Source organism: Carassius carassius, chromosome 46 (assembly GCF_963082965.1).
Source record: "Carassius carassius chromosome 46, fCarCar2.1, whole genome shotgun sequence".
In the NCBI taxonomy this organism is placed as follows: Eukaryota; Metazoa; Chordata; class Actinopteri; order Cypriniformes; family Cyprinidae; genus Carassius; species Carassius carassius.
Window position 1 is genome coordinate 19,143,117 of NC_081800.1, and position 60,966 is coordinate 19,204,082.

The window sequence follows — 60,966 nt, forward strand, 5'->3', positions numbered from 1 at the left end:
AGTAAGCAAAGCAAATCTAGGACAGTAATGCTGATTCATACGCAGCTATTGTAATGTCATTTTCCACAGGATGAATATGAATTCCTCTAATCCAGAAACAAATAGCCCCCAGAAGACCCAAGCACTTTGGAAACTGAATGGGCTTTCAACAGTCCATCATGGTCTGACATGGCTCTGGTGTTGATTATTCTTCCTGGGCGATGAGAGATCTGGCCATGACCCAGCTGTTTTTTATCAGAGCATCATTACATGTGGTCTGATTACGTTTTAAGCACCACCTGGTGCTCAGTCACGTCACACACGTAACAGGGGAGGGAATTCCCTTGAGAAACACAACAATTGCAGTACATGCCACATAAGACGCAATACACAATGCATTTCTTAGAACTCAATATCCCGTGTTTGTTCGCGTGGAAACCAGTTTAACTGACTTTACTGCATTTGCTGAAATCTTTTATAAAAGTAAGATGAATACAAAAGAGAAGAACATAAAATACCTCTGAAAATTAATGTATCATTATTTTCCAGCACATTAGGAGTTAAGTAATTTGATAATGTTCTTCAAAATAGCGCTTTCAAAGGCACTTCCAAAGACAACAACATGTAAATAATAAAGAACATTCACATGCTGAAATGTTATTCTAGATAAAAAAAAGGAGTTGGTGTGAGTTGATCCAGTGTCTTTATTCCAAATCACTTGGACCTGAATGATTTCAGGAATCAGGAATTATATATTAAAAAATTAGGCCAACTCTCTTAAATAGCTGTATGTCCCAGCATACAAAAAACAGTTTGACTCACATAAAGTAGGCCCAAGCATGAAATGGACCAAAGGGAGTGCATGTTAGCCACAAATTGCTCTTACGTTTTAGTATAGATTAATATTAGTATTTCCTTTGTCGCATCAGGCCCTTAAATTCGAAAAAGCACCATGATGCTGCTGCGCATAACCTCTTCTAGCACACCACGCCTTTCAATTACTATCAGCCATCCCTCCGCCTTTAAAAAACTGTCACTTTCCTCGAGGAGAAACAATGATCCAGCAGAACATGTTTACAAGACCCGTGACTGTATTATTAAAGCAATAACGTTATACAGAGGTCCTAAAACAAGCATAAGCGATGAATAAAGAGCAACTTAAATGTAAAACCGATAGAGAGGCGTTAATCTAATAAATGAACAGTGCATTATGTAGGCCTAGCCTGAAGTAAACATATGGTTCGTGCGCATTGTTTTGCTTCTCGTAAATAACGCACGCAGACAAGAAACATATGCTGCTTTTGCTTTGCTTAAGGGTTTCTAATAACTATTTGTCCATTCCCATAAAATACATTGTAGCTTATTTGCAAATATATCTCTGACTTAGTGTGAATAAACAAACTTCGATTTATATTCCGCTTGGCTTTAAACTTCCACGTTTCGGTTTCGACTATAAATAGCTATAGTTTTAAAACAACGACAACACTGAAAATGTAATATGAGAAGAGAGCCTGGATATTGTGTTATAGATGCGAGAGGCCCTTTAGTTATTGGGTTTCTTGGAAATAAACCCGCGATGTAACTCAAATACAGATATTTAAAACTCATTGTTGAATTGTTTTAGTACGCAAGCAAAAATAAGGCAAAATGTGCAGGAAATGTAACTTAAACACGATGAAATGGCACTTCTTTTTTAAGAGATTACAAGTCCGGCGTCCACTTGGCTTCAATAGTAACGGAAATCCAAACCAGCAAACCTTTCCAAACACTGAATTTCTCATCCACATCACCATCCGAATTAGTAAACAAAAAATACCATAAGCAAACGACGTTTTTTCAAGGAGATGCAAGCGGCCTCTTGCTCTTTGTAGGCTGTGTGTTTTAACTTCAGTGTTGTACACCTCCCCTTCAGAAGGAGTCTCGTGCCGCTACCGTTAAAAACCTCTTAATAATTCGCTCGGGACCGGTTCGAAACCTATTCATGTCGTAAGCAAGACGCATATATCCATTCATCGACAGATAATGTGAGGACAAATGCTGCCAAAATCATTTCTCCACACGCTTTGTCGAAGATACCGACTTACCTTTCGCTCACAGGCCCATTGTCCACCCCTCCTCTACCCTGAGCCGTGACATCATCATCATAGTAAATCATGTACAACACAAGATGGAGAGTGGGCCGCTATTGACCCCCACCCACCCGATATAAAACACTCACACGCAAGAAGAAAGTCCTTTGACATTTTACTTACAATCTAATATAAATTCTTCGGTAATTTTGGAATAAAAAAATAAAATCTCTACGTTTAGATGCAGGAGCTCGCCTGAAAGTTCAGTACCCAGAACAGCGCTGTTTCAGTACCATGGACAAGAGCGCTATCCGTGGCAGGTGTTTAGCAAAAATAAAAATATATATTTTTAATGACTATACCGCAGTTTATTGATGAATACACTAAATTAAAAAAGAAAACTAATAAATAAACAAATTACGCAAAATATATCAAGTAATCTGAACATCAAATACATGCATTTGTTTTATGTTTAAAAGTACTGTTGTCCAATTGCCGTTCACGTTCATTATCAACAAGAAAGATAATAATTTCTAACACCGAAAAAACACAATTCTTTAATATGGAACTATTTTTTTCCTGTGCAATGACACATTTGCTTTGCTTCAAAAGCGTTGAACTACTTTTATTTTATGTTCTTCTAGAAGCCTAACAACGTGACCTAGTTTTGTGAATTAACATGATAGTGAATTAGACATGATGAAGTAAACGGTTAAATTATTATTATTTATTCAGAGTTTTCCAGACTGTTTAATGTCGAATAAAAGTGAAGTTTTAAGTTTAACTGCTGACTTAATTGTTTTATGATGTCAAATTGATTTTAATTGTTAATAAATCACTTTTCTACCTGAGTAATGAACTTCAATTTCACTTTTGGGGAATTTCTTAATTCTCTTAAAAATAAAATGAATATATAAATATATATTGTTAACATTACTACTGAAATCATTTTACAGTGCTGTAAACCAACCAAGCACAGTGCAGTTGCAAAGTTTGACTAATGGTAAAATTTTAAAATCAACCTATAAATACTAACTTATTATAATAGGTTATTATAAGGTTACATGCAGTAGAAAGAGAGGTAACGGAAAATGCATTTGCTTTATAATGAAGGGGGAGGGGAACTCTTTACTAAACTTCAAAAAAAGTTTATTTTCATGTATGAAGCAAGCAAAAGCCTTTGAGAGTTTTGCATATTTAATGACACCCAGGTTCTTCGGTTACCAGCTGGAACTTTGCTCACCCCTGATCCTAAAGTTTCGTATACAGATGGATATCCCAGCATACGATTAAAGCCAGTCTGTTCCCACTGGTCAGACACTGTGTATAAATATTACATGGGAGGCAAGCTGAGCGAATGAGAAGCACAACACCCGGAATCCCCCCATAGCCAGATGGACTGATCGCTCCCAAATACAAAAGTTTTAATACGGCAGAAGTCCAACAGTCTCTGAGTTTAAAGCACAGCTCCCTCTGGCAGACAAAAGTGGCCTTTGTTTAAAAACTGTCTGCACAGGGGTTTCGTTTCGCAATAAAAAATAAATAAATAAATAAATCTGTGACATGGGTCAATACCATGCGTTCGTTGATAGTTTGAAAGAGTTTAATCGTAATCCAAGTCTATTTAGTCAACGTTTTATAATAATACTCAAAATGAAAGTAAACAAAGAAGGAAACAACAACAATTGTCCCTATCGGTATAAATACAATCCGTTTTCAGTATAATCAGTCGGTATAATTATATTAATCGTGTTTTAATTACAATAATAAAAAAGTATTGTGACAGTTAAAGTGAAAGTTACAGTTAAAGTGAACCAAATCCAATTAAATGCAAAACCACGGCGAACCAGACCTAAGTTTGACGAGAGCAAAATGCTTTATAAAAATAAGGAACCCAGCACTCACCCAGAAAAGTTTTACACAGCTTCATCCTTGCGGTGATTTCTTCGCCTTTGACACCGCAAAACTACTTAACTTCATTACAGAGAAAGTTTCTTTAAAGAAAACTTCCAGACAGAGGTGGGCGGACTTATTTCGTAGAAGTTTGCTTCCACCAATCAGCGGCGGTGGGTAATTTCCGTTCATCTCGACAAGCCAATGAGGGCGCGCCTCACTGCCTGTGTCCCTCACATTCTCACAATGACCTCTGAAAATGAAAACAAAAGCTTGTCTTGTACGCCTCGAGTGTCAGGCGCTTTAAAACTTTTACTGAATGATTTTTTTGTACTTCTTCAAAAAATACATATTTTAAACACATTTAAACAAGGCAAGAGAGTGCAACCTGAAATTAGAGATAACTTTTCTAAAGAGACAAAGAATTAAAACTCATTGTTTGCCACTACTTTTGTGCTGTGTGTCTCAGACTGGTCAGTCATGATATTTATAGTATTTTAAACATGTAGATGCAAAGTTTATTTTTATTTTTATATTTATACAATATTTATTTATTTAGTGCAGGGCCTTTGAGGACTTCAAGGTTACTTTACAAAGTAAACCAATTAAAAAAAAAATTTGTAAACGTATTCTTTAAAAACACTTTTAGTGTCTATAAACTCTATAAATCAGATTATTAATCAATCAATCAATCAATCAGTGAAACCTCATGCTCTCAGATCAGGCCTTCTCATTCTTTCTCAAACTCAATCTGTGCACTCTGGTGTGCCTCTATTCTCCCCCACTCTTAACTCTGTCAGGCCAGTGAGAAGGCATATGTGCTGGGTTGCTGCTGGAGCCCACGTATCCCTCTTTACGTGATACCCCCATGACAGATGGGCCTACTGATAATGATGCTGAGAATCCCCCCCCCCCCCCCCACGACCACTAACTTGCTGTTGCCATGGTGAGTAAGGAGGGGGACCATGGGATGTATGGAGGGGGCCAGGGGGTGCTCATTAAGGCATTTACACTTATTGTACACCAGGCCTGTAGAAAGTGTGAAAAGCTTTTAAAGGTTTATTTGAAAGGACTCCTATGAACATATGAGTACGTGGAGCCAGTGTTGTCGCAGTGGCTGTTATGTGTTTAACTGTAGATTGTTTGACATTAGTGAATATTGACGATGAAGGATTTTACGGTGTCTCTTTTTTCTTTTGCTTTGAGAGAGTATTGATTATTTACACTGTTCCTTCTCATACATAATGGTTGATGATGACTGTTTATTAGTATATGACATGTTGAAGAGCTGAATGAAATACTTCTGTATTTGTATGTGAAATATGTCTACGGGGAGGGAAAACGTCTAAACCCACTCATTCTCCTTCTTTATAGACATGCACATGGCCCCATTACAATAACAATGGCTAACCACACTTTAGGGCGGAGCTTAGAGTGTGATTTCCAGGCCACTGAGCCAGGCTTCCTAAATGAGCTGTGTGTGTGAGTGTGTGTGTGTGTGTGTGTGTGTGTGTGTGTGTTTGTGTGGTGAAGGGCTTTTTGGCACAGCTGTCACCCTGGAGGGTGATATCAGGCAAGCCCAGCTAGTCTCCTTTTTTTAAGAATCTTGTGAGAAAAAAATGGGGGAAGGGACTATGAGGAGAAACAGCTAAAGTTTAGATAAAAGAATGCAACCAAATTATGACTGAAAAATTAGTGATATTAGACACTGCACAACATAAATCAACAGAACAAATGGCAAATTAAGCATTTATCTATCTATCTATCTATCTATCTATCTATCTATCTATCTATCTATCTATCTATCTATCTATCTATCTATCTATCTATCTATCTATTTGTGGGTGTATATTTAAAAAAACTTTCCTTGAAGTGTAAATGAAATACACTATCCATCTATTTATTTATATACAAATAATTATTTACAGTATTTTTATTTTTTAATGAAAGTTTAGAACTAAAAGTATATTATTTTATTGTATATAATATAATATAATATAATATAATATAATATAATATAATATAATATAATATAATATAATATAATATAATATAATATAATATAATATAATATAATATAATATAATATAAAAACAGCAAAAAATAATTTTAAAACAGATTTGCCTTGCCAGAAAATATTAAACTTATACATTACTTATCTGAACTTGCTAAATGTAAGCCTATATTGTAAGTCTGTTTTTTCTGGCTGTGCAATATTGTTATATTGTTTAAAGACAAAGGCCTTTGATTGCTTGTGAACTAAAACCTCAAAAGAAGAACTTTCAGGCTCCAGTAAACTTTGCTCACTACTTACACGTCAAAAACAACGGGCTGCGTTTTGTGTTCAGTTCTTTGACACCACAGATATGCAGCTAATCTCTGGGAAAATCAGCTTAGCAGCTGTCCTAAAGTATAGGTTTTCTTGTCTCAGTGAGAGAATAAGACAAAAGTAGCTGAAAGAACAAGAGACAAGCTCTTTTCACACCATCCCTCCTGCTCTCTCTCTTTCTTTCTCACTACTGAACCCTCATCCCGAGTCTCCACCTGTTCCTAAGCCCCACAATTCCCTTCACTAATTATTCATATTCTGGACACAAAAGTCTAGATTGGTGACCTTGACCCATTTATGATGGCCACCCTTATATCTGAGTACAGCAATCCTTTAAAAGTTGCTCTATTTAAATGTTGGCTATTATGTAATTCTGTGTCATCAGGCCCTTAAATTTAATGATCCAAGTGGTGCTAATGGTATTTTGAGAGGGTCTGCTCAATTTAATGATCCCATGCAAATGGCCCTCACCCTTTCTCACAAAAAATATCCATGGTAATTAAGATTGCCACCTGTGCCCAGTGATCGGAGCACAGTACCCATGGTCCTATGAAGTATGCTTGGAAATTATGGGCCAGTCAGCAACTCTTGCCTTGTTGCCAGGGGTGCATCCCTCCCTCCCTTTCAGACCCAAAGTGGGGCTGACTAGACATCTGTATGCAAATAAACTAAATAGTATAGAAAGTACATACATCAGAAGGGTGGGGGGAGGGGTGGTGAGACTGCTTTCCCCCGCACTACAAAGACTAAATTGGTGGATATTGTGAGCATGCACAGCTGACTGGCTGGTTTGGAAATTCCTATTCAAATATCCATACTCATTCGCCATCTGCAACTTTTCAGATAATTGTACTTTTAAAGTAATCACTGGGTGGCTAATTACAAAAGGTTGAGGCAATTATACATTTACATTGATCAGTCTGTAAAATATTGGGGGTATTTACATGTATTCTGTTATTACTTTTTCTTCCCTTTTTAAGTTTATTTAGATTATTTTTACTTTATATTTTAAATTGATTTTACATTCAATTTATATTAATATTTTTGAATGAATAAGATTTTTTAATATTTATACATTTTGATTTGTTTGATTTAATTTTTATAGTTCCCAATTTATTTTAATCTAACTAGAAGTATGCTAAATATGAGTGCAACTTTTTATATATCTTCAAGGCTTAAAAGACTTAATTGTGTTCAATAAATAAATAAATAAATATTATTAGTATTTTAATATATTTTAAAATGTTATTTATTCCTGTGGTGGAAAAGCTAAATTTTCAGCAGCCATTATTCCAGTCTTCTGTGTCTAATCCTTCAGAAATAATTTTAATATGCTGATTTGGTGCTCAAGACACAGTGGTGCAGTTGTGCTGCTTAATATTTTTTAGTAAAAACTGTGATACATTTTTTTTTCAAGATGTTTTAATGAATATAATTTTTACAGGACAGAAATATTATTATTTTAATTAGAAATCTTTTTTAACATTATAAATGTCTTTACTGTCACATTTAATGTAAGACTTCAAAAAAGTGACCACAACTTTTTTAACGGTAGTGTACATATTATTATTATTATTATTTTTTTTTTTTAATTCAAGCTTAAGCAGATACAGGCATTAACAGTTCATGTTCCGAGAGCCTATCGTGATCTGCAGCTGCACAGGACTAGATATATTGGACAAGTGACATTATGCATCAGGAGATTACAGTTTTTTAGCTAAGTAGGTGTTTGTTTAGTCTCTTCTTGAAGGCCTGAACATTCTTTGAGGTGATTTCACCTACTACAATACAGGGAAGGCAGTTCCAAGTTGTTACAGCCGAATGAAGGAAACTCCTCCCCAAGCATTTGGTGTTGGACTTGGGGAGTTGTAGGGCGTGACTTGGTCGTGCTCTCCGAGTGGTTCGGCAAAGGAGATCAGGTGGGGGTAGCAGAGCTTTGACATCCTCTGAACAGTTTTCAGTGTGCATTTTAAAAAGCACAGTTGTTGCTGCAACAGTTCTACGTTGGCTGAGCTGGCTGATTGCATATTTCCTTAGGGCAGTGTCCTCATCCTCCCCAATGATTTTCAGTGCCTTTTTCTGGATGTTGTCAAGCTGCCCAAGGGTGGTATGTGATGCGTTCATCCAGGCATGGCATGAGTACTCCATGGTACTCCTGACTTGTGCCTTGTAGACATTGGCCCTACCTTTAACATCAAGCTTGTTGGCCAACCTACGCAGAGCTCCAAGACGCTGTCCAGCACGCTTGCAGATGTTTGACAGGTGATTAGTCCATAGCAACTTCTTATCGATACATAGTCCAAGAATATTCAACTGATCACTAAAGTCAATTCTGGTTGCCCCCCAAAAAAGGTCCGGGCAGGATGGAAGCCTCTTTCTCGACAGAACCATAGCCTTGCATTTTCTAGGCTCGAACGTGACCTTCCAGGTATCAGCCCACCTGCGAATATTCTCCAGGTCTTTATTTAGGGATGCTGCCACATTGGGACCATTAAGTGACATTACTGGGGCGTAAATGGTGGAATCATCCGCATATAGAAAAATGCTATTATCGCACTGTTCTACAACATCGTCTATGAAGATGGAGAATAATAGCAGGCCGAGAATGGATCCCTGAGGCACCAAGGCGTTTATTGGTTGAGGTGATGAGGACTGACCAGAGAGCACGACCTAGATGGACCTTCCTTCCAGGTAGTTCTGTAGCCAAGAATGTAATGGCCCAGCTATGCCTTTAGCAGAAAGCTTATCCAGAAGGCCGTTGTGCCAAACCTGGTCGAACGCTCCTTTAATGTCTAGTGCAACAATGTACACCTCACCTCCTTTGTCTAAGATGTTGTTCCACGTCTGCGACAAATCTGTAAGGAGGTCTGCCTTGCTGTGGTTCGGTTTAAATCCATACTGTTTATTAGAAATTAGTTTATGGCGGAAGAGGTAGCCCTGGAGCTGTTTATGAACTGAGGATTCCATCACTTTGCTAAGGACTGAGAGGAGGGATATGGGACGATAATTTGTTGGGTCTGATTTTGAGTCTCTTTTATGTATTGGTATCACTCTGGCGTTTTTCCATTGTTTGGGGAACACACCATGTGAGAAGAGAAGTTGAAAGAGACGACTAAGGGGGTTGGCCAATTCTGCTGCACATTCTCTAAGGATTTTTGTTGGTATTTCATCAGGTCCCATTGCCTTTGCTGGGTCAAGGTTGCGAAGAATGTTTCTAATGTCTTTGGGTTTGAAGTGCACATGGGCAAAAGAGGATGTTGGTTGCTGGCACTGAGGAAACGATCGCGCAGATGCATCAAGCAAAGTACACTTCTCTGCAAAGGTTTGGCAGAAGATGTTAGCCTTTGCTCTGGCACTGATGTGGGTGGTACCCCGGTGTTCAATGACAGGGATGTCTGTGAAACCACTTCTGCCTGAAAGTGAATTTACTATGCCCCACCATTTTTTTGAGCTTAGTGAGTTATCTGCAAGATCATTCCTCAATTTGGTGTTATACTCCCTTTTTGCCCTGTTTTCAGCTTGATTGAAAGCTGTTCTTGCCTTGAGGAATTTCCGTTTCATAGCCGGGTCATCGGAGGTCCGTATGTTGTGATAAAGCTTTATTTTCTCATGGCTAATCTTCTGCACTCTGCGTTGAACCAGGCTTTATCCCCGGGCTTTTTGGTGATGGTCTTGTTGGGAATATATAATGCCATGGCATCTCGCAGTATGGAGGTAAAGTTTGTGCAGATGATTTCAGGATCTTCGTCCTTGAGAATGCTGGGCCAATTAATGTTAGTAAGGTAACCTCTCATTTCCCAGAAATGAGCCTTGTCATATCTCCATACTTTTCTCTTGTATGGCTTATCTCTGAAGACTGGGATTTGTAGCTATATTAGAACTGGGTTGTGGTCAGAGGATCCCATTTGTGCTAAGGTGGTAGTGGTTGCTGGTGTGTCTGAGAGAACTAGATCTAGAATATTATCTCCTCTAGTTGGTTCCCTGACAATCTGATCTAGTCCCAGACAGTTGGCGAGTTGTAAGGCTCGCCGTCCAGCAGTGTTTGTTATGTAACTGCCCAGCCACTCATGGTGGCGTACATTGTAGTCGCCTATGAGCATTACAGACTGTGCTCTATATTCGTCCATCACTGAGAATGTGTTCTTGTCAAGGTAGTCCAAGATATCACAGGAGGCACTTGGGGGGGGGCGGTATATAGCACCTATCAGGAGTGTCCTGGTTTTCAGAGCAACAGTGAACCACATGAGCTCAAAGTCATCAGGGTCCATAGCTGGATTGTGATAGATGGATATTCCGTCTAGACAGTATACTGCTATACCAACACCGTTTTTTCCAGTGCGGTCTCTGCGACAGTTGAGCGAGTAGCCAGGGATCTGGATAGAATCAGCCCCGTCTGGAATGGTGGAGTCAAGGAAGGTTTCAACTATGATGACTATGGAGGGTTTCTTCACTGAGCAACAGTTGGCAAGATCCCCAATATTGGACCGTAGTCCTCTGATGTTCACTTCAAGGATAGTCAGTTCGGATTCGCTAATTCGTAGTCGTGGTCCGTGCAGTGGTCAGCATTGGGTAATCCGATTGTTTCCAGGCTTTCTTTCTAGTTTTTTAGCAGAGGTTTGACGGCACAGGGGGAGCTAACCCCTGTGCCTATTGGTACACACCTGAGCAGTGCGGCAGGAATCAGTGCATACATGGCCTGATCCGAAAGCATCATGCCTAAGCAGAGGACTCATAACGGATCGGGCCCCAGGAGGAGCCACTTGGCCAGGGATGGGGTGATCACACTATTAGTGATCCCTACTACCCCAACAGTGCTAATATGCTAACATATGCTAATTTTCATCCACAAATTAATTTATATGATGACGTGACAAGTCTTTTTACAGAATTTTATCAGAAACACTTACAGAAACACACAGTAATAGTCCCAAATAATCACCAGAACCTCTGACAAGTCAGAGTGTCCCGTCAGCACACCAAGGAAGTAAATGCTTCCAGGTTGCGTTATGAATTGGGCACAGTGAATCGGAGTCACTTTGGGACAGCCACACTGGTCAATATTTGACCTCTGACCCATAGAGGTGTTTTATACACAAGGGTCATGACTTGTGACCTTTGTTGATCTCTTTATTTCATAGAGCAGGTGCTGTAGGAGATATGACCCTAGAGAATGCCAGGACAGTGTCACTGAGGGTCACTTCATATTTACTAGTTGTGACATGGCACACGTGCCACGTTCCCAAGAGAGCGAGAAATCAAGTCAGCGCTGTTGACAGCTCACCTCACACTCACAATTTTGTGTGCTCTGTGCTGCACTGTCAAAACAATGGGGTTGAGCTTGTATAAAGCTCATATTCCTGAGATAAAGCGCTTCCCTGTCTCCCTGTGCAGGACACACACAGAGATACACACATTTAAACACCCTGAACTGAAGAGATAAGACGCCCTGATGGCTGAAATCTGGCTCTGCTCACTCTGGGCAGAGAATGAGAGGTGCAGATTTGCAGAGGAGACCACCCGAGGTAAACTCATTAAGAGTCCAATAAAAACCTTCTGTCGGGACGGCAGGACTCCCACAGATACTCCAGTGACAATACCATTAACAACAAGAGCAGAGAAAAGAGAAACCCACTGACAAAAGAGCCCTCTAATTAGCAGAGCCCTTCCAAGTGACATATGCTCCTGGAATCGGGAGTGAGGGATAAGGGAAAAGTAGGAAAAGCAGTGAGTGAAGAGGAACTGCCTCAGGCATGTAGACAGCAGGGCCTGTGAATGACTTCTGTGCCATAAAGGCAGCACAAAAGGACCTGAAAGCCTATCAACTGTACCGTTGAACTGAGATAAGCAACGCATCGGTCTATGGTGATTCTTTCTTTTGTCTGCACAATGGATGCCGGGATGACAGTCATAACGGACTCCATAGGGGTAGAGGTGATAATGTCCACTTTGTTTTACGTTGACATTCCTCACAGACATAGTCGGAAATCGCGGGGGGGTTGGGGGGGTCCGGACACCCCTATCTGAGGGTTGTCCCCTCCTAAAATATAATTGAAATATGTGTATTGTAAATAATATAATGATATATAGTTAAACTAATTGTGCAAGTAGTAAAACAATACAAATGCAAACGGAGCGACAACAAAAAAAAAGTTTTAAACATCTCGAGTTCCCCCTGCTTTGCCTCACAGTGCTTTGGTCCACTGCCTGCTCCCCTTTTACCTCACCACGACAGACACACACACACACACACACACACACACACATTCCGGTGCGAGAAAACAAATTTTGAGATGAAAATGAGGAAGATTTAATGTAAACAAATTTACTATTCGTTTCAGTTCATGTCACAGAATGTGTATATTTTTGTTTGAAATTTCACAGTTGTAATCATGGTTGTAATACCTTTCCATGAAAGCTCCGCTTTTCAATCGCGAATGTGCCGAAAATGCTGATGTAATTACAACCGCTAAGTGAAAGAGAAGGGGAGGCCAGGGGAACCAATCAGCATCGAGTGTTCACTTTCAGCGCTGAGGAGTGCTGAGAAAAGTAACATAATCTATTTTAAAATTCATGAGCCATTTATTTCATTTAATATAGTTAATCTAATATAACATCATACTAAGAGTGCAGTTGTTCTCCAGATATAAGCATAACAAATGTGATTTTGATTTTTATAAAAATTTTATAAACAAGAAGTTAATATTAAGTGCATTTTAGACACCATATTGCCTGTTTTAGCTCTATTTCACCAACGAAAAAAGTTGAAAACTAAGCTGCAGCAGTAACAGTTATTGCGTCTTTGAGAAACACACTGAGGAGGTGTTTCCTAACTGAATGAATCCACTTTTTGAACAAAGGAAGGCAAAGTAAGTAAGTAGTAGGCCTCTCTGTACACATATCCTTAAGTAATGTTACAATTTTCCCTGTTTTATTGGTGTCCCCTTCAAAACTTGCTCGTGAGAAATACTATGTTTATTGTCCCCCCAACGTTTAGATGAAATTTTCGCCCCTGCTCACAGATTTAATGAAAGAAGATTAAATATTGAAAAATGAATAATGCTTGATGTATTTGAGGGAAATGCTCTGTCCTTTAGTGCTTTGTGACATCGGATAACCTCTCCTGACACAATCCCAGCAGAATCTTTGATGCGTGGATGACATTTCATTACAACACGCAATGACAGAGCCGCAGAGCAGACATAATTCACTTGTGCTTCACACATCTACACACATATGATAATCAAATAAATTCATGTAAATATTTTTAAATTCACTATAACCAAGGTAGGGCCAAATATAATAAGATAAGTTTTTATATTGTGTTAAATATGCAATTGTATTACACTGGATATGTGTGTGTTTGATAAAAAAAATATTTGCAGAGACAATTGTGTTACATCTCTCCCACTGGTACTAATCATACCTGACCAGAATGTTGCCCAGCAACATGAAAAATACATGACTGATCTGTGTAATGCAAATATCATAAATGTAAGCTAAATATATATGCATATGCACATGCATATATATATATATGTGTGTGTGTATGTGTGTGTATCTAAAACACACATACACACACTGTTATTAGTATTATTGTGTTGCTATTATGTTTATTCATATTTTGATTTTAGTTTGTTTTTTGATTTTCTAATATGTTTATATAGTTTTTTATTAAATTTGTTTCATGATTTTAGTTGGTTTAGTTAACTGTGTGTATCTGTGTGTGTGTGTGTGAGTGTGTGTGTGTGTGTGTGTGTGTGTGTGTGTGTGTGTGTGTGTGTGTGTGTGTGTGTGTGTGTTTGTGTGTGTGTGTGTGTGTGTGTGTGTGTGTGTGTGTGTGTGTGTGTGTTTGTGTGTGTGTGTGTGTGTGTGTGTGTGTGTGTGTGTGTGTGTGTGTGTGTGTGTGTGTGTGTGTGTATAAAATAAAGGAGAAAACATACTATTTTCTGTTTGTAGTTAGTGGTCCAAAAATACTTGCTTGAATACTGATCTGGGGTGCGTTCTCCGATAACGTTGTCTCTTAGCGCGCTACGAATACTCAAAAGGTACACCTTAACTACAGGTATACCTTTGCTACGTGTGTTCTCCGAACTATACCTTAGGATGTTGCTTAAGGTAAACCTTCTTAAGTTCGACCTTAGCAGTTGCTGTCCATGGTGGAGGTGCTGAATAGGTTGATATCGACGCCTCGATGATCGATTGTGCGCTCTTTCCTTCACAGTGGTATAGGTAAAGTATTGAGAAAACAATGTTCTTTATAAAGAAGCGTTTTAGAAATAGTACAAACTGCATTTTTCGGGGCTTATTGAAATAAGTACATGCAGAAATAAATATGAGTATGTGTTTATAATTTAGCAAGTGTACAATCACAAACCCTCACGGCCATAAGTGTGTTAATGTTCTCCACAACGTATGCTGATTATCCACCAGCCGTATCACATTATTGGCGTAAATCGCTCATTTGTGTAATTGGATGATTTCCTCAATAAAAGCGCAAACATGAGAGACATACCGACATTCACTATGTCGGGGAAAAAAGTCCGCAAAAAGAGATCGCCCAGCCACACTGAGGTCTTACTCAGCCCATATCCATCCCCAACAACCTCCAGAAAACTCCCCAAGGCATAAAAACGAAGAGCCGCCAGCAGCTGAATTTCGGGGCTGAGGGGGTAGCTCCGTCGAGTTTGTCTTGACAAATCTGGGCCAACAAGATGCAAGAGCTGCAGTATTTGCTCCCGTGGCAGGCAATTTTTTTTTACAATGGTCTCTTCTGGCATGGTAGTCAGTGGACTAAAATGTTCTCTTATAAAGTAGTTGACATACACTAACTGGCTCCGCGGACGCCGCCGTCTTTGATTTAAAACAAGTACTCGCTGTCTCGCTGCCATAGCTATTAAGTTTGCGTAAACTCATCTTTCTTTATATAGACTCCTAAGCCTTTTCTGTCAAATGGTTCGCCAGCTGATGTGCCTTAGGATAGTAAATAAAAAAGCTATAAAACCATTAGTGTATGGAAACTTTATTAATGAAAACACTTCCATACACTGGGTGTAGGCTATAACAACTTAAGTATTTTATGTGTATAATTTTAAAGTAAAGTAAAAATGTAATTTTAATACTAAATCAGATTTTATATTAAATGTTCATATAAAATTTCTATGTGTAATTAAACTGCGATGTAAAAAATCTTTTTGCGTAGTGGTGGCCACTAGCGGTATGAACCGTCAGCAGCGATAAGGTATAGCTAAGAGCGCTCCAGACCAACCTTACGAACGCATGACTTACAGAAGGTATACTTAACTAAGAAGGTTTCGGAAACCACGTATTAACGATAAGGTACTTCTTAAGGTACAACTTAAGAACGACGTAGCGTTAAGGTAGTTTCGGAGAACGCACCCCAGAACACACTGAACTCACATTTATGTGGCATGCGACCTCTCGATGTAAGATTCTTCTTTGACCTGACATTACTTTAACCTTACAGACACAGTTTGCTGAGGTCATGTGTATCTCTTACTTCTCAATAAAAGCTGTGAGCTCTGTCCCTTTCCCATGAGGTTAATGAGTGTTTGGTCCAGCTGAGCAATGCTTAAGTGACATCACTGAATGACATTATCTAGGGTGCAAGTAAATTGGTTTTGCTGTACAGTTTGTACTTTCTAATTTGCAGTATCTTTTTTTTTATTAAATGTCATTTAATTTAATAAAATGGCTTATAATGATACAAGTAATGTATTGCATCTCAGTAAGTTTATGAACATTTCCATCAACTTTGCTAGACTATCAGCTGTTCTAGTGCATTTGCATGATTATGTCAAGATGACATACCTAGAAACAGAAAGATGCTCCTTTCACTTTTCAACTACAAAAAAGTGTGTTAAAAAGCTTACTGGAAGATTATTTCAGGGTTAGTTTAGGCTACTACAACTAATTCTATTAAAATAATAATAGACATTAAAAAATAATAAATATGGTAAAACAGCAAAATTACTAAATTTGACCAAAATAAAAATTAAAACTGAAAATCTAAAAGTCAAAATATTAATAAAAAATATAATAGCATCTAAATGATACTAAAATAACTGCATTACTTGCGTTATATATTTAATTATAGGCAATTAAAGAATGCAAACCGATTCTAAAGTGAGTGTTTGCAATCTTAGTTTAAACGGAGTGAAGCTGAACATGGCTCTCTAGAGCCACCTCTTGATAAGCGAGACTCTGTTTTATTAATAATCTGCCCCCTGCTGGAGAAGTGAAAACGTCCCTGAAAGTCTGTCAAAGGGCTTGCAAATCAGGTTACAACTTGAGCATGTATTTATGTGTTTGTTTGAATTTCCTTCATGTTTTGGCATGCACTTCGGTAAAGCCAGTATCTTTTTTTGTATTGACCTGAGCAACATCAGTTTCACATGAGCACCTCTGCTTTTAAAACCTTTCAATATTGAGAGAGGGGAAAACACTGTGTCCTCATTAGACTGAACTTTTATTCTCTTCCTCATATTTATTTCCTCTTCCACGAGATGGCTTTAAACTTAACCACAGTCTGAAATTTTCCTGTGACAGATTGTGTGTCTGTGTTATTTGTCCAATGATTTGTCTAGTGTCATCGTCGGTCATTGTTCACATTCTGTTTAGAGCTATCTCTGCTTCCTTTGTCCCCTGAATGCTGGCAGTCTATTGCCTCTTGAAATATACAACAACAGAATCCAAACAACAAGGCAGAACAACAGTTTTGATCCTTGTGGACAGAAAACTTCTGTGTTTGCTGAGAAAATGCTAACCACACATGCAATTGCATTAGGGATTAGGAAGGAAGAATCTTCTCTATTAGTTCCCAGTCTTTATTATTGGTCATCAATAAGAATGTTGTGAGCTGAGCTTGTTCCCCAGGCAACATACTGAATGGCAGTATTTCTCTTCATTAGTTCAGAGGCCAAGAACTTTTCAAGATCACATTCATAATGCAAAGAACATGCTAAACACTGTCTGTCATCTTGGAAAATTAATGGCTACAGTAGTGTTCATTAGAATGTGAATTCCAGGGCAGAGCAGGACCCTTGTGACTGCAATCACTCTGAAAGTGCTTTTGGAGGTTTCACGCTACAGAGATGATTAACATCTTTATTCATGCATACAAACATCATAATCAACTTTAGATTCCACACAGAGATCTTATTGTCATATCACTCTCAATTTTAAACATGATGTTCATCATTCTGTTTGTGTGAAAGCATTTGCATTCAGCCATTTTCATCTGTTATGTTGTCATTTACATTGAGCTCAACACGCTCAAAACAGTGGAGATGCTTTTGTGGACTTCGGGCGAAACCCCCAGCACACCCCGACTCACCATGAACAGCACTGTGGCTGCAGTAGAGTCATTCAAGTTCCTGGGCACCACCATCTCACAGGACCTGAAGTGGGAGATTCACGTTGTTTTATCTTGTAAAATAGCTCAGCAGAGGCTGTATTTCCTTCGCCAGCTGAGGAAGTTCGACCTGCCACATGAGCTGGTCACACAGTTCTACTTGGCTATCAATGAGTCTGTCCTGTATTCATATATAACAGTTTTATTTGACTCAGCTACCAAATCAGACATCCGGAGACTAGAACGAACAGTCAGGACTGTTGAGAGGATTATTGGTGCCCCCTGCCTAACCTCAAATATATTTATACCTCCAGAGTAAAGAAAAGGTAAAATCGCTATGGACCTCTCACACCCAGCACACTTCCTCTACGGCGATACAGAGCACTGAGCACCAAATCAGAGAGACACAAGAACAGCTTTTTCCCCCAGGCCATATTCCACCTGGCCAATATGTATGTGCACATTCACAATTCTGTCTATTGATATTTTCTCTGTATTTTATTACCATATTGTATTTTTTATTTATTGTCTATTCTTGTTATTATTAGCTTGTATCATTTAGGACTTTATAGCTTATTGACAAATCTTGTGATACATTCAAAGAGAATCTTTTCTATGAAAAGGCAAATGTTACATGTACAATTACACGTTACATCATAAGAGAAAATTCTTCAAAATGCTCAGTTAAGGTTAAAATATTGCAGTATACAGAAAACAGAAAGCAAAGCACATAAATGAGATGAAACACAAAGATAAAATAAATTAGAAATAAAGTGTTTGATTATAAGAATTAATGATGTTAAATAAAACTTTTGATTAACATTGCCAATATATATATTTTTTATTACTTCATTATTTATCTATTTTATTCAGTTACGTTCATTTCTTTCACTCCCTTTCTACTTACATGTATCAGAACTTTCTGAAGAATAATGTATTGCATTTATATTTTTCAATGAACATTTTTTAGTCATGCAGAGACAGATAATAATTGTTTTAATTTAAATATAGTTATAATATCAGCAGTTATGATTTGATTTTTTTTATTTTTGAACAGTGGTTCATTCTAAAATATTATGAATGCAGTTGTGTCTATATATTTATGGCACCTATAATCAGAAAATCTTAGGTTTATTTTTATTTTTATATCAACCAAAACATTTTTCACTGAAGGGAGTTCATTAAAGGAAAATAAGGTGTTTGCAAACATTATTAAACACATAAGTTTGTTTAATCAGTAAAGGCTGTTAATCAGAAATAATTACTGAACAAGAGGCCTTATGATTTAAGATTGCTTATAGCAATATATTTTCTGGACAATGGCAATGGGCAAAAGTGAGTGCACCCCTAAACCAAATTCTGCCATGAAAGTTATGGTCCATTGCACTCTGTAATAACACTCAAAATGTGAAAATTAATCCTCAATAGCCTAAACTGCAAACATACACAGGCGCCCAAGTGTAAAACTAACGTGTAGACACTTTCAGTACATTAGTGAACCCTACAGTCTGCTGAAAAACATCTGCACCTAATAAATGTGCTATTGAGGCACCACTGTTGTAAATCCATGAGGCCTGTTTATAGAGCGGGAGTACAGACTGCTGCTGTTAAAGAAATAAGGAGAAAATAAGAGAGAGAATATTTTAATACAATCACTTCCTGCCATTACTGAAAATTGGCTCAGCACTACTCATTTGTGCATTAGCAAAGAGGTAATGATTTAAAACCCCACGGGATGGAAAGATGAGTTTACAAATTATTTTTTAAATAAAAGAAAAGAAAAAGCCTCAAATAGCTTTATTTGATAAATCATTCCTGAAATGAGAGAAGAAATCTTGAAAAAAAAAGATTTGCAAAAAGTTTTTTAGTGACCAAATTGGTTTGAATCTACTGAATAAGTTACATCTCCTTGCTTTTATAGTCTGAATCTATTAATTGTACATGTGACATCTGTACAGTTTAAAGGATTATTTAATTTCCGGAATAAAAATTTCCTGATAATTTACTCACCCACCGTGTCATCCAAGATGTTTATGTCTTTCTGTCTTCAGTCGCAAAGAAATTAAGGTTTTTGAGGAAAACATTCCAGGATTTCTGTGGACTTCAGTGTGGACCAATTGGGGAAGTCGTGGCCTAATGGTTAGAGAGTCGGACTTCCAATCGAAGGGTTGTGAGTTTGAGTCTCGGGCCGGCAGGAATTGTAGGTGGGGGGAGTGCATGTACAGTTCTCTCTCCACCTTCAATACCACGACTTAGGTGCCCTTGAGAAAGGCATCGAACCCCCAACTGCTCCCTGGGCGCCGCAGCATAAATGGCTGCCCACCGCTCCGGGTGTGTGTTCACAGTGTGTGTGTGTGTGTGTGTGTGTGTTCACTGCTCTGTGTGTGTGTGTTTGTGTGTGTGTGCACTTCGGATGGGTTAAATGCAGAGCACGAATTCTGAGTATGGGTCACCATACTTCGCTGAATGTAATGTCACTTTCAATGGGCTGAATTGTAGTTTCAGTGAAGCTTCAAAGGGCTTTACATGATCCCAGCCGAGGAATAAGGGTCTTATCTAGTGAAACAATCATTGAGTCCCGTGTTATAGTCTTGCATGCATTGATCAGCCTTTTGTTGAAGTTGTACAGACCCTAAAAAGCACAACATTTTACTTACATTCTGTGTTACCAAAATCGTTTGACTGTTTGAAAATTGGCATCAAGGACACTAAAAAGCTCTTTGCTTTGAAATAAAGACATATGCACTTTAACTACATGTTTTTTGTTTTTATAAAAACAAAGCATCAGGAGCACTGTGTAATAGAACATAACACAACACGTCACCCACCTCACCGTCTCTTATTTTCTCTCCATCTCTCCTCAGTGAACAAAAATGCTTGTAATGACTGTGCTCTATATAGAAGTGATATTCTCTGTGGTGTAAGTGAGAAGAGTTTTGATTTGTGTTTAATATTCTCTCACTCTGCTTCACTCTTCCTAGACACTTCTATATGTTTTCTGATTTGAATCCTTCTTCTGTCCTATTGAATTACAGACAGTGTGGTTTGTGACCAGCTGATGCTGTTCAGGAACCTTTGTGTTGAGATGAGTTGGAAGCTGTTTCTGTTTGTTCTGTCTGCAATGCAGCTTTCAATTAAGGACCACAAGTTAAAGCAATAATTCACCTAAAAAATGAAAATATTGTTATCATTTACTGACCCTCATGTCGTTCTAAACCTGTATGACTAGAATTTGCCTTTTTGTGTGTACTGTTCTTTTAATGATCAGTGCTAAGCTTGGTATTAAAAAACTATCCAGAATATCTAAATTACAGGTTAAAAAAACCTATATATATATATATATATATAGAGAGAGAGAGAGAGAGAGAGACATTATTATATAGTAAACAGTATAGTTTTGTTGACAGATAACAAGAAATAACAGAAACAGATAACAGAAACAAACTGTCTTGCATACGCATTTAACATTTTCTTAGTTTTAAACAGCTGCTAACATTGCATGACACTGTAAATGCCCTGCAGTGTTGAATAAATGTTTGTTATGTCTTGATTACTGTATCCAGATTCTTGGTTTTGATTATTAAATTCAGATTCTGGAGACAAATAAATAAATCAGTGGTTTTTTTTCATTGCTTTTCTTTTCTTAATTGCACATTGGAACACATTTGTGTCACAGTTTATTTGTTTTAATGTGAAAAGATTTCCCATTACACAGAAGAATCTACACTAACCACCCAAACTCTTTTGAAAAAATAGCTATAGTTTCCATAGTTTGAATAAAAGAACTTAATAACTCAAGCTTTAAAATGGTGATCTATACCCTTTCCCTTCCACCGAGCACCCACGCCCATTTCTAAGTCAAATCAATCTTCAAGTCATGAGTCATGACAATCTGTTTTCCACATTGACAACCTTTCCTATTCCATCGATCATCAGACTCTATTTCTTTTTTTGGCCTTATCATAAAAGTTCAAAATGCTCATTGTGTCTGGCATCCATTTTACTCCTGTTTATTCCTATTTAATTTAATGTTTTTTTGAAAAGTGATGCCACTTTTCTTTTTTTTAAGTGTTACCTTGATTGATAATTTTTCATGGAAAAATCAGAACATATAATATATGCATATTATGCATCCGCTCAGGGAGAACATTATGGCCTCTGATTTACTGCGTGAAAGCTGAAGTAAAGTGCTTTTACTTAATTTTATAGAATGAACTTGAAAATGACTCTTCTTACCGAATGTGGTCTACTGTACATTAGGCATAAGAGATTTCTGAAAGCCTTGTACATGAATACAGGAAGAAGGTATTATTTTAAAATATTTGTAGCAGCCACAGAAACCTTACCTTGACAATTGCGAATATATTTTTCAAACACTGATGTCAGCAGTGATGGTTGACATACTAGTTACTTTCTTTGTTTTAAACAGTCTAAAATGAACTCTACACAGACACTCCTTGTTTCTCATTTTGCTTTAAATAGACTGTTGTATGCCTTACATATATAATGCTGCAGGCATCCTAGTGTTAGAACTATCCAGTTACATCACTATACTTATCTTTAACTAATGCACACAAATTGATCAAAAGTAGTGGGTCAGTACTTATTGTCTTATTTTCTGAACTAAACAGCTCAAATCCACTTTGACCACTTGGATGTGTTTTGATTTATTTAGCCTATCATTTTATATTATTATATTTCACTTCTATTCATTTATATTCATCTTTTCATTCATTTAATTATATTTATTTAATTATTTTTAGGTTCTGACTGGTGTTTACTTTTTTGAACCATATTCATTCTACAACAATACAGTCATTTGTTTTATAAGACTAAGTGGATAAATGGCACTTTATGAGACTTAAGTGTTTCCTGTTGGAAAATGCAAGATTACAATGATATGAGAGACTGGTGGAGGGTCTGTCTTACATCATGCGTGCGCAAAATCGAGCGCGTGAAAGCGCTGCGCATTGCCTTTTACCACAATGTGTCCATTGAATACCAATAGAGCAGACCAGCAGAAGATGTTGTATGTCTGGATCTGTCAGGTAAGATGACTATTCTCAACGTTTTTACTTTTATATTGACTCAAATGAATTTTCAACTTTGTGAAATGATACATATTATTTCAGAAATCGTTTGTTAAACAACCAACTTTAACTAAATAGGTAAACTAGAATAATTGGACGAAGTGCAACAACGACAAATGTTGATTTCTATGCAGAAACAAAAAAACAGTGCTGCATGTAGTTTATCTTATCTAACAAACTTTTACTTTACTTTTCAAAGGTTATATTTTAATGGAATTCAAACACACAATGGATAATAAAACAATCCAATCTTTATGCAACATGACCAGTCAGGACTACAACCAAACCAACTGCACGTCTCAAACGTGGATGCTCTACCCTGACTTGTACATTTGGATACCAGTTATGTACTCAATAATCTGCGCCGTGGGACTCACTGGCAACACCGCTGTCATTTACGTGATCTTGAAGGCGCCTAAAATGAAAACCGTCACCAACTTATTCATTTTGAATTTGGCAATCGCCGACGACCTTTTCACGTTGGTGTTGCCCATTAACATAGCCGAGCACCTGTTAAACTACTGGCCGTTTGGAGAGATTTTATGCAAAGTGATTCTGTCCATAGACCACTATAACATCTTCTCCAGCATCTTCTTCTTGACTGTGATGAGTGTGGACCGCTATCTGGTTGTGGGCTCCACGTTGCGCTCCACACGGATGCCCCACCGGACCTACAGGTTAGCCAAGACGGTCAGCCTGAGCGTCTGGGCTGTGGTCATTCTCATCGTGATGCCCTTCACCGTTTTCGCCGGTGTCTATGTGAGTCCCGACGACGCGGAGAGCAGGAAGAGCTGCGTTTTGAGTTTCCCAAGCCCTGAGAGTTTCTGGTTCAAAGCCAGTCGGATCTACACGCTGGTCCTCGGTTTTGTCATTCCAGTTTCGACCATTTGCATCCTATATAGCGTGATGCTCTACAAGCTGAGACGCACGCGACTCAACTCAAATGGAAAGGCTCTGGACAAAGCAAAGAAACGAGTCACAATGATGGTTTTCGTCGTGCTTGCCGTTTGCTTGTTCTGTTGGACACCCTTTCACCTGAGCACAGTGGTCGCCCTCACCTCAGACTTGCCCACCACCCCTCTGGTTATAGGTATTTCTTATTTCATCACCGGACTGAGTTATGCCAACTCGTGTCTCAATCCGTTCCTTTACGCTTTCTTAGACGATAGTTTCAAGAAGGCGTTTAAGAAATTGCTGGAGTGCTGAAAGTTTTTTTATTTTTTTTTATTTTGTACCCTCACAACTCAACCAATAAGCTTCAAGTACCCAATCAGCAACATCAAATCATAAAGTGTTGTTTTTAATTCAAAAGTCAAAACGCACTTAAAAGTCACCTTAAAACCTCAACTTGACTTTATCAAGTAGCTACTTTATTTGCACTGTATTCATAGTCTAAACGTTATTCACCTCATCAGTATTTACATTTGAAATCAGAAGAGTAATGAATGTATCACTGTTAGACCGACTTTAGTACCACCTTGATCTTAACAGATGTAGACTACCCTACATACATGATACTACATACTACATACATACTAATATATGTAAATATTACATTTATTGCCTATGCTATGTGGTTTGCTTTGCATTATAAGCTTAAAAGCTTGAAACTGAAACTCTGTCGCCTCCTGCGGCATAAAATGCTGCTGCTCGCGTTGTGTTCGATGTTGGTAATTAAAATTTTGTGTGAATAGTGCTCTGTTCAGTATATTTATTTTTCCCTAAGTAGCATTTTTTTTTCACTTGAATGAAGTTGAAATGAAAATGCTTAATACTGAATGTAATAAAATAATGGTGTATTCATGCCCTTCCCTTAGTAGTGAATCAGTGACGGAATAAATTGTAAACTGCTGTTCCTTAATATCCAATACAACCAGAAGAGGGCAGGAGGACATCATGTTGTAATTTAAACCTTTTCATGACGTTAACACGTTCTCTTAATCAGAAAGATACAGGTGCAGTTTTAAAAACTGTAAGACATGTGTGAATACTATCGACATACAGTACAGACCAAAAGTATGGACACACTTTCTCATTCAAAGAGTTTTCTTTATTTTCATGACTATGAAAATTGTAGAGTCACACTTTTGGTCTGTACTGTATATATGTTAAATTCCTCGCTAATTTATTATAATATTTATTAGTGAATCATATTAATGTATTTTATGGGGAAAAACAAGAACATTATGTCAGTTTACATTAACAAAATATAAGTATAAATCTAAAAACTGTTAACTTAGATTAGAATGATCTATCCGCTATAATAAAATTTAAATCATATAGTTAAAATGAAAATAATAAAAATAAAACATGTACTGGTGCTACCAAGATTAACAGTTACTAGCTAGATCTCATCAGGTTAACTTTAGACCAGTAGCATAAAAAAATGTAATTAAAAACTAATTTAAGAGACATTTATGTGAAATAGCAATTATTTCTCTGGCAAATAGGGTGCTTTAATGAGCATGATATGCTGATTAAGTTTAATCATTACTTCTCATTTCAGCATGATACAATTTCCTTCTCTAAAATCTATAATGATTGCTATAGTCCATGTGGAACTCTAAAGGATGTTTTTTTATTGAACATTCAGGTCACTGGCATTGTGAATTTCATTATCTCAGACTTTCTAAGTATTTCTATTAGCCATAACTCCTCATTGAATTGCACTGGAGGGCATTTATTTTTGATGTAATGGTCATCCTCATACACAGGGGTGACTTCGTGTTTGTCCAATAATATATACAAAATCTCTTGAGGGGGAAAGAAATTTATCCAGAATGTTTGTTTCTGCTTTGCACCCAAATACCATTATATACACACATTCATGACACACACTTGCACTTGCATATACTGGCTTGGTGAGGAAGAGACATTTCAAATGAACAATCTGCAATGTCCATTTCACATTACTTGTTTTTATGCCTTTTGTTTCTCTCCCAACTGTCACCACATTGTTTCTTGCATGTCACCGCTGTCATCTCTAGCTCTTCTCCAGCTCATTGGCTCATTTTCTCCCTGGCACCACTTTGAGTCTTCCAACCTCTGCTTTTCAGAGCTGGTGATTTGTGAGTGCAGGTTGATTGCCTCACATTTCAGTGAGTGTTCTCCACTGGGATACAAAATACCCCCTCATTTATCTCCACCACCTACTGCAGTAGTGTTAGCCATGTGTGCTGCCTTATAAACACTATAGCCAGCACAACATCTCTATAAATATTCTCCAGCTTCACTTCTCTTTCTCTCTCTCGCTTTCTCTCTGTCATACTGCATCACCAACAGCCATGAGTAAGGTTTTCACAGTAAATAAGATGGCACTGGCAAAGGCATTGTAATTTTTTTGTCTCAAGGTTAAATGTGAGTATTTTATCTATCTCTGTGCATTATGTACTGAGCAGTATATGTGGTAAAGTGTAAAGTGTAAAGCCTCCAAATAATGCATTGTGATTTCAGAAGCATTATGATTTTCGAATCCTCATTATATTTCTGTGCATTTTTATGGTTTTATTGCCTCCAGATAACTAGTCTCAGTTTCTCTACATAAAAAGCAATAAACACTATTTGTAAATGTTCCTATAGTCAGGACTATTAACCTTTAGCTTTCATTGTAATGCAGAAGATATACAGCTCTTTAAGTATTTCTTCTATACCAGATGAAATTTCCAAGATGGTGGATTGCATCAAGGAGGTTGGAGACTGTCATGTCAAGTCATTTTCTTTTGCTAAATTTATATGGGAATTTTTCTACCTTTATTCACGACACTATAAAGTTAAGTCATCCTTTCATAACTTCAAGACTTCAATTATAGTAATGCACTTTTGACTAAATGCCTCAGTTTTATTAAAAATAAAAAATAAAACTGAAACTGTAACTGTGCAATATTGTCATTGCTACACTTATTTTAAAAGACCTTTCTTTGCTTTCTATCACTGAATAGTCTTATCACTCAACTGTTACCACCATATGTTAAGGAGAAAAATAACAATAATAATAATAATAATAATATATATATATATATATATATATATATATATATATATATATATATATATATATATATATATATATATATATATATATATATATATATATATATATATATAATTATTGTTATTTTTCTCATTAATATATATATATGACTGAATAAAAAATGCAATTAATTGTAAATGCTTTTTCTATTATTTTTTATCAGTTTTGATTAGCTAGTAACTGAAATGCTTGAGGATATTTAGTTTTTGTAAACAAGGCCACCAAAAGACATCTAATTAAGAAAGATGTGTTCTGTCCATGGCTTACTATATCTCAGCTTGTCGAGATCTATACACACTCTATACACAGAGTGCTCAGGTGCAGGTCAAAAAAAGTCAAAACTACAGCAAAAATACAAACGTATTGTTCGCAGGTCAGTATTGTACATCGGGTGCCTGACGAAGACCCGATGGTCAAAAATTTGCAGCAATAAATTATTTTTATGGAGCAGTTACATCAGTGTGTGGACAATACGTTAGTATTTTTATTGGTATATTGGGCCATTGCTAAGCCACCTGCTGTACTGAATGATTTTGTAAAAGCATCTGATTTAAATGTATAGGTTATGGGTTTTTTTTTATTACTACAACTATAAATTGCTTTGTTTTTTTCATCAACTTCAAACTGCATAAAAGAAGCTTGGTGTACCAACATCCCAAGCTTGGTATAACTGGTCAAATAGCTTTCTATTAAAGTAAACCAGAAGCTTGGTGTACCAACATCCCAAGCTTGGTATAACTGGTCAAATAGCTTTCTATTAAAGTAAACCAGCCCATCTCATTTTTAAGACCTGGCAGTACCAGAAATGAACTAGTTTGGAGCCTGTCCTCCAACAAAAAACGACCATATAGGTCGTTTGTGCAAGCATTTATTACGACCTATATTTACGTTTTAAAGTTAGGCGCCCTCTAGCGGGCATAAAAATAATGACAATATCGCGTTGCGTCTGTCGTCATGAATTGACGTATAACGTTATTACCAATCAAAACGCACGTTTATTTAAATGCAATGTGTGGGCGTTTTACACCGATCTCACAGTATTTCCTACATATTTTAGTAGGTGGCTTATTCGTTCGAATGACCACACCTAACCCCACCCCTAAACCTAACCCTCACAGAAATCATGCTGAATTATGATTTATTGAGCATATACATTTTCGTGCCCGTCCGTTCCCTGGGATCGAACCCATGATAGCATGATTATATATCAAGGTATAACGCAATAATCTACTAACTGAGCTACACGAAACGCAAACCAGAGTGCAAATAAAAGAGTACAAAACATTAATATGAAAACGACCTTTTGCCGATGGGGCGTAATTGTAGTATACGCTCTGATGGGTCGTATTTCAGGGATTTGGACAAACGACCATACAAGCGTATTGGTTGGAGGACAGGTTGACCTCAGCTTATAAGAGAGGAGTGCTGTAAAACTGAATAAATGAAATCAAATCTTTTTGGTTACCAGCCATTCTAGGAAGCCCAAAGATCAGCAATAACGTACTCGGTTACTAACGTAACCTCGGTTCCCTGAGATGAGGGAACGAGTACTGCGTAAGCTAGCTTACGCTATGGGAAAAGGTCCCCTTTTCTCGAGAATATGAAGCCAAAAATTATCCTTAATTTTTAAATAATGTAAAACGCAGTGCTGCAGCACAGCAGACCTAAGCGAAGCGGCTCGCGCGCTTATTGGCTGTGCTGTTGCAACTGCAGCAACCTATGGTGAGGCGGCGGAGAGGAACGAACCAATGGGGGCGCTTCGCGCCCATTGGACGTCAGAGCGCGCCAAAATAGGCGTGGCTGGAACTATATAAGCCACCGCTTCGCCATAGGGATCAGGTTTTAAATCGACTGAAGCTATCACCCGGTCCGAGCACATAGCACGGCAGGTTACGCAGTACTCGTTCCCTCATCTCAGGGAACCGAGGTTACGTTAGTAACCGAGTACGTTCCCTTTCGAGAGTACTCTCGTACTGCGTAAACTAGCTTACGCTATGGGAACACAATGTAAAACGCCGTGCGTGCTTGGGAACTTCGACCTGTCACAGCCCGAGGCGAGAGCCCGGGGCTTTATAGCAGGAGAAATCCCAGTCCCAACAGCCAACCTTAGTGAGCTTTATATAGGGAACGAAAAAAGGGGGACGTGATAAGGCTTAGCACGTCTATATAGAAAGTACCCTGGCCTGCAGGGCAGGGACTTGCAGATTATAGAATCTAATAAATGTGGACGGAGAGGCCCAGCCTGCCGCCGCACAGATATCATCCAGTGGTATCCCGCAGGACCACGCCCATGACGAGGCCATACCTCGGGTGGAATGGGCTCTGATGCCGAACGGGCAGTGAAGGCCTTTAGATTTGTAAGCCAGCGAGATAGTGTCTACTATCCATCGCGATAGGCTCTGCTTCGTGGTGGCAAGACCTCGGGTGCGCCCACCAAAGCATATGAAGAGCTGGTCCGACCTCCTGAATGAGGCGGAGCGCGCAATATAGGTTTTGAGAGCCCTGACGGGGCAGATGAAGCTCGCGTTGCTTTCGTCGCTTTGCGAGGAAAGGGCTGACAGCGAGATGACCTGTGCTCTGAACGGTGTTGAGAGGACCTTGGGGACATAGCCGTGTCTTGGTCTGAGAATGACTCTGGAGTCATTAGGCCCAAACTCGAGACAGTCAGCGCTTACAGATAGCGCATGTAAATCCCCCACTCGCTTGACTGAGGCCAGAGCCAGTAGAAAAGCGGTTTTGAACGAAAGAAGCTTCATATCGACAGACTGAAGCGGTTCAAAAGGGGGGCCCTTTAAGGCCTCTAGGACCGTAGACAGGTCCCAGGAAGGGATTGAAGGGGGTCGGGGAGGGTTCATCCGACGAGCTCCCTTAAGGAAACGAATGACCAGTTCGTTTTTTTCCCAGTGATAGGCCGGCCACCGGAGCATGAGAAGCTGCAATGGCTGCCACATACACTTTGAGCGTAGACGGGGATCTGCCCGCATCTAAACACTCCTGTAGGATGGAGAGTATCTCCGTCACGTCACATAAGTGAGGGTCTAGGTTCCGTGTCCCGCACCAGGTGGAGAACACTGACCATTTCTGCTCGTAAAGGCGCCTGGTTGAGGGCGCTCTGGCTTCCGTAATGGTCTTTAACACTCCCTCAGGGAGGTTCCCGGGTACCCGTTGAGGGGCCATACATGAAGGGCCCAAAGTTCGGGGCGGGGATGCCAGAGCGCGCCCTTCAGCTGCGTGAGGAGATCTTTCCGCAGCGGTATTGGCCATGGGGCTGTACTGGACAGCTGCATCAGCTCGGAGAACCAAGGTTGGGTCGTTCAGAGTGGGGCTACTAGCAGCATAGCACATCTGCTCTTCCTGACCCGATCGATGACCTGCGGTAGCATAGCGACCGGTGGGAAGGCATAAAGCGGGCGTCTGGGCCAATCGAGGGCCAGCGCGTCCCTGCTCTTTGAAAAATATATTGGGCAATGAGCGTTGTCTTCTGAGGCGAAGAGGTCGACCTCTGCCCTGCCGAAGATGCTCCACATCAACTGAACCATTTGTGGGTGAAGAGACCACTCCCCAGGGGGAACATTCGCCCTGGAAAGCATGTCCGGGCCCCGGTTCAGGATGCCAGGTACATGCGCTGCCTTTAGTGAGCGCAGATTGTAATGTGCCCATGTCAGAAGACGTTCGGTCAGGGTGTGCAAGGTTTTTGACCTGACACCACCCTGGCGATTTATGTAGGCCACCACTGACATGCTGTCTGATCTGACCAGAACGTGGTGGCCCTTTAAAAATGGGTGGAAAGCTTTCAGGGATAGTTCGACCGCTATCATCTCCAGACAGTTTATGTGTAACAGTCGCTCCGGGCTCGACCAGAGGCCGGAGGCAGACCTGCCCTCGTACAGGGCGCCCCAACCGAGGTTGGATGCATCTGTCGAGACTACTTTCCATTTCGAGACAGCGCCCGTGCTTACGCCTAACTGATACCAGTTGGCTATTTTCCAAGGGGCCAGAGCTGTGATGCAGCCGTGGGTCACCTTGATGCGCGCGCGGCCGGAAATCTAGGCGCGCGCTGGAACACGGTCTCTCAGCCAGCGTTGTAGTGGGCGCATGCGCAGCAGGCCCAGTTTGAGAACCGCAGAGGCTGATGCCATCAGACCTAGCATTTCTTGAAATCGTTTGAGCGGGTAAAGAGACCCGGCTTTGAACGACACGGCTAGATGCTGAATAGTGAGAGCGCGCTGTGACGTCAGACGCGCTGTACACGTCACAGAGTCTATGTCTATCCCCAAAAAGGAAATCCTCTGGCTGGGAGACAGAGCGCTCTTGACAGTGTTGATCGTGAGACCCAGGCATTCTAAATGGCTGAGGATCCAGGATCTGTGTGTCGTCAGTAGTTCCTCGGAATGGGCTAAAACTAGCCAGTCGTCGAGGTAGTTCAATACTCGCACTCCCCGCATTCTCAGGGGTGCGAGAGCGGCATCCATGCACCGTGTAAACGTACGGGGCGCTACGGAGAGGCCGAATGGAAGAACCATGTACTGATAAGTCTGCCCCTCGAAGGCGAATCTCAAGAATGGCCTGTGATGAGGTGCTATTTGAATGTGAAAGTAAGCGTCTTTCAGATCCACTGAGAAAAACCAATCCCTCGGGCGAATTTGCGCGAGTATTTGTTTGGTAGTTAACATTTTGAACGATCGCGCCATAAGCGCTTTGTTCAAACGTCTGAGATCTAGGATGGGTCTGAGACCGCCATCCTTTTTTGGTACGAGGAAGTAGCGGCTGTAAAAGCCTGACTCGCGCTGCGCAGGGGGGACAGTTTCTATCGCCCCTTTTGCAAGAAGGTTTATCAGTTCGGCGCGAAGGACGTGTGTCATTTCGCTTTTCACTTTCATTTCGACCACGGCGCGAAAGCGCGGCGGTCTGCGAGCGAACTGGAGCGAGTAACCTCGTTTTATTATATTCAAAACCCAATTTGATATGCCGGGGATGGCCTGCCATGCAGCGGCTCGTGCGGCTATGGGTTGAATGTGCTTCGGGCACTGGCCGCCTGTTATGAGGGGACCAGTAGCTCGAGTATGCTGTGCTTGGGACACTGTGGTGACAGCGCTTATTTGTAGGGTTGCGCACTGAGAAGTGGGCACGCGCGCTACATTTAGAGCACCTCCGGCGCGAGCGGGAAGGTGGGCATGAAAGGGGACCCGAGTGTGTTTTTGTGACACTTGGGGGAGTGTGTATACATGTAGGGGTGCGTACTGTGTAGTGGGCACACTGCCTACATAGAAAAAGCTCTTTTTGTGCTTTATTGAGGTCGCCGTGAAAACAGCGTTTGTGTGCAGGCGTGCGTGCATTGTAACAGGCTCGTTTACTGCAGTATAGACATCTCCAACCGCCTTTAGTGAGGGGATTGGAGGAAGTAAAAACAGCGAGGCTAGTTATATAGTTATGCAGCTTTGTATCTTATGTACATTTAGCTAAAAAAATCCTAAATACTATTTATTATATCCTATATATACAATATATATATATATATATATATATATATATATATATATATATATATATATATATATATATATATATATATATATATATATATATATAATTCACGGATGCATTAAGGGTCGGAATAAAGCATGGTCGTCTGTCTCTAACATAGTTTGGGTTATACTTTACCTTACCTAATGTTTCCATAAACTGATCAAGCTTGAGAGAACGAGATACAGGCGCTAAACTGAATCTAAATCAGGACTGCAGAGGCACTTTTCCTCTCAGGCCATGAGGCTGGATATCCTTCAGCTATCGCTGTATTATTAATTTTATATCATATTATAGGCTTTTGAATAAAAACTCTACGCATTCCAACACGAAAAGCTGTCGGCGACTGACATGATAAACTGCATTCAGTTGCTAGAAAATCAGGAGCTAGATGTTCAAGCAGGAATAACGAAAAGCGTTTCTGTCCCAGCCCTTTTTCCCCCTCCCACACAGACACACGACCCACCCCCCACCCTCCTTTCTCTTTTTTTCATCTACTCTCTTTTCTACAACAAACATGGCCGCGAAATCAGACGGTACAGCCGTTTCTTTACAGAATGATATTCAGCCGACGTGTCTCCCCGAGCCGGAGAAGCGCTCGCCCCAGTGGCGTCGCGTCGAGAAGGAGTATTCGCTCCTGGACTGCTGCTGGACCCTCTGGGCCCTCTTGGTCTTTTTCTCGGACGGGGCTTCAGACCTGTGGCTGGCTGCCGACTACTATCTCAGGCGGGACTACTGGTGGTTCGCTCTGACACTCGTTTTTATCATCATTCCTTCTGTTGTGGTGCAGGTGCTTAGCTTCCGATGGTTCGCGTACGATTACTTGGACTCGAACGGGAGCGGCACGGCTGCGGCTGCTATGGTAGCGGCGTCCAATGCGGAGAGCCACTTCAGCACCAAGGACAGCGATCAGCGGGGTGCTGGCCGCTCCGCTGCGGTCACCGGAACCCGGAGCAACGCTGAGAGCTGCTGCAGAGCCTGCGTGTGGCTCTTCCAAAGCGTCGTGCACGTTTTTCAGCTGGCACAGGTGTGGAGGTATGTTAGTGCTTTGAACTTAATTTAATGAGATACAAATCTATAGAGCATTCCTTGAAGGTGTCACATCAGCAGTTCATTCATATTGTTCTGTTCGGTTTTCTTGGCTTGCAACTAATCCACACCCACGTCTAGTGCTATTCAGGGACATATGTTAAACTACTAATATGACAAGGTTTATATTAAGGAAATACCAAGGACAACTTTTTATTTAGACAATAGTTATGTAGTTTCCACAAATTTATTAGAGTCAGTGTTTGAAAGCACATGTATTTGAGGGGGCCAATTATAGGATATTAATTTAAGGATAAATCACTGGAAAATACATTCAGTGGGCATTTATGTAAGTAGTGGTGTCTATGATGGGAAAAGGACAACAGAAATGATGCAAGATATCACAATAATTAATCTCACTGCTGTTAGTTTGCATAGCCTATGACTGTCCAGCAGTACTACTGAGGAAATGGGATCCTCCTTGTATTTCCTGTCGTCCCATGCCAGTTCATCATTATCTCCAAGCCATTTGGTTCTAGGCTCCTCCTCCTCTTCCTCTTCCACCTCTCATGAGCTTCTAGGTCAATAATCTCCCAGAGAGACTCCTCCACTCATTCAATCTGTCCACCAGAAATCTCCTTATGTATACTCTGAAATCCCTTTGTCTTTAGAGCAGTGCAAAATATTTTTTTCATATTACTTACCAGTGCCATTGGTTTCATTTCAAGCATAGCTATAATGAATTAGAATTTTGTTTTTTGTTTCTTTGTCATTTATTTATTTTTATTTATTGATTTTTTGGCTTAAAGGAATAGTTTATCCATTAATGAAATAATGCAGAAAACTGATGCTAAATTTCCTCTGCAGTAAATGGGTGCCATCAGAATGAGAGTCCAAACAGTTGATAAAAACATCAGAGTTATCTACAAGTAAACCACATGACTCCAGTCCATCAATTAACGTCTTGTAAAGCGAAAAGCTACATTTGCAATAAACATATCCATCATTAAGATGTTTTTAACTTCAGACTTGTGCTTTCAGTTGAAATATGAGTCATCTATCCATAATATTGCTTTCTCCAGTGAAAAAGTTGTCTCTTCTGAATCAGGAGAGAAATATGCAAAGATCAAGCACCATCTATAAGTGAAAACAGATCCAAACAAATATGTCGGTGGATTTTGATGTGAGACAACAACAGGGAATGGATTTTTCACTGGAGTCTATCAAGTGCTAAGCGTCTTGATTGCTGACAGACAGTGCGCTGCAACTCACAATGCAATTTCCATAATAATGCTAAGAAAACAATTTGCAGCCCACAATCAGAGCCAAAAGTTTAATCCACTCACATATAAATCAATAGGAACACACCCACACATATTAGAGACATGTGTAGGGAGTGAGCGCCATATAATTGTGGTTGTTAAAACAGTGGCAGCGATTTGCTTGTCTTTCACTGCCTGCCCTGATCAGCAGTGACAGACCAAGCTTCTGTGACTGGACACAACTGCTGGCTGACCCGCAGGGTAACACAGGGTTAATGATTCCATTGACATCACAAAGCTGCCGGTCATTTCAATCAAGCTTCATTTATGCTGCTGTCACAACATGTGTGCTGTCCTTCTCATGCCGTCTGTGTCATTCTCTATCTGTCACTCATGCTTTTTCATCAGCCCTCTGCTCCTGACCTTTTTATTAGAAGATTTCCCTTCCCTTCTCCTTTTTGTGATACCAAATTTAATTGACCATAATTGGTGCTGGGCGGTATGACCAAAATTTTTTATAATTTTTCCTTTGACTGGACATTTATGGCTTAGTGGCTTTTTTTACTGTCAGAAGTTATCAAAATATAAAAACAATGCAATATCAAATACAAATTTACTAACAGTTTGGTTCACCTTTTAAAATGTAATTACATTATTAAATAAGCAAATAGCATATTTATGGTTTAAATAAAAACAAATATGGAAAATAGAATATGGAAAAAAGTGTTGTGATATTGATTCTACTGTGCAACATTAATATATTCCTGTCATAATTTCCTGTCATAAGTTAGACTAAACTTTTATTGGCAGCTTATAATGAATACCTTTGAGTTTCTATGTGTTTAAATAAAGTGTATTATTATAATTTTTAGTAGTACCGTAGTAATAGTAGTATTGCTTTAAGCAGTACATTCTACTGTGCCATACTAATATATTTCTGTTATAATTCTTCAAGTTAAACCAAACTTTTATTTCCTTTTTATCAAATGAAAAGCTGGTGAAGTGACACTTAGAGCTGCTCAGGAGACGAAGTTCATGTGTTCATGTCCTCATATAATGAGATGGCTTTTCTTAAAGAGAATGAGGATATCTGCAATTCAAAAGAAACCAGCCAGCCACCAAATAAGGCACAATTGGGAAATAATTTTCATGTAATTTGAATAAATCAAACCATTATCTCTTTTGATTCACAAATTAGCCTTGAGACTTTTAGCCTATATAAGCCCTTCTGAGCCACATTCCCATGAATATATAATTAACTGAAAATATTTCCAGTGCCACTAACGAAAACATCATTGGCACTGCAGATATATCCTCTGCTCTCTCATTGTCTCTTTCTAACAGTATAGCTAAGAGTAGCACCTTTAGAAAGCTCATTTTGCCATTTTCATGTTACCTCTGTTTGACCTGCAATAGATTTCTGTTCTTCACTTCACACTAGTAGTCTACTCTCTGACTAAGTCTTTGCTTAAAAGCTTCCAAGCAGAGCTTTCCAGGCTCTCTGTCTTTGTTTGATTGGAATTAGGAGTAAAGCCATTAAAGCCGCACCGACACTGTACTTGTCACATCTCTGCATTACAGTGATTATAGCTGTGTTTATATGTCCTTACCTGGAGCATTCAGCCAGAGATTGAGAGAGCGCTGAGCTGCTGCAAAGAAGAAAAGGTGAGGAATGATAGGTGGAGAGTAGATGTGAAAATAAATGGTCATTTTTAGGGTTGAGATCCATACTTGTGAGAATGTTCAAGAGGGAGAATATGTGAAAACCGGGCTGTTTGATACGAAAATTAGTCATTATAAAGCAATTTCCCCTCATGGCTTGTAATTACATCAGAAATAAAATAATGATACAACTAGCTGATGTGCAATAAAAAAATTAAAATAAATTAAAAATCTCTTTCTCACATTACGTTTAACCAAAGAGTGTGCCCTAAAGTCCCCTCTGAGTACTCTGACCTGTTTCACTGCACACATTCAAAGACGGTTTTCAATTCCATGTTCCCTGCAGTATCACATGAGCAAGATCAATCAGGATCAGACACCACCCTCGAAGAAGAAAATACACCTTTACACAGGCTGCATTGAGAAATGACTACATGCACTGCAAAGTGTTTGTAGAATGTGAAAATAGGAGGCAACCGTTTTCATTCATTTACATATTCATTTAGTCTCATTTAATTATTTTAATAAATGTCATCATTAATGTATACTATCATAAAACATAACATTTATGAACTCTAAAAAGATTTGCTTTGTATCAGCATAATTTTTGGTATATTGTAATTAAAAATATTCCATCACTGTAACCAATGATAATCTTGATGCTCTGACTGATTCAGCGGGTTCATTAAATGAAGAGCTGTAGATTGTGAGTCTTTCTGAATGGTTAGAGTGATAAATCATTTGTTTGTGAACTACATTGGTTTCGCTATTTGTTTTTGACACTTAAATTATTGATTCATAAGAGTTATTTGTTTGTGAATCAGATTACACAGGTTGTGCTTTATGTTTCTGACTTACTCAAAAGATTTGGCGCATAAGTGTCATTATATGAATTGGATTATACTTATTGCACTGTATGGGATAATTCCATAGAAAGAAATGTTTTCTTGCCATGACTGCAAGCTCAGCCTATTATTTATGTAATTTAATATTGTTCAAATTTAGTTCGCGATTAATAGGAAAAGATTTTTGGCCAGAATGGATGGTTTAACTTATTTAGATTTTTTTTTCAAATGCGTTAATGATGGATTTGTTTCTTACAAGCATGTTAGGGTTAGGGTTAGGGTCAGTGGACTAGAACTGTCTTGATTACTTGTGGATTATATGTTTTTATCAGTTGTTTGCACTCTAATGGCATCCATTCACCCTAACCCTAAACCTAAATTCAAGAAATACCATTTTAAAATGTTTTTAAAAGTCTTTACATTCCTAATGGGCTATCATGCATAGAAGCAAAATGTCAAGCTCTAATTAATTCATTGCATTTATTCCTATGTCTGAACTGCCTTACAGTATGTACTCAATTTATTTTTTTGACTGAACAAGACAATAGTCTGGAAATAAAAGAACCCCCAACCCTTGGTCAGTAGAAGTCTGTTACATTATGCATAGTGTAAATATTCTAGCTGCACAATTATGTGTTAATTGAATACATTAAATAAATTTGTTACTGAATGTTTGTAAAACAATGTAAAGATAGATACAGATTATTCCATAAATTGATTTTACTGGTGCAGGAAAATTGGCTTTCACTTTCTTCCTGGCTGGTAGATGGTAGTCCTCCACTGATTTATACTCTATATTGTGAAATGGCTTTGTACATTTTGTTACAGAACCTAGAGGGGCAAAGAAAGAAAGATTACAACAACATTTTCTGATCACACTTTTGAGAAGGATAGCAAGGAACAAAAGAAATGTACTGTATATGGCGACAGGAAATCGAAAGCACTTCCATTTTCCTAATTCTGTTACATGATGACATGATCCAGTGTCTCATAACTACCTCAGCAGGGCTTTACTGTTCAATAAAATAAATGGCAGCCTGATTCCAGCCAACTGGAAATCTGATGGAGAACATTCAAGATTAATTTCAATTCTTTCTTTCTTTCTTTCTTTCTTTCTTTCTTTCTGCTGTCATTCTCAAGGGTGTGATCAGCATTGTAATTTAGCAGAGAGGGGGAACTGTAATGGTATTTAATTGAATTACAGAGACCCTGCCAGTTAATAGCTGAGTGCTGATTGGTTAGGAGTGCCATCTGAGTAATCAAATGGGTCAATTAGCCATTATTAATGTTGTTGAATTCAAATGGAGTTTAATGGCAGGTGAACAGCAATATAATCCGTGTGGTGATCCTGTTCTGACCTGCCTTAATATTAGAAAGTCCTTTTCAGAGGAAGCCTGAGTCTTCACAAAGCAAAACACAGGCCTAGCAGATGATTGTCTCCAATTAAATTAAGCCAAGTAATGGGCCAAGCTTGTCAGCTGCAATGTCTGTCAGTTGTCACCATGGAGACTGATGCATTGCCTGCCAATCGTGGCTTTTTGAGAGATGTTTTCTCAGTCAAAGCACTGGCTGTTTGTTATTGTTTTCTTATTTTTCTTAAAGAAAAAGGAGCTGCATGGTCAAGGTTCAAGGTTTGATTTCGTCTGAAATCATTTGTGTGAATTTTACAAGCAAAGGCAGCTTTTCTGTCTCATTGAAAGCACACTCCTTATTCAGAGAAAGAAAGACTGTGTCACTTGTCAAATTTGACTCACTGACAGCCTCTCTCGTAGGCTCCCTATTGCTTGATTTTTCTCTGTGTGTTTTTTTTATTGAACAGCAAGTTGTTAGAAGGATGTGGAGCAATTTTATAGACCTCATCAAGTCAGGGTGATTCATTCTGCCAATCTCCTGACATCCAGCGAGCACTTCTATTACTCTCGCTACCCTTGAGACAAACTGAAATATCATGACACTTCCTGTCAAAGGAAACAAATTAAGTCCAGTGAAAGTCAGATTTTTCAAGGGGCTCACATAAATATCTTTCGAATGCACAGCTGCAGTTTTGCTTCATATCTTTCAAATGCCACTCTCTCCTTTCCTCTGGCACTAACATTCATCTCACAGGATAAACAGTGCAGTCCTGGGGTCATGAATCAGGAAATTTGAAGTAACGAAAGTAAGAGACCGTGATCCCTCCCGTGAAAAACATGCTCTCTGACATCCATGTAATCTCCAGCGTGACCATGGTGTGTCTCACAAGACATCTGCAACAGCATGGAGACCGTGGTGCTGAAGTCAGAACATGACATGCTGGAGCACAAGATGACAAGTGTACTGCCTTTTTCAGCTGGTCAAAATGACATTATAGGCAAGGCAGACTCTGGGTCTTTTCCAAGCCTGCAGACTGGCATTGATGCTAACTATGTAATTTCCTGTTTCCATACACTACCAGTCAAAATTTTGGAATATATATACAGTATATATACACACATGATGATTTAGATATGATATAATGATTTAGAAAGAATCCTCAGCAAGGCAACATTTATTTGACAAAAAAAATACAGTAATTGTCACGGCTTACGCTGCTGGAAGGAACACGGAGCCGAGGGATAAACGAAACAAGGATTTATTAAATCAAACATAGGCAAGGTAAGTAGAAAATAACAGGTGGCAAGTGGCAAGTAACAGGTAACAAGTAGACCCGACAAAACAGAACTGAAAGGACAAGGCTTTTATACAAGGGATAATTGGGAAAACACAGGTGGATGGCATGACTTAATTAACAGGGACATGGAACACATGCGGAAATGACTAGACACCTGGGAACTAATCAAACCACAGAGACAGAAACTGGGTCACAGGGGCAAAAAACAAACAAAATGAGTCCAGGTGTGTGACAGTACTCCCCCCTCCCGGTAGGTGCGTCCTCGCACCGTAGAAACAAAGGGAGGCCAGCAGACAGGGACCACAGCGGAAGGAGCCAGGGAGGAGATGACGGAGGGAGGAGCCAGGAAGGATCTGAAGCAGGAGGCACCCAGCAGGACCCAGGCCACAGCCATAACGGCCCAAGGTGGGGCCGACGGAGGAAGGAGCCATGGAGGAGGAATGGTCACCGACTCCAGGGACTCGACCCACGGCAACGGAGCAAGTGGAGGAGGAGCCCGAGGCGGAGACGGAGAGCCAGGGAGGAGCCGGAGGTCCTAGGCGGAACTGATGGCTCTGGTGACTGACGCGGCGATGTGGATCCGGAAGGCCGCGGTGAGGCCAGAGTGACCGAGGACTGAGGTGTAGCCGAGGGGATGAAGGAGCCTGACGGAGCCGGAGGGACGGAGGGATGAGGCGAAGCCGGAGGAGTGGAGTCCCGAGGCATAGGATGGACGACGCCAGACCAAGGCGGAGCCGGAGGGACGAGGGAGCCAGGCAGAGCCTGCGGACTGCCGGGCCACGGCGGAGAGGAAGGAGCTAGGAGCCATGGTGGAGCCGACGGGTCAACGGGCCGAGGCGGAGTCCAGGCCTCAGAGGCTGGAGGCGGAGGTGAGGGAGACGCCGACCAAGGCGTCGCTGGAGGATGGCGGTCCCGCTGAGCTCGCACCACAATGATGGTAGGCTGAGGGCGAGCAGAGGGGCAGCCAGACGACAGCGGAGGAGGAGGCAGGAGTGGGTGGGAGGGTGGGAATTTGAGGAGCAGGCATTGGAGTAAGCTCTGGGGCTGGAGCCCTTCCTGGGCTTAACGGAGGATCAGGAGCCCGTCCTGGGCTTAACGGGGGTTCAGGAGCCCGTCCTGGGCTTAACGGGGGTTCAGGAGCCCGTCCTGGGCTTAACGGGGGTTCAGGAGCCCGTCCGGGGCTTAACGGGGGTTCAGGAGCCCGTCCGGGGCTTAACGGGGGTTCAGGAGCCCGTCCGGGGCTTAACGGGGGTTCAGGAGCCCGTCCGGGGCTTAACGGGGGTTCAGCAGCCCGTCCGGGGCTTAACGGGGGTTCAGGAGCCCGTCCGGGGCTTAACGGGGGTTCAGGAGCCCGTCCGGGGCTTAACGGGGGTTCAGGAGCCCGTCCTGGGCTTAACGGGGGTTCAGGAGCCCGTCCTGGGCTTAACGGGGGTTCAGGAGCCCGTCCTGGGCTTAACGGAAGATCAGGAGCCCTTCCTGGGCTTAACAGAGGATCTGGCATAGGTGAATTGGAAACCCCCTCATTTTGACCCATTTGGCGCTCCACATTTTGCTCCCTCGTGGTGGGCAGTGTCGCCGGCTCTCGCACCTGGTCTGACGGGTTGCTCTCTGGCTCTCCGTCATCGGTGGGCTCGGGCTTATGCCTCGTACCGTGGGGAGATTGTAGGCTGGGCTCTGGGTCCAGAGTGGACCTGGCGAGATCCTCCATTGGGCCGACCGTGAGAGGTGACCCATTTCTCACCAGATTCCACTCGATGAATGCGGCGAAATCCTCCCGAGGACCATCTTCGGGCGACAACGCGCGTGGTCCGGGTAGCTGGTGGCATTAGCTATCAAGAGAAACCATCTAGTATGGTCCTCGAGAGAAAGTCCCTCCTGCTCCAGCAGGAGGAGGAGGTATTCGGGGCGATAGAGGGGATCCATTACACACTACGGAAAGAAAAAGACTGTGAAAAAACGGAAAACAAAACACGCAGTTTTTAACATTTTTTTAGGTTCGGGTCTTCTGTCACGGCTTACGCTGCTGGAAGGAACACGGAGCCGAGGGATAAACGAAACAAGGATTTATTAAATCAAACATAGGCAAGGTAAGTAGAAAATAACAGGTGGCAAGTAACAGGTAACAAGTGGACAAGTTAACAAGTAGACAAGTAGACCCGACAAAACAGAACTGAAAGGACAAGGCTTTTATACAAGGGATAATTGGGAAAACACAGGTGGATGGCATGACTTAATTAACAGGGACATGGAACACATGCGGAAATGACTAGACACACCTGGGAACTAATCAAACCACATAGAGACAGAAACTGGGTTACAGGGGCAAAAAACACACAAAATGAGTCCAGGTGTGTGACAGTAATATTGTAAAATATTATACAAAATTTAAATAACTGCCATTACTCTAGTCCTCAGATCCTTCAGAAATCACTTCCAAAAAACAACATTTATTTGAGAAAAATAAATATTTTTGTAACATTATAAAGGTATTTTGATCAGTTTAGTGTCTTTGTATTAACTTTTTTCTTTCTTTCTTTCTTTCTTTCTTTCTTTCTTTCTTTCTTTCTGCCAGTGCACTGTAGTGTAGGGATCATGGTTTCCACAAAAATATTAAGCAACAAAACCTCAATTTCAGTGTGTGGATGATAATAATAATAATAAATGTTTCTTGAGCAGCAAATTAGCATATTAGAATTATTACTGAAGGATCATTTGACACTGGTGACTGGAGTAATGTTGCTGAAAATTCAGTTTTGCCATTACAGGAATAAGTTACATTTTTAAATTTCTACAAATAGTAAACAGTGATTTTAAATTGCAATAAGATTTCACAATATTACTGTTTTTGTATTTTTCATCAAATAAATGCAGCCTTGGTGAGCACTCTCAAAAACGTTTTCCAAACTTTTGACCAGTAGTGTAATAAGTATTTTTCTGATGCAAGTATTGATGATTTTTCTTATCCTGTGCTTTTTTTACCTAAGGTATGTCCATGCCTTATATTTGGGTGTACAAAGCCGCTGGCATGGGGACCGCGAGCACAAACACTTCTACTGGCGTACGATGTTTGAGAAAGCTGACATCAGCATGCTGAGGCTGCTTGAGACCTTCCTGAAGAGCGCACCTCAGCTTGTTCTTCAACTCAGCATTATGGTCCAGACCAGCCAGGTCCTCCCTTTGCAGGGTAAGCTGATGACACCTATGATTAAAACCAGCTCACTGAGTATGCTAGAAATAGTTGGGCCTGTGGTATTTGCCTGTATCATATTTAATATATTCATATTTAGTTCCTAAGTCTTGTTTGCAGTACTTTTTCAGAAATATTGACGAGAAAACCTTTGCCTTTACTCCTAGAATTTGCACAATGCCAGCCAATCAGATCTGATGAACTGATGATTTCAACCCATTTTTGAGTGCACTATACATCAGATGGTCAGAAAATGTGCTGTGGGTGGACTGTGGGCGTACTGTCTGAGACTGAGAGGCTACTACATCAGTCCCAATCTGTCATATTGCTATCCACCAGGTCACAGAGTACAGAGTTTGATTCAGTGCCTTTCTTGCAGTTTGATTTCTGTATTGCATCTAATTTAAATGTGACACATTAAGAATTGTTTTAGAAATTCATTTGGCCATCATTAAAGATCAAAGTGCAATTTAACAGCACGTGTATGCTCAGCATCTCATTTTCAATCCAAGAGCAAATTAGCTGGTTAATTACTGAGAATGTGATACATATGACTGAATAACAACGGGTTGCATACATACACATTTCAGGTCATTGTGCATGAGCCTGACCATTTTACCAGATGAAAATTTAAGTAGATTTTCCCCTGGCAGATCCAAAATTGCAATGAATAAGCATAAAGAGATATGTAAAAGATCACTTAGAATAATACCTCATTAGATATTCATGTCAGTGTCTTCATAATGGTTAAAATTTGGTCTTTAATTGTGTAGTTTAAATTGCTCCAGTCTATCTTTGGGTCTGTAAGGAGGGAACAGGATGTGTGATAGTTACAAACCCACCTGACGCGTGCTTTTGATTACAGAGCTGCGAGAACTCGCTGTTGCATTAGTTCAGCTCCATGGGAACAATTGTAGCCACTGTTAGATGTTCCCTGAGGAATTTTATCCAAATGTCAAACTGCAGACTGTGACTTTTATAGACTGCCAAGAGCTAGTAAACTAAAGGATGTGAATTTTGTTTAAAAATTGTCATTTAAAGTAACGTCCTTCTTTCTTTCCATGCTATTTGGGCTAGAGTTGAGAGAGCTACAGTATTTATACTGTAGGAGCCCTAATCACAATTACATTTATTCAAACTGCTGAAGAGTTCTTTTTCCAGAAAGATAAAAATGAACCTGAGGAGTGCCAAAATGTGATTCCACAACAAAGCATATCCAGTTCTCAGGAGATGAGCAGGGCACTCATCTGCCCTATAGTCAGCAGTGTAGAAAATTCTGGCATCAGTGCAAGAGTGTTTCCTCTTGGTCTGTCCTGACCTGCACTTTTCCTGTCTGAAGACTGATATTATGATTAAGGTGCTTTGCTGGGTCTGTCATAATCGCTCATAATCATATTCAGTGCAATGCGAGACGGCTGGAGAACTAGCTAATGATTATGTTTTTGCTGATTAGGAGAGATTTTCCATTTTGACTACTCCTGACTAACTGGGTGAGCTGATGAATGGACAGACAGGAACCTGATTAAATATTCATGAGAGCTTCTCAAGAGCGTACCAGCACTCCAACAGAATTTCATTTTTTTTCTTTTCAGAAAATGGTGATGAGGTGTACTTTCATTCTTTATATACTGTACAGAATCATCTGAATTGTTATACATTGGTGTAGGTTTTGATTTTAAATCATTTGCAGTATTGTTCATGTTTCAACTTTGCCTCTGTAGGTTTTGATTTGAAATTAATTTGAAGTATTTTATAAGTAGTCAATTTGTCTCTAATGTGTCTTCTAAAATCTCTTAGGAGAAATAAAAAGAGAAAAACAATGAAACAATTTTTGGCATAAGTGTATAGTAGCTATAAAATGAATCCAAATTATTTATTTATTTTGCCAGACCACGTTTTAACAGTTAGAAATAAAGCCAAATCTGTTTTTTTTATTTTAAAGATTACATAGCTAGCATTGCTATAGTAGTGGGATATATATATATATATAAATATAAAATTAATAGAAAGTAAATTGTCCAAATAATATTTAAATTAGTTTTGGCTTTAGTACAGTAAAAATATAAAAGCTTTCAAAATAATAATAATTAAAAATATTTTACAAAAAATATTTCATAAACCTAAAACAAAACAAAAAAACAACAACAATGTATTATTTTAATACAATTCATTATATATATTTATATATTTTTTATTTTATAGACTATACAGTGTGAATCAATTGCCAAGTAGCTACTTAGATGTCCTCCCTAATACACTGAGACACCATCTAACTATCCAAAAATCCAATTCGTACTTATTCCGGCAGCGTAATTAAATTGAATTAATGTACCATGTAAAGTGACCCATGTTCTCTCTGTCACTCTTTCTCATTGTGCTTTATTTGATCCAGGTCTGTCTGCTTCAGCCTCGCTAGTGTCTCTGGGCTGGATGATGGCATCTTATCAGAAGGCATTACGGGACTCTCGTGACGACAAGCTCCCCATGTCATATAAAGCAGTGGTGGTGCACATGCTGTGGCACCTGTTCACAGTGGGAGCCCGCGCCATGGCCTTCGCCCTCTTTGTTTCCATTTTCCAGCTCTACTTCGGCATTTTCATCGTGGCCCACTGGTGCGCAATGACCTTCTGGATCATCCAAGGTGAGACAGACTTCTGCATGTCCAAGTGGGAGGAGATCATCTACAACATGATGGTAGGCATCGTGTACATATTCTGCTGGTTTAGCGTCCGTGAGGGCCCTACGCGGTGCCGTCTGCTGCTTTACAGCCTCATAATCCTGGGAGAAAATGTGGCCCTCACTGCCGTGTGGTATATATACCGCAGCCCACTCACTTCAGACTTTTACGCCGTGGTGGTGGTGTGTGTGGTGGCCTGTAGCTACGCCCTGGGCACATTTTTTATGTTTGTCTTCTACTGCCTTTTGCACCCTGATGGCCCTGTGTCTGGGGCCTATCTTGGATGTTGTGATGTCCAGATGGGTGCTGTTTCAGATCCTTGTGTCTCGTCGCCCACCTCCGCTCCTCCTCCTCTGGATGTGGTGAGCAGCCCGCCGCGGACTCTGCAGAGGACTAAAGGAGGAGAGTCAGTACCAGGAGGAGATGTTGGAGAAGTGTTTAAAATGCGGACCCTTAAAGCCTCGCGAACCGCTGCGCCTCGCCTCACCCCAAGGACAGAGGGGCCGGTAATTCGCATCGACCTTCCCAGGAAGCAATACCCAGCCTGGGACGCCCACTTCATTGATCGCAGGCTGCGAAAGACCATTTTGGTACTGGAAGCCGCAGCTCCGGTCACACCAAGGATCCAGTACCGCTGTCTAGGCACACCGAAGGAAGTGATGGAATACGAGACGACAGTCTGAGATGTTTTACCTTCTCCAAATAAAAGATGTAATGTTTAGTGAGGAGAAAAGTCATTTCTGTCTAGCTTTATTTGTTGAAGAAGAGTTTGTCAGATCTCCACATGACCCCTTGTTGACTCTTGCAATCTGTGGAAGCACATGAGACACTAGTGTCTAGCAAAGAGCCACCCTGTGGTGACATTAGACATTACTACAGGTTATTGGATTAGGAGGTTAGGCAGGGGTCTGACCAAATAAATGTGGCCATGGTAAATCTATAATGAGCAAAACAACATATCAGTGTGGTAGATTAACAGCAATGGTGCTTAAAACACTGTTTCAAACCATCCTAGGTGTTTTTAAAGCTTTTGTGGCAGCTGCCGTATTCAACAAATACTGAATCCATTTGGCCATAATTCAATGGGTTTTGAGGTTGTAGTAGGTACAAGTAAAATGTGTGAGTTGTCTCATTAAACGCCTTAAGACTTTCTAACATTTGGCTATTCAGCATCTGAAAGGGGCATTTCACCCTGTTGAAAAATTTAAAGGGGTCCTATTATGCTCTTTTTTTTTGTTTAGGGGATGTACTAGAATAGGCTCTCATACTAGGTTGTTCAAAAAACACATTATTTTTTCACATATTTTACATTATTACAAGACCTCTCTCCCTAGTCTTGAATGAACAGCTCGAATAATTCCTGTATCAAATGAAGGCCCGCCTTCTGAAATTCAAAATGTGCTGTGATTGGTTAGCTGGGCCATGTGTGTTGTGATTGGCACCACTCGGCGCCTGGTTGGGAAATGTCATGTCCCTTACCATAGCTACCTGCGAGCTTTGTTGCGTCAAAATCAAATCAAATTGAGCGTGATTTAAACTTTTGAGTATGAGTTGTCTGCCTTGGGAAAGCTAGCGTGTCTCCTAGATAGTGATAATACTTGTTGGCTTCTCTAGTGCAGCTCCACCAGGTCTCGTCCCATTTGTCGATATTTGTGATATCACAAAACCCAGAAAATGTGCGTTGTAGTCCAAACGAGTCATTCGTTGTAGTTTTTAAAAAGTGATTTCTGTTAAATGTCATATCTCCTTTTGATTTTGACTTTGAGCTTTGTAACTTTGCAGATCTTTTTTTCATGCGTAAACAGCAACATTACAGACTAACTAAAGTTGAAAAAGTGAAAAAGCATAATAGCACCCCTTTAATGAATAAATAAAAACGGTTTGTGTGCTAGATAATTAAAGGGTTGATTTTCTGGTAACACAGGTATTTTATTAAGCACAGAATATGTTGCCTTCAAGAACATGGATCAGACTTTGCAAGAAACAAGGTCTCTTTTCAGGACATTTCCGCTAACCTTTCAAGTGAAAAATTGCATGTCATTGAAAAATTTGGGATTTCTTTTTTTAAACGTTCTCAAAGGACATTTGTGTCATAATGGAAATAATGGGTCTGATTCTGAAAAAGGGCTGAGTGTCCCTTTAAAAAGGATTGAATGAATGTTTATCTCAAGAACACAGAACACTGATTAATACGGTTTATTATATACCTGTAATAGGAACCAATGTTTATTTTGCAGTATTTCAAATGTTTCTAAGATAACAAAGATTATGAGTTCACATTTTAAAGTATTTGACAGCTGAAGGGAAAGAAAAATCATATAATATATGTTTACATGTTTCAAAATAGTTCTCTTTTTAGGATTCATGAAAAGTTATCGTCATTAAGAGTATACCAGTTCAAGTCATCTACAAAATTTGGTGCAATAATACTCATAAATGTTTGGAGAGTGAACATTTTGATGGATATGAACAAGTCCCTTTATCTGTTACTTTAACATTTTATTTAAAACTTAAATTAAGATAATGATACATTTGGTCATCAATACCAACTACATATCATCTACCAACTGATGAGAATGTATATTTGTACTCTGATCAAAACAATAACTATCTTTTTCTATCTTTCTTTATTGACCCTGTTCTGTACAAATGACTAAGAACAGTATTTTGCATTGACTGACTATTGGGCTGTTTAATAGAAAGAAGATGAATAATCTTGGGGTTTGTGCTGTGTTTATTGATATTATGTTATTGCTAAGTCAATTAACCCATTGTAACTATTTCACTTCTTTGCATAACCATTATGTATGTCCATTTGTGTTACCATGTTGGTGCTAGCTGGAACACCTCAGCACAGCCATGTATGCTGTACTTTATCAAAGTGGATCATACTCATTCACTCTGGTCAATGCTGGTTAATTTTACCATAGACACGCTGAAAGACGTTAAGCCTTACACTGCACCTGCAAGACTGTTGCTGTCGACTGTAAAAAGGATGTTGATCTTCAGCCATGTGTTTTATTTGGACAATAAAGATTACTAACCTTACCAAAGCATTAACTGAAAGAGTGACTTTTTTTTTGCTCGTCATCTTAAGTTAAATGAAAACTGAGATATAGTAGCATTAAACCCCAGGAGTTGTTGTTGTTGTTTTCATTTGAACACCCACTCCAAAACTAAGTACAGCCACTACAAGTCTCAGCCAATGGTTTTTATTTGATGGATACTGCACTCACGTGGAAACCAGCTGAATAGCAATGAGGATTTCAATTGTTCTGTTAAGTAGTAGACCCACTGTCAATTTCAAAGGGTATTCTGGATTAGCTGTTAAAAATAAAAATAAAATACAAATAAAATATTTCAGAAAAGATTTTGAGCAAACAGGTTAAACAAAGGTTATTTTCCTTCAAACAGTGGACCTGTCGATTAGGAAATATTAGCACAAGCCTTATTACATCACATAATGTGGAACTGCAAGTATATTGCAACATAGCAACAGTAATCTCAGTCATTCATTACTTCAACAATCTTGAACTAATGCATTTTATGGGTTCGGATATGCATTTAAACAAAATAAAGGTAATTCTTTAAGAAAAAATTCTAAGGAATATTGTTGCGAGGCTATTAAGAAATTCAGATTATGCTCCTGCTGCCAACATTTTATTTGAAGAATCCGGAAATTGTTTCCCCCTACTTTTCTTTATCCTATTTTATTATCCCACAAGCTTTTGCAGACATCACACTGGATATTTACATAATGAGCCATATAATTTAACTCCTTTAATGAGCTACGCTGAAACTTAGAGTTTAGCAAAGGCTTATGCAAACCAGCATTGAAATTTACAGCATTATTTGGAGCATATCATGAGATTGAGTCATCACCATACAGAGCAGTGCCTAGTCAAACATTACAGTGTGAATACAAATAAAAAATTGCATAAATGAAAACTTGTGATTGCGCTGACCTATAGATTAGCTCTACCACATTCAAGAAAATGTTGTTTTTGTTGCTATTGTGAAGATTTGTTGCTATTTATGCTATTGTGTAGGCTACATTTGTTCAGGCAAACATTAGGATTAGATAGGATGAATACAAATTATATAGGATGAATACAGAGGGGCACTTTCTGATAGTTAAGGTTGAAATTAATGCTGATTTAATAAATCAATGTATCATTTTATAGGCTATTATAGATATAATGTAAACACTTTACAATAAGGTTCATTGGATAACATTAGTTAACTACTTTAGTTAGCATGAACTAACATGAACAACATTTATTAATCTTAGTAAATGTTTATTTCAACATTTACTAATGCATTATCAAAATCAAAAGTTGTGTTTGTTAACATTAGTTAATTCACTGTGAATTAACAATAAATGCCTGTGTTTTCATTAACTAACATGAACAAAGATAAATAAATACTGTAATAAATGTTTGTTCATGGTTAATATATTAACATTAACTGATGGAACTTTATTGTAAAGTGTTATGTAAAAATGATTAAACTTAAGTATCATTCTCATTATTTAGCAAAGACAGCAAAATATGTCTGTCATGTTTCCAATGTCCTACCTGTAGGTTTGAAGCAAAATTATTGTACAAATTTGTGAACCAAGACCTCTCGTCCAATCCGCTGAGACAAATACTCATTTATATGCAAGTGTCATTAGATTTCAACCAACAGGGTGTCAGGGGGCGTGGCCATTCCCTCAGCCGGTCTAATAGGTCTGTCTGCTTTTAGCTTACTCACAGTAGAATGGCGGCCGCTGCTTGCGGTCCTCGGACTAATTCAGCCAAACCACACAAAGAACATCTGCGAAAAAGCCGAGATTCCCGTCGCAGACAAGCAGCACTGTTGTTTCTCACCAATATATCTTTGGACGGACGACCGGTTTATAACCTAAGCAATGGAATCGTTGGCCCCAGGGAAGCCGAGAGTCGGTGTGTGGATGTCGGCGCGTCAGCAGTGACGGGTCCCCCTTACTCGACAACAACCAGCAGCTACGGAACCTTCACCCAAGTGTCATCCATCAACGGGGGAGCAGCGACCCCTCTACCGAGGACTAACACTTACTCTGCTCCTCTGAGCCCTCCTCCAGTATTTAATCAAGGGGGGAGCTGCGACGTTTTCACGGAGGATGGACGAACAGATCCTTTGTCAGTCCAGGCACCCCCCCGTTCACCGACCTCTGGACCGCTGAATCTGTTTTCAGCATCCAGTAAATCACCCAGCCAATTCCCGGGATCTAATCCTGCTCCTGATCCGCGCCAAAGGTGAGTTTTTTTTTTTTTTTTGTCATGACAATGACACTCGTTATTCTCTGACTGCCACTGTATTTAAAAATTACACCATTCATAATAGATATAAAGTAAATGTGTGATGAAACCTTCATTTGTACAGGTGTCATTAACAATAATGAATTTGTATTGGTTTATGAAAGCTATGTTTATTCCAAAATCGTTTCACTGTTTTGATTATGTGGATAGAATGTTTAACTGGCCTGTTGTTTACCAGTGTTTACATTCTATTATGACTTTTTGAAGCAGTATTATAAACAGTACATATTACAATACGAGAAACCGAACAAAACAGTAACAAATATTTAAGGGGAATGACTGGCTTCCGGTTTAATGTCTACAACTTTCATTTTCATCTCTGAAGAGCGGTCTTGTTTTCTAGGCATGAGTTTGACTGGAAATATGTCTGCGACATTTTTTGAGACCTTTTAAGACGAATACGTGGGGGAGGGACTTCGAATAAATAACGGCTGCGTTTCTTTTGCAGTTTTCTCAAAATGTTTGAGAAAATAAATCCCAAACCATAATGTGTATCTGTTCATTCGAGAATCAGACATTTCGTGTAATTAAAATAGATCTCAGATATTTACTGTGATTCTCAAAATGAACCGACTCGTAAGGAAAGCGGTCTACTCAGGTGGCACCAAATGTTTTGTGATTCACTGAAAGAATCGAATTATTTCATGAATCTGGCTCTTCGGGTCGAAATTAAAGGACTTAGTAAAATTAAAAACCACAGAAGTCCCTGTGAAAAAGCGTGTACTGTCTGATTGAGTAACAGAAATGTTTGACAGCTATATGAAGGTTAGTGAGTGAGCTCTCCATCCTATTTGCCTTCGCATTTGCCTTTTAAAAGTCATTTGTAACTGAGACAACAGAGACAGTGATTAGGGAAACCCATAGTACAGATGAAAGATTTGTATGATGATATCACTGCTGTCAGAGTAGATAATTAGTGGGCTGCTGAGTCAGTCAAAGACCATCAACTAGTCACAACAAGCTTTATCTGCATGTAGGTGATGTGACTCATGTAAACCAAGCCCCGTGATCTCACTACAGTACATGCGCACATCATTTCCTGTTTGTCTTTTTTGTTTCTTGCCTTTCATCTCTCTCCTGTTCTGTTCCCCTCAACCTCTCGTCTTTTCATGTAAGGTCTGTATAAAGGTAAATCAGTAGCAAAACTCGAGAGGTTGAAGATCTGAATGTGAGAACTTGTCATATTAATATTTGTATTTGTAAGTTAAAATTTACACTCACAGCTCTGATGTGAAAAGTTGAATCTTTCAATTTGCACACACAGAAAATGATCAAAACACTCGTGTTTTGAATTGGAAGTTGTAGATTAATAGTTACAAATGTGTAGAATGACATTCACACAAAGAAAATGACATACACACATGTTTACGACATATTTACTTTTGCACTTTACTTCAGTTTCGCTGCACAACGTCAAGTCGGCACTTACAACCTCTGAGATCTGGAAGTACAAGTTCAAATCCTAGCGCTCTGACTTTTGCTACTCTTTTTGCTGTATTCTGTTGCAAAACTCACTTGTGCACTTGTATATGCAGATGTGAGAGAGCAGAGCTGGGGGCGGGGCTTTGGTGCGAATGAAGACATTTTATTGGTCGATGCCCGACCAATGCACAACGCCAATTGTTTTCACTGAATATCCTTAGCTTTGACAGGATTTTAAGACACTGCATTCATTTTGCCATTCAGGTATTATCTAGTAGACAAATAATGCAACATATTTTATATGTATATCCCACTGCATATCCCTGTACCAGAGTTGCAATATAATGCTGTTTTTATTATTTTTATGTTTTGTAAAAATAATTTAACATCTTCATTGGGTTAAATCCCTAATTTTCTTGTCAGTAATGAATCTTTTTAAATGCAAAATTATTATTATAATTTTTTTAAAATAAAAATCGAGTGTTTAATAATGTCTAAATGTACATTAAACAGCAAAACCTAAAAAATAAGCACTTATGACCAGAAATACTGTTTTGAGCAACTAGTAGAGCTAAATACATGTATTTATTAAACCTCAACAAGGCCATCTAGTGTTTAAGCAATGGAATTGCATATGAATATTATCTTTCTGTCCACCAAATGCCTCTAATTTAAAGCGTGCCTCTTTGCACTGGAATTTAAACCTAAATACTACAGTTATTGTAGTATAAATTATAACCATATTACAAAATGTTATATTTAAAATGGTCATTCATGGATCATAATTATTGCGCATATTATTTAGTACCATGATCTCTTCAAATTAACTAAACAGGACTGAGTTAACATGTAGTACAGTTATTTTATTGGTTAAAAGTTACACTTAATTGTTTAGTCACATTTAACTGCCAAGGAGGAGTATGAGAACATAATGCTGTTCCATTTTCCAGTATAAAATGCTATTGTAACGCATAGTCATTAGTCAACGTAGTTATCCATGCATAATCAATGCACTTTATGTGTTACAAATTACTAGAAATCGCTGCAAATATAATGTAACTACTGTCTGTCCCATTTAGTACATTTCAAGCATATTGACAAAACGTTTAGTTTAGTACTATTGATAGCTCCATGAACCACGTGACCGCGTGGCGGTGAGATCAAAGCATGCTCTGGTACAGCGAGTTTACTCTGCAATATGCAGTGGGATATACATATAAAATATGTTGCATTATGTTGCAATATGTTGCATTTGTCTACTAGATAATACCTGAATGGCAAAATGAATGCAGTGTCTTAAAATCCTGTCAAAGCTAAGGATATTCAGTGAAAACAATTGGCGTTGTTAATTGGTCGGGCATCGACCAATAAAATGTCTTCATTCGCACCAAAGCCCCGCCCCCAGCTCTGCTCTCTCGCATCTGCATATACAAGTGCACAAGTGAGTTTTACAACAGAATAGCGCAAAAAGAGTAGCAAAAGTCAGAGCGCTAGGATTTGAACTTGTACTTCCAGATCTGAGAGGTTGTAAGTGCCGACTTGACGTTGTGCAGCGAAACTGAAGTAAAGTGCAAAAGTAAATATGTCGTAAACATGTGTGTATGTCATTTTCTTTGTGTGAATGTCATTCTACACATTTGTAACTATTAATCTACAACTTCCAATTCAAAACACGGGTGTTTTGATCATTGTCTGTGTGTGCAAATTGAAAGATTCAGCTTTTCACATCAGAGCTGTGAGTGTAAATTTTAACTTACAAATACAAATATTAATATGACAAGTTCTCACAATCAGATCTTCAACCTCTCGAGTTTAGCTACTGATTTATCTCCATAGGTCTGCTGATGGACTGATGCTGGAAGGGTGACCTTTAAGCCTTTCTATATAGTCAAGGGCTAAAAGATTATGCTTTTGCTTCAATTTAATCCATCACAGTTTTTCTCGAAGTGTGTAAAAATTAAAGTCACATTTCTTTGTCTCTAAATTGTATTATGTTCTTGTTGCAGGACACGTAACCTCTCTGGGTCTCCAGGGCCAAAGGTTTCCAAGAAGGTGCATTTCATCAAGAATATGAGACAGTATGACACTCGAGGGAGCAGGTGAGTTGGCGGGTGTGATATTGTTTGGGAAATATTTTCCCTGTGAGGAGGAGCTGTAATTGTTTAATCTTTTTGAGAAAATAATCTGTATAAATTACTTCAGACCAGAGGTCTTCAAGCTTTTAAGGAGCCTTAGAGTACAAATAAACCAGAGTTGATTTTTGAGCTTGGCCAATAATAGCATGAATATACTGTAGTACCCTAATAACGTATTTACAGTTTTGCATACTTTTATGATTCTTGCATTGCAAAGTGTTACATAATCATTATTGAGTCAAATTGATAAATTACATATTCATTTTAAAACCTTTCAATGAAGGAAAACAATGAAACATTTAATTTTAACTTCTTAACTTATTAATAATAAAAAAAACATATAATTTTTGACTTTCTATCAATTTTTTTTTTATTTTTTACATTTTTAAATTAACAATCTTGTTTAATGCATTTATTTTACATTTCCAGAAATTATTTTTAAATATAATTGGTTCTTTTTTTAGGCTAGTCCTTTATTAGCACTTTCTTATAAATAACTTTTGTAGGATGGAGGTGCTCAGACAGTCCCATACTGGGCTCATGTCAGATAAGGTGAATATAAAATGGTGAAGTGGATGCTGGACTGTTTCCTCATGCAGTAAAGTTCTTTGTTATATAACTGCAGTGTGCTCTCATGCTTAGTGAAACAGTGGAGCTTCAGACAGACTCTGTGATTCCTTAGTTAACTTAATACCTGACATAAGTACTAACTGAGATAACTCACTTAGGTTCTCACACAGACAAAATGAGGGATAGATATGTCTGTCTACACGAGGAACAACCGGTCTGAATTAAATTAATCTTGAATGGAACCTTATATAGAAATGGCATTTTCTGAAAGTAGAACTGCACCTTGGCAAGAACCATTAAAATGTAATGAAATTCAGTTACGTAAGATGAAAGCTTCCCTGATTCCTTTTCTTTCTCCCTCCAACTTACTTTCCTCTTCTGGTAAAACATGCTGTAAACCCAGATGGCTCTTTTGACTTTTTTTTTTTTTTTGCATTATAACATATGATTTATATACAACTTTATTTGGTGATGAATTTTGCACAGATTGACGAAGAAAAAAAGACCAAACAACGTACAGATTCCACTTAAAAAAAAGTGTTATTTTGATATGATCTTGTATATTATACAGAATTATACACCCCCCCCCCCCTTTTTTTTACCTGACATGCATTACATCATCAACCATTAATTCATGCCTTCACTTATGTGCACATTCAGCCTCATGACATCAGTAGTGATGTAATATAGACCCTCACTGAGCACATCCTGTGTCACAAGCTGCTGACCTGTTATTTGTGATGATGTTCAAGTCTCCTGGGAAATGTGACTGAGTTGGTTGTAATTAGATTTGGTCCTGTTGACCAATCTGATATGACGTAGAAAGCTACATGCTGCTTTAATTTAATAATTAAGAATAGATTGACTTTTTTTGGCTAATTTTGTCACCATTGTCATTCCAGGGCTATAAGATCTCCCATTTGCTTTGTGGTCCATATGCACTTGCTATGGTGTAGACATGGCTGATGTACTGTGATGGTTTGATGTTTAGGTGACTGATGTTGTCTGTTCTGTGTGCACTTGCCATCTGTGTCCTGCAGGGTTGTGCTGATCTGTGCCAAGAGATCACTGTGTGCTGCTTTCTCTGTATTGCCCTATGGAGAGAGCTATCACATCAGGTACAAAGCCACCACAGTCAGCCAAACTCAGCTCATTTCATCTCATGCAAACCCATACATGAGTGATGGACAAATCAGCTGTTCTTTTCTTTCTTCTTTTTATGAAATATGATGTTCCAAGTTAAATTTGCCTATTCAGCTTTTATTCAGCTTTTATTCAGCAAGGATGCATTCAGTTGATTAAAAGTTTTCGGTTCCCAATACATTCTTTTGAACTTTCTATTCGCCAAAGAATCCTGAAAACAAAGCCAGATTTCTACAAAAAATATTTTCAACATAAGATGTTTTTTGAGGACCAAATCATCATATTAGAATGATTTCTGAAGGGTCATGTGACACTGGAGAAATGGCTGCTGAAAATTCAGCTTAAATTGCATTTCAAAATATATTAAAACAGAAAACTTGTAGTAATACAAGTAGTAAAATTTCTTAATATTACTGCTTTTACTGTATTTTTGATCAAACAAATGCAGCCTTGGTGAGTAAAAGAGACTTCGATCAACATTACATCTTACCAGCCCCAAACTTTTAAATTTGTCATATTATGATTTTCAGTTTACCTCACATGGTGTCATATCATGTGGGATCTTTTCCTTGATCTCTTAAAAAGGGATTTTGATGTAGTATGCAAATATGCTGTAATTTGCAGAACTCAAAACATTCCCCCCAGTTCAAAAAGAGCATTTTATTAAAGCTTTATTACATTTTCTGAGTTGGATACATAGGATAAATGTAACCCTACAGAAAATCAGCTGGATGAGTCTTAGAGGATTGAAAGCACTGTTTCCTAATGGCACAGCAGAAAAAAAGAATAATTAAAAGGGACTGTAAAATTTAAAAATTTAATAAAAACCTCAATGTTTAAAGTGGACATTTGGAAAATAATTAAATAATAAAAGTATATGATATGGCTCCATTAATGTAAGATTCAGACGTACTTACATACAGTAAATAACATTCATAATGTGTCATCTAGCTTTGTGCAGAACTCCAAGTGAGTGATTTTGGTCTTGGCAGTCCAGAGATTACAGTGATTTGTCCACCTGTCATACACCTAATCACATCATTCACAGAAATATGATTTTTTTTTTCTTAGTAAGTGTGCTTTATAACTTCTTAAAAAATTTGCTTTTGTATCATTTGTAGCTTTAATATAATAATGTACTGTATTTACAAATAGACCAGCTTATAAACAGCGAACTGCAGCCTGGTAATAACAGACTCTTTTGGTGTCTTTTGCAATATCCAAATAAAAGAGATTATTTCAGTACAGGCAAGTGTTATTCAATTCTGATTATTAATAATTTATCTACCCTCTGCAGTGAGCCTAAACTAGAAGCCCAGAGACAGAGACACTCTTCTGGTGGGGGAGGTGATATGGTCCCTGGACTGGAGGGAGTGGAGGTGGACTTTGGAAAGGTATTCCTCTAAGAAGATTGAGCAAAGATGTGATTACGTGCTTTAGAAACCCTCTTGTTTGTTTATTTGCTGTAGTATTGCTATTTGTTTTAAAGCATCATTGTGCAAGTTGCAGTACTTGGTCACTGGGTGTGTGTTTTACGCAATGCATATGTTTGTGTTTACACTGATAGCCCTGGGATGTTTTGTGTTGCAGACAGTATCATATGCCCGTTTTCTGCTTCCAACTAATGCCTTGGTCAGGCAGAAGAGCAGCGGCCCACCTGACATCAGTGCAGCTCAGATGCCAGTGTCTCGCAACCGTATTAACGGGCAGAAGAACTTCACCCCTTCTCGGATCACCAGCGCAGTTGGACAAGATACTTGTGTGTTACATATTCAGATAATTATTTAAATATTGTTACAATTTAAAACAACTGTTTTCTATTTGAATATATTTTAAAATGTAATTTATTTCTGTGATGGCAAAGCTGAATTTCCAGCAGCCAATACTCCAGTCTTCAGTGTCACATGATCCTTCAGAAATCATTCTAATACGCTGATTTGCTGCACAAGAGACATTTCTTATTATCATCAATGTTGAAATGAGTTGTGTTACTTAATGTTTTTGTGGAAACATTGCATTATGTTTCAGGATGGAAAGAAAGCACTTGTAAAAAAAATCTTTTGTGAAATTATGAAGGACTTAACTCACTTTTGATAAATGTAATGCATCCTTGCTGAGCAAACATATTAATTTCTTAAAAAAACAATCTTTTTTAACAATCTTGTTTAATGTTGTAACTCTTGGTAGGTGTGGACGAGCTATCAGACTATGACCCCAACTTACTCAGTGACCCCCAGTGGCCTTGTGGGAAGCACAAGCGAGTCTTAATTTTTGCATCTTATGTGGTAAGCTCCTTGATTGAACAGTTTCAACCAACATAGTTTCAATAATCTCTTCTAACATGATGCCAGTGAAAAGATTTGCAAGGACACCTGAGTCTCACTACAACATAACAGTGATTTCATAATTTTTGAACCCAGCTCATGACTTTATTAGCTATTAGCTAAAGGCATGAAGCATGATATCTTATGTATCACAGCTGACTAGACTCTAGCTGTAAAAGTTGAAAATTCACAGTCACCATTGTGTTTTAGCAGGCATAAAAAAAAGCATACTTTTTTTTTTTTTTTTTATGACACCTGTAATAAGACTCTCCTTGTCCCTTCCAGACTACGGTTATTGAGTATGTGAAACCGTCTGACTTGAAGAAAGACATGAACGAGACATTCAAGGAGAAGTTTCCTCACATAAAGCTGACACTCAGCAAAATCAGAAGGTAAAGTCATTTTTATGTAAACTATTTGTGTTGCTTTAGACCATGTCTGTTAGGAAATGTAATTGTGCATGTTTATTTCTTATATTTCTGTGTTTAGATTTACCATCATTTTTAAAAACAAATCTCAAAAAGAATATCTATTTACAATACTGTACATTTATAATGTTGAGATGCCTAAATTTGCTTTAAGGCTTCAATGTTTTTTTTTACACAAAATTATATTGAATTGAATATTAATATTGACCATTTTTCAGTTATCGGCTACAGTAAAAAATTTTTTTACTGAGTGCATATCTAGTTTAATAGAAAATATGTAAACACAGGAAAGAAATGGTGCCCACTAAGCTATTTTTATGGGGTCTTTTATTTCATAGCACTATCACAATAACATTTTAAATTTGGCTGAATGAATAAACAATGAATTAACATACAACATAAGCATCTTGTTAATCTGTCCTAATTGTTTACAAACAACTTTTTCTCCTCTTTTTAATGTCCACCACAGTTTGAAAAGGGAGATGCGCTCGGTGAGCGAAGAGTGTGGCCTACAGCCGGTTACAATAGCAATGGCTTATGTTTACTTCGAGAAGCTGGTTCTGCAAGGGAGGCTGAACAAGCACAACCGAAAGCTGGTGTCTGCTGCTTGTGTTTTATTAGCTGCCAAGATCAGCAGCGACCTCAAGAAACAAGAAGTCAAGCAGCTGATCGATGTAAGTGTGTTACTGCTTTGCATGTTTATTTAATTCAGAGACTTAACTGTTCTTTATAGGTATATACTTCGTTTTCTTGGTCATATAATTTTTTTCTATATATATGATTTATGTACTGACTTTTTGGATTTGCCTGACTCTGAACAGAGGTTGGAGGAGCGTTTCCGAATAAATTGCAAGGAGTTGATTTCCCTGGAGTTCACGGTTCTGGTTGCCTTGGAGATGGCACTCTACCTCCCAGACAGCAAGGTCATGCCTCACTATCGCAGGCTTGTGCAGCAGGGCTGAAATGGAGAGGGTCCTTAAAGGGATGGTTTATCCAAAAAATTTAAATTCCGTCATCAGTTACTCGCCCTGATATTGTTCAAAACCTGTATGTCTTTCTTCTTTTCTTTGCAGAACACAAAAGAAAATATTTGTAATAATGTTGATAACCAAACCTTTTTGGTTAGCTTTTGAAATATATTTTGCGGTATGTTTCACAAAACAATGTAAGTCATACAGGTTGGAACAACATGAGGGTGAGAATTGATGACAGAATTTTCATTTTGGTGTGAACTTTCCCTTTAAGAGCTGCCTGTAGACCATGGAGATGACGCTCTTGTGTTATGGCAGTTCGGAAAGGTTATTTGTATTATTTATTGATTAAATGGATAAGTGGAATTTTCTATCAGCTATATACAGGTTTCAGCACTCCATCTTTACTTGTTTATGTCCTTCATGGAACTGATTTTATAAATCAAACACATTTATGGAGACGCTTTCTTTAAGCACTGATCATTTTAATCCATTTATTCATTTTAATTTTTTAATACCACAAACTTTATGCAATATTTTATTTATGGACATTAATTTCATTAGAATAGATAATTTATGAATACTGAATATATTTTGAATGCTTTTTCACATTGGTGTTTTTTGTTTGTTTGTTTGCCTTTCTGATGAGTTTTCGGGTATGTGTGGCATTCCGATGCGTATCCAGCCAGGCACTCTATGTTAGAGATGACATTTAACGGGCACATTGTGCTTTTATCACTCTCTCTCTCTCTCTTCTTTTAGTCATCTAACATTTACTAGCTAGGCTGTGGTTTAACAGTGATGTAATGACACACCACAATGAACTTTAGGTAGCGTTGAATGTAAAAAAAAGTATTTTGAATATGTGAGTGCCATTTTAAACAGTTAATCAAATGTTAAAAGAAACTGAACTGTTAACCACTTGTCTTTTCTTACGATGCAAGTGTTTTTGAATGTCTTGACAGAAGTCAAGTCTACATATCAATGCACAGCTGTGACAATTACAGTGATGAAATGTTAATTTTTTTTGCATCC

At 38.9% G+C, this 60,966-nt stretch overlaps 4 protein-coding genes across 9 annotated transcripts in view; 3 read left to right on the forward strand and 1 right to left on the reverse strand.

Annotated features, from left to right (window-relative positions):
* Positions 1 to 4,072, reverse strand: part of LOC132128910 (myelin transcription factor 1-like) — a 13,775-nt gene extending 9,703 nt beyond the window's left edge. For 3 of the 5 annotated variants that reach the window (XM_059540308.1, XM_059540310.1, XM_059540306.1), the window contains exon 1: positions 3,954 to 4,072. In XM_059540308.1, the coding sequence (XP_059396291.1) occupies positions 3,954 to 3,978 (25 nt within the window). In that variant the 5' untranslated portion in view covers positions 3,979 to 4,072. The remainder of the gene's footprint in view (positions 1 to 3,953) is intronic. The other 2 variants (XM_059540307.1, XM_059540309.1) reach the window with 1 other exon arrangement.
* Positions 4,073 to 22,941: 18,869 nt separating this feature from the next.
* On the forward strand, positions 22,942 to 23,937 carry LOC132129675 (neuropeptides B/W receptor type 1-like). The gene has a single exon (XM_059541326.1). The coding sequence runs from the start codon at positions 22,942 to 22,944 to the stop codon at positions 23,935 to 23,937; it is 996 nt and encodes a 331-aa protein (XP_059397309.1).
* Positions 23,938 to 32,788: 8,851 nt separating this feature from the next.
* On the forward strand, positions 32,789 to 48,311 carry LOC132129501 (XK-related protein 7-like). Its single transcript, XM_059541134.1, has 3 exons — positions 32,789 to 33,319; positions 42,717 to 42,916; positions 45,312 to 48,311. Exons 1-3 carry the CDS (start codon positions 32,802 to 32,804, stop codon positions 46,277 to 46,279), a joined length of 1,686 nt encoding a protein of 561 aa, XP_059397117.1. The 5' UTR covers positions 32,789 to 32,801; the 3' UTR covers positions 46,280 to 48,311.
* Positions 48,312 to 50,222: 1,911 nt separating this feature from the next.
* LOC132129055 (CDK5 and ABL1 enzyme substrate 2-like) lies at positions 50,223 to 60,449 on the forward strand. 2 transcript variants are annotated; one of them, XM_059540475.1, is made up of 9 exons: positions 50,225 to 50,875; positions 54,367 to 54,459; positions 56,106 to 56,183; positions 57,506 to 57,602; positions 57,799 to 57,967; positions 58,396 to 58,493; positions 58,818 to 58,924; positions 59,430 to 59,634; positions 59,782 to 60,449. In XM_059540475.1, the coding sequence occupies exons 1-9, from the start codon at positions 50,358 to 50,360 to the stop codon at positions 59,920 to 59,922; spliced, it is 1,506 nt and encodes a 501-aa protein (XP_059396458.1). In that variant the 5' UTR covers positions 50,225 to 50,357; the 3' UTR covers positions 59,923 to 60,449. The 2 variants fall into 2 exon arrangements, with proteins under 2 accessions (XP_059396459.1, XP_059396458.1); XM_059540476.1 differs by lacking the exon at positions 56,106 to 56,183 and having other exon boundaries at positions 50,223 to 50,875.
* The last annotated feature ends 517 nt before the right edge of the window (positions 60,450 to 60,966 follow it).

Bases quoted from the DNA above. Each gene is read 5' to 3' on its own strand.
- LOC132129675 (XM_059541326.1), top strand. From the start codon at position 22,942: ATGGAATTCAAACACACAATGGATAATAAAACAATCCAATCTTTATGC.
- LOC132129055 (XM_059540475.1), top strand. From the start codon at position 50,358: ATGGCGGCCGCTGCTTGCGGTCCTCGGACTAATTCAGCCAAACCACAC. The intron at 58,494-58,817 runs GTAAGCTCCTTG...TGTCCCTTCCAG, and splicing joins TAATTTTTGCATCTTATGTG to ACTACGGTTATTGAGTATGT. The intron at 59,635-59,781 runs GTAAGTGTGTTA...GACTCTGAACAG, and splicing joins AAGTCAAGCAGCTGATCGAT to AGGTTGGAGGAGCGTTTCCG.
- LOC132129501 (XM_059541134.1), top strand. From the start codon at position 32,802: ATGGCCGCGAAATCAGACGGTACAGCCGTTTCTTTACAGAATGATATT. The intron at 33,320-42,716 runs GTATGTTAGTGC...TTTTTACCTAAG, and splicing joins CAGCTGGCACAGGTGTGGAG to GTATGTCCATGCCTTATATT. The intron at 42,917-45,311 runs GTAAGCTGATGA...TATTTGATCCAG, and splicing joins CCAGGTCCTCCCTTTGCAGG to GTCTGTCTGCTTCAGCCTCG.